The sequence below is a fragment of the Chiloscyllium punctatum genome, chromosome 7 (assembly GCF_047496795.1).
Source record: "Chiloscyllium punctatum isolate Juve2018m chromosome 7, sChiPun1.3, whole genome shotgun sequence".
NCBI classification, from domain to species: Eukaryota; Metazoa; Chordata; class Chondrichthyes; order Orectolobiformes; family Hemiscylliidae; genus Chiloscyllium; species Chiloscyllium punctatum.
In genome coordinates, this window is record NC_092745.1 from 121,749,297 (window position 1) to 121,821,385 (window position 72,089).

The following is a 72,089-nucleotide window of genomic DNA, read 5'->3' on the forward strand; positions in this document are numbered from 1 at the left end:
GGCCCAGCAATCACTTCTCTAGATTCCCACAGAGTTCTCAGGTACACCTGATCAGGTCCTGGGGATTTATCCACCTTTAACCGTTTCAAGACATCCAGCACTTCCTCCTCTGTAATCTGGACGTTTTGCAAGATGTCACCATCTATTTCCCTACAGTCTATATCTTCCATATCCTTTTCCACAGTAAATACTAATGCAAAATATTCATTTAGTATCTCCCCCATTTTCTGTGGCTCCACACAAAGGCCGCCTTGCTGATCTTTGGGGGACCCTATTCTCTCCCTAGTTACCCTTTTGTCCTTAATATATTTGTAAAAACCCTTTGGATTCTCCTTAATTCTATTTGCCAAAGCTATCTCATGTCCCCGTTTTGCCCTCCTAATTTCCCTCTTAAGTATACTCCTACTTTCTTTATACTCTTCTAAGGATTCACTCGATCTATCCTGTCTGTACCTGACATATGCTTCCTTCTTTTTCTTAACTAAACCCTCAATTTCTTTAGTCATCCAGCATTCCCTATACCTACCAGCCTTCCCTTTCACCCTGACAGGAATATACTTTCTCTGGATTCTTGCTATCTCACTTCTGAAGAATTCCCATTTTCCAGCCGTCCCTTTACTTGCGAACATCTGCCTCCAATCAGCTTTTGAAAGTTCTTGCCTGATACCGTCAAAATTGGCCTTTCTCCAATTTAGAACTTCAACTTTTAGATCTGGTCTATCCTTTTCAATCACTATTTTAAAACAAATAGGATTATGGTCGCTGGCCCCAAAGTGCTCCCCCACTGACACCTCAGTCACCTACCCTGACTTATTTCCCAAGAGTAGGTCAAGTTTTGCACCTTCTCTAATAGGTACATCCACATACTGAATGAGAAAATTGTCTTGTACACACTTAAGAAATTCCTCTCCAAGTAAGCCTTTAACACTATGGCAGTCCCAGTCAATGTTTGGAAAGTTAAAATTCCCTACCATAACCACCATATTATTCTTACAGATAGCTGAGATCTCCTTACAAGTTTGTTTCTCAATTTCCCTCTGACTATTGGGGGGTCTATAATACAACCCCAATAAGGTGATCATCCCTTTCTTATTTCTCAGTTCCACCCAAATAGCTTCCCTGGATGTATTTCCAGGAATATCCTCCCTCAGCACAGCTGTAATGCTATCCCTTATCAAAAGTGCCACTCCCCCTCCTCTTTTGCCTCCCTTTCTATCCTTCCTGTAGCATTTGTATCCTGGAACATTCAGCTGCCAGTCCTGCCCATCCCTGAGCCATGTTTCCGTAATTGCTATGATATCCCAGTCCCATGTTCCTAACCATGCCCTGAGTTCATCTGCCTTCCCTGTTAGATTAGATTAGATTAGATTACTTACAGTGTGGAAACAGGCCCTTCGGCCCAACAAGTCCACACCGACTGGCCGAAGCGCAACCCACCCATACCCCTACATTTACCCCTTACCTAACACTATGGGCAATTTAGCATGACCAATTCACCTGACCTGCACATCTTTTGACTGTGGGAGGAAACCGGAGCACCTGGAGGAAACCCACGCAGACACGGGGAGAACGTGCAAACTCCACACAGTCAGTCACCTGAGCATTAGGCCGCTTGCATTGAAATAAATGCAGTTTAATTTATTAGTCCTACCTTGTCCCTTCCTGCCTTGACTGTTTGACTCATGTCTGTTCTCAGCTGTACCCGTCTCAGATCGATCTCTTTCCTCACTATCTCCCTGGGTCCCACCCCCCCCCCCCCCCCCCCCCCACCTTACTAATTTAAATCCTCCCAAGCAGTTCTAGCAAATTTCCCTGCCAGTATATTAGTCCCCTTCCAATTTAGGTGCAATCCATCCTTCTTGTACAGGTCACTTCTACCCCAAAAGAGATTCCAATGATCCAAAAATGTGAATCCTTCTCCCATACACCAGCTCCTCAGCCATGCATTCATCTGCTCTATCCTCCGATTCCTGCCCTCACTAGCTCATAGCACTGGGAGTAATCCAGATATTACTACCCTTGAGGACCTCCTTTTTAAATTTCTACCTAACTCCCTGTAATCTCCTTTCAGAGTCTCAACCTTTTCCCTTCCAATGTCGTTGGTTCCAATGTGGACAATGACCTCCTGCTGGCCCCTCTCCCCCGTGAGAATATTCTGCACCCTCTCTGAGACATCCTTGATCCTGGCACCAGGGAAACCACACACAATTCTGCTTTTTCTCTGCTGGCCACAGAAACGTCTGTCTGTACCTCTGACTACAGAATCCCCGAACACAATTGATCTCTTGGAAGCCGACATATCCCTCGTTGCATTAGAGGTTGTCTCAATACCAGAAACTTGGCTGTTTGTGCTACATTCCCCTGAGAATCCATCACCCCCTACATTTTCCAAAACAGTATACCTGTCTGAAATGGGTATATCCACAAAAGACTCCTGCTCTCGTTGCCTACCTCTCTTACCCTTCCTGGAGTTAACCCATCAATGTGACTGTGTCTAAGACTTGCCCCCCTTCCTATAACTGCCATCCACCACATACTGTTACTGTTGCAAATTCCTCATTGCTTCTATTTGTATTTCCAACCGATCCACTCGATCTGATAAGATTCGCATCCAACAGCATTTATGGCAGATATAATCCACAGTCACTCTTAAACTCTCTCTAAACTCCCACATCTGACAAGGAGTACATATCATTGTAAAGGCCATTTTTGTTCCTTCACAATCTACAGACCCAGAAAATAACACTGTCTTATTCCTCTACAAACACTGCCCCAGGTTAAATTAATAGCTAGGCTTATATTTTAAGTTTAATCAAGAGACTTATCTCCAAAAACATATAATCAAGAAAGAATCCACTGCACCCACTACTGCATCCTCTCTCTTGGACAGACTTAAAACAACAATTAACTTATCTGATTCTGTGCTGTGAACTTTGCCCAACAGTTCCTCCAAGATTAGTTGTGAATTTCACTGTTTGTTAATTTTCCCAGATGCACTCCGATGTCCAGCGATACATGAATTCAAACAGCAAAGGCAGTAACTGTGCAGGTGTTTTTTTTTCTCTCTCTCTCTCCTGCACTGACCTCACCATGTGCTTCCTTTGTCTGCCCTTCTCCCTTTTAAACTGCTGTTGTTTTGACTTTTTTTTTCCAAAGTTCCAAAACAATGCAACTGCTGCTCCTGGAATTCGAGGAAATCACCTCCAACACCTAAAATACCTCAAAAAAAGGAGCAGCTCTTACAGCCAGAAATTTTTCCTGTCCTCCATCTTGGATTACCCAGTGAATGTTATTAAACTGAACAAAGACTGCAGAAAGCATCAGAACAGATGGATTTGGAATCCTCATCCATGAAGCATGAAAGGCTTGCACCCAAGTTGAGCAGGTAAATTAGATCAGATCACTTACAGTGTGGAAACAGGCCCTTCGGTCCAACAAGTCCACACCGCCCGGCCGAAGCGCAACCCACCCATACAATTACCCCTTACCTAACACTACGGGCAATTTAGCATGGCCAATTCACCTGACCTGCACATCTTTGGACTGTGGGAGGAAACCAGAGCTCCCAGAGGAAACCCACGCAGACACGGGGAGAACGTGCAAACTCCACACAGTTAGTCGCCTGAGGCGGGAATTGAACCCGGATCTCTGGTGCTGTGAGGCAGCAGTGCTAACCACTGTGCCACCGCGCCGCCCATAAAGGGGACACAAATGGAATGTTGCCTTTTTTTTGAAGGAAATGGAGTATAAAAGTACAAAGATGCCACTAAAACTATGCAAGGCACTAATTAGACCACAGCTGGAATAGTGTGAATAGTTTTGCGTCCCTTATCCAAGGAAAGATATATTGGCATTATAGAGGGAGTTGAGAGACAGATTCCATGTTGATCCTCATACAGAGGGACAGTCTTATGAAAAGCAGTTGAGTAGATTGGGTCTGTTTGCATTGCAACAGAGAAGAATGAGAGATGACTTTGCTGAAACATACAAGCTTCTCAGGAGACTTGACATGATAGATGCAGAAAGGTTCTTTCCCCTTGTGGGAGAGTCTAGGACCAGCTGGCATAATGTCAGAGTAAAAGGTTGCACATTTAAGGCAGACATGAGGAGGAATTCCTTCTCTGAAGGTAGTGAATCTGTGGAATTCTCGACCCCAGAGGGCTGTTGAGGCTGTGTCACTAAGTATATTCAAAGCTAAGATAGGCAGATTGTCTTTTTATACCTGTAAGGAAATTGAGGGTTATGGGAAAAAGACAGAAAGGTGGAGTGGAGGATTATCAGATCGGCCATGACTGTATTGAATGGTGGAGCATACTCAAATAGCTGAACAGCCAATTTTGTTTCTGTGTCGCATGGTCTTAAAGGTAAATTGATGTTTCGCCGTTCCTTCACTGACACTGAGTCAAAATTCTGGAATTCCCACCCTCTTGGCATTGTGGGTCAACACACAGCAGGTAGACTGCAGTGGTTCAAGAAAACAGCTCACCACCACCTTCTCAAGGGCAACTAGGGACAGGCTAAAATGCTGACAGTCACACCCACAAATTAGTTAAAGAACTGCTATAACTGAAATACCATGGACATTTTGCAACTTAAATATTAAGTGCTGCATATTGTTTGAGTTGCACAATGCAGGTGTTACTTTTTGAAACAGTATGAGGGAGAATTTGAGATTCTGTAGCACTGAGAGGCTTTTGATGTTAGGCAATTCTGCCTAACAACAATCTGATTGATCTACACACTGTTAAAAAGCTGAAAGTGTCAGGGAGGCAGAAAGGAACGTCCAGAGCCAGGAATACCTGTTTTCTTTGACCCATCCAGCATTCGGTAATATAAGCAGAGGTTACAGCTTCAGATATTATTTGTTCCTATGTGTTTATATTTTGAGTGTGTGTAAAGTTGGAGGTGTTACAATTACATTTCAGATGTTGTGATAAATAAATGATTTTTTTTTCTTTAATCTAACATCTAACTAAAAAAAAGTTTCATGTACATTCTTTCACATTGCACCTCTCACAGAGATGAAACACGATTTCTCTAAAGTTGTAATCAGCCAAGAGATGAGAAGAGGGAGGAATTACCCCACATTTCTCCCCATCTGTAAACTAAACACAATTATTCCAAAGCACTCCTATCATCCCCAACTTCCTAACTCATCCACAATAGCTTTACCTTTATTCTTCCATTAATTCCATTTGCACATCTCTTTCATTCGCATTGGTCTGTATTGGCTCCTTTTGTTCTTTCTGGGCACTTCTAAGCACCCTGAGTTCCAACCCGTACTCCACTTGCTATCCTTTTCTTTTGTTTGCAAAGCAGGAGGGCTCATATTATCCATTGGAGCTTTGGTTGCAGTCTCTGACATTTTAGTGTATCATCACTTGATTCAATTGTGGCTGGTGGTCATCAGTGACATTTCAGCTGGATCAGCCAGTCAGACCTCCCACCCCCCACCCCCGTGCTCCTCTTCACTTTTCTCCCCTTATACATTTCCTCACTATCTCACTGACCAGACTCTCAACCATTGAAACAAGAAACAAAGAATTGAGGATGCTGGAAGTCTGAAACAAAAATAGAAATTGCTGGAAATCCTCAGCAGGTCTTGCAGCATCTGTGGAAAGAGAAACAACTTTAAGATTTCAGGTCCAGCAACCCTTCTTCAGGTTCCGAAACATGAAGTCATGTTTATCTGCTGAAGTTCTCCAGCAATTTCTCTTTTAGTCTCAATCAACTAATCCCTCCATCCATCATTGTGTTTCCCTATCGATGCATATTTCCATTTGGGATCCTTGTTGATGTATATATTAAAAGAGGCAGTTAGATGCACATTGTTGTTATTGGTGATAGCAGTATGGAAACTACTACTACTTTTCAGAAAACTTTCTCTGTGAGAGTCTACTTCAAATGGTAATGTTGCTGTAAGGCCATTTTTCAAGAGTTTCTTATTAATGGTGTCAGCCTCTCTAAGAAAACAGCATTCTGATTGCAAGAGATATTGTTTATTAAAGAAAAGAACAGAAATAATATTTTTAAAAATCAATTATACAGAATGGAAGAGCGTGTAGAATTGCCTAAGTTGCAAAAAATAAGATACAAAGATGGGTGATAACCAAAGCTTATGTCCCCTGGGCTGTGTCAGTCAGACCGTTTCAGTTTAAACAGAGAAACACAGAAAACAGGAGCAGGAGTTGAATATTCATCCCTTCCAGCGTACTCCACCGTTCAATGTGATCACAGCTGAACATCCCACTCATTACCTGTTCCCACTTTGTCCCTATACTCTCTAGCCATGAGAACTCTATTTAATTCCCTGAAAACATTCAATGTTTTGATCAAAACTGCTTTCTTTAATAGAGAATTCCACAGGCTGACCATGCTCTGGGTGAAGGAATTTCTCTTTATTCCAGTCCTAAATGGCCTACTCTGTATCTCTGGACTGTGACCCTTGTTCTGAACTCCCTAGTTGTCAGGAACATCCTTCCTGCATTTACCCAGGTAGCTTCTAATCTCTTCCAAGCCAATAATGAGGAAAGGTGCACCACAACATTGGTAGGAAAGCTGTGAAATCCTTGGAAAATAGCATGAATATTGGAGATATACCATGGACATTCATGGACTACAACCCCTTAGCACCAAATCTTTATAACATACAGTGTAATCTGATTAAGTGTTTGAATAATTAGACCAATTAATTGCATGCTCCCTGCTCATTCCTCCAGCAAGGATATTAAACGAATACAAAAGTTCTCCCCTTGCATTTTTTCTGAACCAGGTAATTGACAATCCCAATGATCAAACACACCAGAATTGCAACAACAATCGCAATCCAAATCACCTTCCATACACTACTGCCTTTTGGGTGCTCAACCAGAGGTGCAGGTACAAAGACATAAACCTTGGCCACATTAGACATTTCAGATGACTGTTCCTGTTTATCGTAGGCGCAGAGAGCGAAGTAGAGCGTTGTCCCATTTTGCAGTTCCGTGTTTTCGGGAACAAATGTGAATGTTTCCCTTGAGCCAAATGGACGTGGATTCAAGTTGGTGAGGTTAACCACGGCAGCTGCTGTGAAGTTGTCCCGTAGCTGGAGGAGGTGATAGCTCATTCTCATCTCATAGCGGAACGCTGTGAAAAGGAGAAATGAAAGAAGAGAGAGAAGAAATTAATGTGTTCACATCTAAACTAAACAAGGGTCACTTCCTAAACTGAGATAAAGGGTGGAACCTGGCTTAAACAAGAGGGTCTTGGTATGTGGCAGGAGAGCAGGCCACACTCTTAAGCTACTCAGGCATGTGACAGGCCTGTGGTGAGCCTGGATTGGGGAATGATTTTTAGGATGATGGGGTGCGGTGAGCTGGAAAAGATCCATCTACCAACAGCTGCCGTCCAATTCATCCTTGTTCCTCAGTGCCATTGGGGAACCATTAGCTGCTGCTGGCACTGCATACACCTGAGGGCGAATGAAGGACCCAGGTAAGTGATGGCAGGAAGTGGGTTGCTGGATGTTGGGTTGTTGGGTGGGGGAACTGTGAGGTTCTACATCAAGCTGGGGGAGTGTGGGGTGCAATGGGGGAGGGGTGGCTGCCAGTGGACAGCACCCCCCTCCATCATAACCCCTTAATGCTGTGTCATTTCCGTATCATTGAAATACAGAAATTCTCTAGAAAGCTCCAAGCATGTACGCTAGGCTTTGCTTCCTGTGCCCTCTGCAATGGGGTCCCTCCTCCACCACTGGATTAATACTAGCAGCAGCAGAATGTAGTTGTAAGTGGGTACTGCCCATTTAAGGGGCTCAAACAGTAGAATACCATCCATGGGGAGCTTTACCATTCATGGGAAAACAGCAAATTGTTACATCATAACACAAACATCACAATTTATTGATCAAAGCAGAACACAAGCAGCCAATGTCACATACTAATTCCACCATTTCACCAAGACTTGACTTAGTTCCTCTCTTCTTCTGGTGAGTGCATTTCATCTGTATAGAATACCTCCACTGTTTATCAGCATTCACCAACAATCTGCTCAATTCAGTCCCACAAAGGAAATATCTATATAAGTAGGGTCAAATTTAAATGCAGATTATAGGGTTTAAAGCAGGATTCTTGGCAGTGTGGAGGAGCAGAGAGGCCTTGGGATCCATGTCCACAAATCTCTCAAAGTTGCCACCCAAGTTGATAGGGTTGTTAAAGCATATGGTGTATTGGTTTTCATTAGCAGGGAGACTCAGTTTAACAGCCTTGAGGTTATGCTGCAGTTCTATAAAGCCCTGGTTAGACCACACTTGGAATATTGTGTTCAGTTCTGGTCGCCTCATTATAGGAAGAATGTGGAAGCTTTAGAGAGGGTGCAAAGGAGATTTACCAGGATGCTGTCTGGACTGGAGGGCATGTCCTATGAAGAAAGGTTGAGGGATCTAAGGTTTTTCTCATTGGAGCAAAGAACAATGAGAGGTGACTTGATAGAGGTGTTCAAGATGATGAGAGGCATAGATAAAGTGGATAGCCAGAGATATTTTCCCAGGGTGGATATGGCTACCACATGGGGACATAATTTTAAGGTGATTGGAGGAAAGTTCAGGGGAGATGTCAGAGGTAGGTTCTTCACACAGAGAGTGGTGGGTGCATGGAATGCACCGTCAGCAGTGGTAGTAGAGTCAGATATATTTAGGGACATTTAAATGACTTTTGGTTAGGCAAATGGTTGATAGTAAAATGTAGGGCATATTGGTTAGTTTGATCTTAGCGTAGGATAAAAGGTCAGCACATCAAGCGTCAAAGGGTCTGTAGTGTGCTGTATTGTTCTATGTTCTAAGCGGCCAATGTTTAACAACAATTACCTGCTCCCTCATCATAATCCTCTCCTGGTGCAGTCCATTCCAATACAACTTTATTTTGAGCTAATGCTGCTTGTAGGTCTGTGATTTTACACGGTGGAATGTCAACATTGAGTGTTCCTTCAGCAACTGAAATGGCTCCTCCTGATTTGACCCTGTTGAAATCTCCTATGTCAGCCTCAAGATCATCCAAATTGACTGAAGGTCTTGGTGGATTTGTTTGAATAATGCCTACATGAAAAGGAAGACATTTATATCCTAATTAGACCGAGACCACAAAGTCTGAAGTAGCACAAGTCTTTTTAGAATATCCTTCATGAAACATTAACTCTGTTTCTCTCTACGCAGATGTGGCCAGCGCAGCTGTATTTCACTTGCATCATCGCTTTTTATTCCAAAGATTGAACACCTTCTCACTGATGAAATTTGGCTTCATCTCAATCCGAAATGGTCAACAACATATCATCAATGATCCATACTTTTAGATTTCCTGAGCAGGGGAACTATGTCCCCAGCACCAATACTCTCAAGCACCCTGATTTGATGCATAGTAATCCCCTTAACAATTAAGCCTATATTTTAAACATTCAACCCCTCATTCAGGCTCTGAATGGCTTTGGGGCAGTGTCTGCACCCAGATGTCTGCAAGTAAACCTACCAGGGTTTGCAAGATAGCCTGCCCATATGGTGGGGTGTTCTGCCTACTTTTGGGTTAACACTAGTAGTGGTGGGGCATGGATTTACCAGGCTGGAGGTAGGAAGATGGTAATAGTCAGCCCAATTGGCTCCCTCCCACCTGTGTAGATACCCTCCTGGCATTTTGGCAATTAAATTAAAACACTGTTTAAAAAGATATGCAATAATAGAAGGCAATATTATCAAAGCAAGGCAGGAGTCAATAATTATCAGTTGTATCTCCCCTCACCTCTTGTCCATCATAAGAGGTATGGACAGGATGAATGCACTCAGTCTTTTTCCCAGAGTTGGGGAATAAAGGACTGGAGGACATCAGTTTAAGGTTAGAGGGGAAAGAATAAAAGGGAACGTGAGGGGCAACTTTTTTACACAGAGGTTGGTACCCATATGGAATGAGCTGCCAGTGGAAGTGGTTAAGGTGGGTACATTAACAACATTTAAAAGGCTTTTTAAAAATTTATTGGATGAGGGCATCACTGGCCAGGGCAGCACTTATTATCCATCCCTAATTTCGCAGAGGGCAGTTAAGAGTCAATCTCATTGCCGTTGGTCTGGAGTCACATGTAGGCCAGACAAGGATGGCAGCTCCCTTCCCTGAAGGACATTAGTGAACCAGATGGAGTTTTCCAACAATTGACAATGAACGCACAGTTGCCATTAGATCCTTACTTCCAGATTTTACTGAGCTTAGATTACATCATCTGCCGTGGCTGGATTTGAACCTGAGTCCCCAGAACATTAACTGAGTCTCTGGATTAACAATCGAATGATAAAATCACTGGGCCATTGCCTCCCCATGCCATTTGGCCAAATACATGGATTGGGAAGGAAAGGGCCAAGTGCAGGGAATTAGCGTGGATGGACATTTTGGTCAGCATGGATAGTTTGGGATGAAAGGCCTATCTCTGTGCTGTAGGACTCTATGACTCTGTAACATCTTTATTTCACTTTTCATGGGCTGTAAAGGCTGGGAGAACCTCCTGCAATGAATGCTACAAAACTTTAAGCATTATGTGAAGAACCTTTCCAATCATAGATAGCATTCAAAGGATATGGAGAGCTCACAACTCAATGATTTACCGCGACATAAAGCATACACCATTGCCATGGCACCCCTGCACATTCTGCTTTGCTGTTGCCAAATGTTATTACCATTTTCTGTGTATCCCGGTATGTAAAAGGAATATCCTCCTGTTCGGATTGCTGTTTTTGTCTTCCCTTCCTCTCCCTGCACACGTACTTTAAAGTTGTATCTTCCATATCCAGAATACTTAGAGAAATACTTTGTGTAAATACCATCATTTTTGACAATGTCAGCATCTAAAGGCAAGGAAAGGGTAAGTAGCTGCAGACTGAGTGAAACATGGAATAATTGCACTGTATTTGGATTGGCACTGATATCACTGATGACAAGTACAAAGTCAAATTGATCCGGGAATTCTAAGTTCAAATGCTTTGTGAATTGTTATAAATGTAACATATTGTTTTTTTTTACATTGTTTATTGTTTAAAAATAAACTTTGGGGGTTAAAAATTGATTTTGTGCTGCTTTTCAGGCACTGTGATTTATGAGCTGCTTATTCCGAGTAGATAGGAAACATTAACTTTCCGCTGCCATCGCATGTACATGGTAGAAACTAATGTTCCCTGCGTTGCTGACTGCCACTGTGTTCAAGAGTGTATTGAGCAGGGAAAAGGTGCTGAAGCCAGCCTTCTGTGGTGGAGGTGCAGAGGAGGAGAGACACCATGGATCTTGAGGGAATGGAGCCATGAGATCCTCAAGACCCATCCTCAGACAGGAGTAGGAGCAGGTGGCCAAGAAAGTCAATGCCTATTGTCTGAATCTGAAGAACAGGCAGCAGTTCTTTTTTTAATATATTCACTGCTAGGATGTGGGTGTCACTGGCTAGGCCAGCATTTATTGCCTGCCCCTAGTTTCACATGAGAAGATGACGGTGAGCTGCCTTCTTCAATTACACAACATCCATGTGCTAAAGATAGACCTGCAATGTCATTGGGGGGGGGGGGGGGGGGGGTGGGGGGGGGGTGAAATTCCAGGATTTTGACCCAGTGACAGTGAAGGAACGATGATATATTTCCAATTCAGGATGGTGAGTGGCTTGGAGGGGAACTTGCAGGGGGTGGTGTTCCCATGTATCTGCTGCCCTCGTCCATAGTTTGGAAGGTGCTGTCTCAGGATCTTTGGTGAATTTTTGCAATGTATCTTTTAGATAGTTCACACTGCTTTTATTAATTGCCAGTGGTGGAGGGAATGGATGTTTGTGGACAAGGTGCCAATCAAGTAGGGATTGCTTTGTCCTGAATGGTGATGAATGTTGTTTAACATGGAGAAGCATTGAGCCAACAGTCAAGGGCTGGGGATTGGGGGGTTGGTATGCAGCAAATTGGAAGCAGCTTTTCTTGCCCATGTTTTACCTGATGTCATGAGCACTGATGGGGTCCGGAGTCAATGTGCTTAATGCACATATTCCCTGTGACCACTGCTGTTGAGTGCAGGAGCAGTCAACAGGTCCATGAGAAGTTACTTTGCAATATATTCTATGCTCTCAAAGTTATAATTACATTCATCTAAATTTCAGGTACTGACAGTTGTAAATACATATTCTACTTTATTGAGCCACATCATCAATCTTACTCAGGCCATTATCACAAAGTTGTTGTTCGATTGTAGGGCCAGTGGGTCGTTCAATAATAACTGTCACATTTGCGAACAGGACAGGTGAGAATCCTTGACTGACTTGTGCGTAAATTGTCCTATGACCATCCAAATCCTTTTCACTGATGTACACATGGACCGTCACCGGGGGAGCTTTCTCATCTGCTGCTCGGGATGTCACTGAGATAGTTATAACCTGTCCAATGCCAGAATTCCGGATACCATAATTCCAATGTCCTGTCTGGAATTCAAATATTTATTTTCAATGGCTGGATAAATAAGACCTCTTGCAAGATCTCAGAGCTTTCTCTAACTTTGTCTTAAGAATATCTGCTCAAATTTATCTAAGACAGTTTTTCTTTGAGTATAAATGATACAGGTTGATTTAATGGTGTGTTTATGGCGAGTAGAGGATTTTGTTGCCTCCATTGGAAACATCCAGACAAGGGGCATAACTCTAAGATTAGCAATTCTGGTCTCCCTCCGATCAGAAAGATTTTGTGAAACTTGAAAGGGTTCAGGAAAATGTTGCCAGGGTTGGAGGGTTTGAGCTATAGGAACAGGCTGAATAGGATGGGGCCAATTTCCCTGGAGCATGGGAAGCTGAGGGGTCACCTTATAGAGGTCTATGAAATCATGAGGGCCATGGATTGGGTAAATAGATAAGGTCTTTTCCCTGGAGTGGGGAAGTAGAGAATTAGAGGGCATAGGTTTAGGGTGAGAGATGAAAAATGTAAAAGCGACCGAAGGTGCAACTTTTTCACACAGAGGGTAATGTGTATGGAATGAGCTGCCAGAGGAAGTAATGTAGGCTGAATCAATTACAACATTTAAAAGGGTATATGAATAGGAAGGGTTTAGAGGAATATGGGCCATCCGCTGACAAAGGGGACTAGATTCGTTTAGCATATCTGGTTGGCATGGATAAGTTGGACTGAAGGGTCTGTTTCCATGCTGTACCATCTCTATGACTCGATGACTCTGTTATGGATCAATTGGAAAGGGCTGAAGCTAGGAAGCACACAAGGACTAACTGAAATTTAGAATTTTGATTTGCTGCTTAAATATTAAATATTTCTACATTGAGACCAATGACTATTGAAAGGCAAATATGTCAAGGGGTTTAGTACCAAACTGAGTACATTGATTTAAGATACAAATCAGCCATGGTCTCACTGAATGACAGAAGTCATTTAAGGGACTGACTTGTCTTTCTTACATGACATTGAGGCACCATTGATCAAACTGTGTAAACTCAGGAACAGAAGAATTAAGAACATCAACTCTACCCTGTCTTTTGACCAGATCACGGATGATCTTCTACCTCAATGGCATTGACCTGCACTATCTCCATATCTCTTAATGTCTTCAACATCTGGAAATTTACCAATCTCTGTCTTTAGCATAGCACTTTTGAGTGTTTAATACTCTTTACTTGAAAATGTGTCAGCAAAATAGAGGTGAACTCAGGATTATCCTCGCTTATGATGCCTCCATGGGTTCCCAAGGCTCTCAATGGCATTGAATGACCCTAATGCCCATGTCCTCACCAATGCATTAGAAGCTGTACCATGCAGAAGTGATACATTTCAAATTGTAACATAGCCATTTTGTTTCATTCCATTTGTACTGTGTACTCAACTGGCTAATGGCAGAGATCATGTAAAAGACTGCTCTGTATAACAGACTCATGTAGAAATAGAGGATGGTTGATAGTAAACAAGCTGCTTTCTAATAACTTTACTGGAAAACATGATTAAAAGTGATACAATGTACACTGCAGACAATGAAGAATTGAAGGAGATGTTTTGATCCCTACCTGTGCAGTTCCAGGAATGTTCAGACGGGCCGTATGTGTTGTACTATCAATCTTAAAGTCATTGCTGTTATATATCTTTCCACTGGGGTCATAAACAAAAATATTTGGTGCCTGCTTCTCCCATGTAATGACAAAAAATGTGTCATTCCCAACGGTCTTGTCGATGAAAACTGTTCCGTTCAACCAACTGTCTTCTTCAACCTTCGTTCCAGAATTTTCAAGCTGGGACCAAAGAAATGGATCTATTGAATCTAACATTAAGTTAACACACGGATAATGAGAAAGCCACTATCTGAGGAAAAACAGACCTGAATTGACTGTTGACCAATGTCACCATTTCCAGATACTATTGAAGAGAAGGCATCGCTTAATCCAGTTGCATCCACTTTATCAGTGGCTGCAAACTGTCGACCCCCTAGAGAATGGAGAGGGTAAGAAAGTTATAAACATGGATCAAATACATGGTCAATGGGCAATGCCAATTGAGACCGAAATGAAGAAGGAGGCATCAGGGATTTCTGCAATGTGACAGTAACTGCCCAAATTGTTTGGAATAAAACTATTGAATATGTGAACATTGATATTCATCCTGTCAGATTAGCAGCTGTAATGTGCGTGGAGTTGAGAGAGGAAGAATTAAAATGCCAGTGGTCGGCACCATGTTCCCATTGCCTGCATTATTAGTAAGTAGCTTGGAGAAGCAAGTATAGGAAAAAGTGTGGACTGCAAATGCTGGAGAGTCAGAGTCAAGAGTGTGGTGCTGGATCAGGCAGAATCCGTGGCGCAGGAGGGTTGACATTTCAGGCATAAGCCCTTCATCAGCTTATGCTTGAAATGTTGACTCTCCTACTCTTCGGATGCTGCCTGACCAGCTGTGCTTTTCCAGTGTCACACATAATTTCCTGTGAGCTATGCTTGTGGATAGCACCAGGAATGAAGTACAACAACTTCCTGTCGGAGTCTGCCCAGTAATTGGAATGCTCTCACTCCAAATTCCTTTGTCCAGTATTTTCACTGAGGGGCCACCCAATTCATTTTAAACCTGTTAACCCTTCCACCACAATAAAAGTTGGGAGCAGAACTCAAAATAACAAGGCTTGAAGTTGCATTTGTCTCCCAAGAATTCATGAGAACTCTTTGTGTCCTTATTACCTGTCAGTGTTGACATCTGTTCCAGCTCTGCAGCTGCATCTGGTCCTAATGCTATCGTGTGGATAACTGCACCACTTCGTTCCACCTCCGAGAAACAACTGCTTATCCCACTGTCCTCCCCATCAGTCAGCAAAACGATTTCACCACCATTTGTAGCACCGTCATCATCACCAAGTACCTGCAAAGCCGTTAAGTTATTGTCAACGTGGGAAAACTGAAAAGTAAATGAGTTACTAAAGTTTGCTGAAGCATTTCAGTTTCTACCTGAAAACCAGTCTGGACTCCTGCGCAGATATTTGTCCCCCCATTAGCTGTTGTAGGTAGCAATTGGACAAGTTGATTCCTCACACCTTCATTATCAATCACTTTCAAATGTGATTGAATAGTTGCAGCACTGTTAAAAGTGACGATTCCAACTTGTGATTTTGCTTCAATGATCTGAAGTAAGAATATCTCAGCTGCTTGTCGGAGTCTGTTAATACGATTCTCCTATCGAATTAAAAAAAGACAATGTAACATGCAATTCACTGCCTTTTAACTGATTTATTTATAAATTAATTTTCATAAATCTTACTTTAAATGTAATTTAAAGTTAGTATTAAGCAGTCTCCTTTGCCCGAGATAGTTTCACAGTTTTTTTTCTGTTGATTGTTTTGGCTGCATTAATTTAAGCAAATGTTTCCTTTTTACACATGGGATGTGGGTGTCATTGGTAACAGCAGTATTTATTGCCCATCTCTAATTGCCTTTGCGCTGAACGAATTGCTGGGCATTTCAAGGATAGTTAAAGTCAACTACAGTCTCTGAGACTGGAGTTACATGTACGTCAGTGAACATTGACAGATTTCCTTCTCTCAAGGGCATAAGTGAGTCCATTGCTTATTTACGACAATGATTGCCATTTGACTGGCTCTTGAGTCCCTATTTTTTCATCAAGTTTTAATTTCTTCCAAAGCAGGATTTTTTAAAGAATTCATTTTTGTGGGATGTTAGCGTCATTGGCTGGGCTAACACTTACTGCCCCTTCCCAGTTGCCTTTGAGAAGATGGTGATGGTGAGTTGCCTTCTTGAACCACTGTGGGTTAACCCACAGTGCCTTGAGTGAGGGAATTCCAGGATTTTGACCCAGTCACAATGAAGGAATTGCAATATATTTCCAAGTCAGGTGAGTGGTTTGGAGAGGAATTTGAAGGTGGTGCTATTTCCATATACCTGCTGCCATTATCCTTCCAAATGGAAGTGGGTTTGGAAGGTACTGTCTGAGGATCTTTGGTTGAATTTTTGCACTGCATCTTGCTACTTCGTGTCAGTGGTGGAGGGAGTGGATGCTTATGGATGTAGTGCCAATCAAGCATCCTGTATTATCCCGAATGGTGTAGAGCTTCTTGAGTGTTGTTGGGGCTGCACACTTCCAGGCAAGTGGGGAGTATTACATCACACTCCTGACTTGTGTCTTGTAGGTGATGGACAGTCTTTGGGCGGGGTAGGGGGGGTTTTCTCAGAGGGTGAGTTACTCATCACATATTCCTAGCTTCTGACCTGCTTTATATTCACTGTGTTTATATAGTAAGTCCAGTGAGTTTCTCATCAGTGGTAGCCCCAGGATATTGTTAGGAGTCTTTTACAGGCCTCCTAATAGTCCTAGAATCGTTGAAGAAAGGATTGCGAAGATGATTCAGGAGAAGAGTGACAGTAATAGGGTGATTGTTATGGGAGACTTTAACTTTCCTGATATTGATTGGGAAAGCTATAGCTCAAGTTCGTTAGATGGGTCAGTGTTTGTGCAATGTGTGCAGGAGAGTTTCCTGACACAATATGTAGATAAGCCAACAAGAGGTGAGGCCATACTGGATTTGGTTCTGGGTAACGAACCAGGCCAGGTATTAGAACTAGGGGTAGGTGAGCACTTTGGGGACAGTGACCACAATTCGGTGATTTTTACTCTAGTGATGGAGAGGGATAAGTGTGTACTACAGGGCAAGAGTTATAGCTGGGGGCAGGGAAATTATGATGCGTTGAGGCATGACTTAGGATGTGTGGATTGGAAAAGTAGATTCCAAGGCAAGAGCGTAATTGATATGTGGAACTTGTTCAAGGAGCAACTATTGAGTGTCGTTGATAAGTACGTACCTATCAGCAGGGAGGAAAGGGTTGTGTGAGGGAGCCGTGGTTTAATAAGGAGTTGGAATCCCTTGTTAAATGGAAGAGGGCGGCCTTTGTAAAGATGAGGCGTGAAGGTTCAATAGGGGCAATTGAGAGTTATAAGGTAGCCCGGAAGGACCTGAAGAGAGAGCTAAGAGCAGCAAGGAGGGGACATGAAAGGTCCTTAGTTGGTAGGATTAGGGAAAACCCTAAGGCTTTCTATAGGTATGTTAGGAATAAAAGAATGACTAGGGAAGGAATAGGTCCAATCAAGGATAGTAATGGGAAGTTGCGTGTGGAGGCTGAAGAGATTGGGGAGGCGCTGAATGAATACTTTTGTCAGTATTCACTCAGGAACAGGACATTGTTGTCGATATGAATACTGAGGCACGAATAAGTAGAATGGATGGCTTTGAGATATGTAGAGAAGAGGTGTTGGAAATTCTGGCAAGGGTGAAAATAGATAAGTCCCCTGGGCCTGATGGCATTTATCCTAGGATTCTCTGGGAAGCAAGGGAGGAGATTGCAGAGCCATTGGCCTTGATTTTTGTGTCCTCTTTGTCGACAGGAGTAGTGCCAGAGGACTGGAGGCTAGCAAACGTGGTTCCCTTGTTCAAGAAGGGGAGTAGGGATAATCCTAGTAACTATAGGCCAGTGAGTCTCACTTCTGTTGTGGGCAAAGTCTTAGAGAGAATTGTAAGGGATAGGATTTATGCACATCTGGATAAGAATAATGTGATCAAGGATAGTCAGCATGGTTTTGTGAAGGGCAGGTTGTGCCTCACAAACCTTATTGAATTCTTTGAGAAGGTGACTAAGGAGGTAGATGAGGGGAAAGCGGTAGATGTGGTATATATGGATTTTAGTAAGGCGTTTGATAAGGTCCCCCATGGTAGGCTACTGCAGAAAATACAGAGATATGGCATTGAGGGTGAGTTGGAGGTTTGGATTAGGAATTGGCTCTCTGGAAGAAGACAGAGGGTAGTAGTTGATGGCAAAGGTTCATCTTGGAGTGCCGTCACTAGCGGTGTTCCGCAAGGATCTGTTTTGGGACCATTGCTGTTTGTCATTTTTATAAATGACCTGGAGGAAGGGTTAGAAGGTTGGGTGAGCAAGTTTGCGGATGATACGAAAGTCGGAGGAGTTGTAGACAGTGTGGAAGGATATGGCAGGTTACAGCGGGATATAGAGAAGCTGCAGAGCTGGGCAGAAAGGTGGCAAATGGAGTTCAATGTAGCTAAGTGTGAAGTGATTCACTTTGGTAAGAGTAATAAAAAGATGCATTACTGGGCTAATGGTAGACTACTTGGTAGTGTGGAAGAGCAGAGGGATCTTGGTGTCCATGTACACAGATCTCTGAAAGTTGCCACCCAGGTAAATAGTGCAGTGAAGAAGGCATATGGCGTACTGGCTTTTATTGGTAGAGGAATTGAATTCCAGAGTCCTGAGGTCATGCTGCAGTTGTATAAGACTCTGGTGCGGCCGCATCTGGAATATTGTGTGCAGTTTTGGTCGCCATACTACAGGAAGGATGTGGAGGCACTGGAACGGGTGCAGAGGAAGTTTACCAGGATGTTGCCTGGTATGGTAGGAAAATCCTATGAGGAAAGGCTGAGGCACTTGGGGTTGTTTTCATTGGAGAAAAGAAGGTTTAGGGGTGATTTGATAGAGGTGTACAAGATGATTAGGGGGTTAGATAGGGTTGACAGTGAGAACCTTTTTCCACGTATGGAGTCAGCTATTACAAGGGGGCATAGCTTTAAATTAAGGGGGGGTAGATATAGGACTGATGTTAGGGGTAGGTTCTTCACTCAGCGAGTCGTAAGTTCATGGAATGCCCTGCCAGTAGCAGTAGTGGACTCTCCCTCTTTATGGGTATTTAAGCGGGCATTCGATAGGTATATGGATGATAGTGGGTTAGTGTAGGTTAGGTGGGCTTTGATCGGCGCAACATCGAGGGCTGAAGGGCCTGTACTGCGCTGTATTCTTCTATGTTCTACGTTCTATTGTCAGTGGGGGATTCAGCAATGGTAACAACATTGAATGTCATGAGGAAATGTTTAGATTGTGTCGTATTGGTGTTGGTCACAGTCTGGCATTTGCGTGGTCCAAATGTTACTTGCCATTTGGCAGCCTAAGCCTGGACGTTGTTCAGATCTTGTTGCATTTCAACGTGGACTGCTTCTGTATCTGAAGAGTCGCAAATGGTGCTGAGCATATGGTGAACATTGTGCAATCATTGGCGAACATCCTCACCTTCTGACCTTATGATGGAAGCAAGACCATTGATGAAGCAGCTGACGATGGTTGGGACTGGGTCACCAATTTGAGGAACTCCTGGAGAGATGTCCTGGAGCTGAGGCGACTGACTTCCAACAACACCAACAACCTTCCTATAAGCCAGGTATGACTTCAACTGCCACAGAGTTTGCCTCCACATTCCCATTGATTTGAGTTTAATGAGGGCTTCTTGATGCCACACTAGTTCAAATACAGCTTTGATGTCAAAACTTGCCACTCTCACCTCACCCCTAGATTTCAACTCTTTTGTCCATGTTTGAACCAAACCTGTAAGGAGGTGAGGAGCTGAGTGATACTGTTGGAACAGACACTGGGCATCACTAAGCAGGTTATTGCTGAGCAGGTGCTGCTTGATAGCACTATTGATGACCCTTTCTATCACTTGACTGATGATCGAGAGTGGACCGATGGGGTGGTAATTGGTGAGATTGGATTTGTCTTGCCTTTTATGTGCAGGACATAAATGGAATATTTTTCACATTGTTGGATCAATGCCAGTGTTGGAACTGTGCTAGAAGAGCTTGGCTAAGGGAGCGGCAATTACTGGAGCACAGGAATTCAGTACTATTGCAGGAATGTTGTCAGGGCCCATAGCATTTGAAGTATCCAGTGTCTCCAACCATTTTTTCAAATCACGTGGAGTGAATGGAATTGGCTGAACACTGCTATCTGTGATGCTGGGGACCACTGGAGGAGGCTGAGATGGATGATCCACTCAACTCTCTCGCGGAAGCTTGCTTTAATCTTACCTTTTGCACTGATGTGTTGGGGTCTTACATCATTAAGGATGGGGATATTTGTGGAGCCTCCTCACCCCATGAGTTGTTTAATTGCCCACTACCATTAATGACTGGTTGTGGCAGGACTGCAGAGCTTTGGTCTGATCCATTGGCTGTGGGATTATTTAGCTCTGTCTATCACTTGTTGTTCAATGTTTATGGTATACAAGTAGTCCTGTTTGATAGTTTAACCAGGTTGACACCGCTTTATATGCCTGGGGCTGCTCCTGGCATGCCCTCCTGCAAACTCCACTGAACCAGAGTTTATCACCTGGCTTGAGTTCAGTTGGGGATACAGAGTTATAGAGTCATATAGCTGTACAGCGTGGAAACAGACCCATCCACCCAACTTGTCCATGCTGACCCAGATCATCCCAAATTAATCTAATCCCATTTGTCAGGATTTGGCCCACATCCCTCTAAACTCTTCTTTATTTATATGCCTGTCCAAATGTCTTTTTAATGTTGCAATTGTACATGCCTTCTCCACTTCTTTTGGCAGCTCATTCCATACAGGCAGCATCCTCTGCATGAAAACATTGCCCCTTAGGTCCCTTATAACTTTCCTCTCTTACCTTAACCCTATGTCCTCTAGTTTTGGATTCCACTACCCCAGGGAAAAGACCTTGGTTATTCACTCAATTTCTGCCCCTCATGATTTCATAAACTTTTATAAGATCACCCCTCAACCTCTGACGCTCTAGGGAAAGCAGCCCCAGTCAATTCAGCCTCTCCCTATAGCTCAAACCATCCAATCCTGGCAACATCCTTGTAAATATTTTTTGAATCCTTTCAAGTTTTACAACGTCCTTTCTTTAGCACGAATCCAGAATTGCACACAATATTCCAAAAGTGACCTAACCAACATCCTGTCCAGCTACAACATGACCCCCCCCAACAGCTACAATCAATGTACTGACCCATAAAGGCAAGCATACCATACACCTTCTTCACTATCCCATCTACCTGTGACTGTCACACTCCAAGGTCTCTTTGTTCAACCACACTCCCCAGGACCTTACCATTAAATGTACAAATCCTGCCCTTATTTGCTTTTCCAAAATGCAGCACCTCACATTAATCTCAATTAAACTACATCTTCCACTCCTTGGCTTGTTGGTCAGTCTGATCAAGATCCCATTGTACTCTGAGGTAACCTTCTTTGCTGTCCATTACACCTCCAATTTTGCAAACGTACTAATCATCCTCCTATGTTCACATTCAAATCATTTATAGAAATGACAAGAAGCAGTGGATCCAGCACTGATCCTTGTGGCACACTTCTGGGCACAGGCCTCAAGTCTGAAATGCAACCCTATCGCACAACCCTCTGTCTTCAACCTCTGAGCCAGTTCTTTATCCAAATGGTTAGTCCTCCCTCTATTCTGAGTGATCTAACCTTGCTAACCAGTCTACCATGAGAAACCTTGTCAAATGTCTTACTGAAGTCCATATAGATTGTGTCCACTGCTCTGCCCTTATCAATCCTCTTCGATGCATCTTCAAAAAAACAGATGATTTCCGTTGCACAAAGGCATGTTGACTATCCCTAATCATTCCTTGACTTTCCAAATACATGGAAATCCTGTCCTTCAGAATGCCCTCCAACAACTTGCTCACCACTGATGTTAGGCTCACCGGTTCACAGTTCCCTGGTATTTCCTTACCACATATCTTAAATAGTAGCATCTTGTTAGCCATCCTCTAGTCTTGTGGCACCTCACCTATGCTGAGACATGAGGTTGCGAGTTGTGCTGGAGACAATTCTGCTGCTATTGATGGTAACAGTGCCTCATGAATCCCTTGTCATGAGTTGGTAGACCTGTCCAAAATCTAGGAGAAAGTAAGGACTGCATTCCTGATGCATTCATTCCTGATGAAGGACCTATGCCCAGTCAATTCTCCTGCTCCTCGGATGCTGCCTGACCTGCTGTGCTTTTCTAGCAACACACTATCTGTCTGAAATCTGTTGCATTCAGCACAGTGTTAGTGCCATGCAACATGATGGAGGTTATTCTCAATGTGAAGTTGGGACTTTGTCTCCACAAGGATCATGAAGTGCTCACTCTTACTGATTCAGTAATGAACAGATGCACCTGCAGCTAGCAGATTGGTAAAATTGAGGTCAAGTTGTTGGATCCCTCATCACTGCTGCTGATACAATCTAGCAGCTATGTCCTTTCAGATCCAACCAGTTCAAATCAGTACTGCTGCTGCCAAGCCACTCTTGGTGGTGGACAGAGAAATCCCTCACCCAGAGTACATTTTGTGTCCTTGCCATTCCCAATGCTTCCTCCAATTGTTGTTCAACATGTAGGAGTATCAACTCATCAGCCGATGGAGGGTGGTATGCAGTGATCAGCAGAAGGTTTCCTTGCCTATGTTTAATCTGAAGCCATGAGACCTCATGGGGTCTGGAGTCTATGCTGAGAACTCCCAGGGCAACCCCTTCTGGACTGTGTACCCACTATGCCACCACCGCTGCTGGGTCTGTCCTGTCAGTGATACAGGACACATCCAGGGAGGGGGATGGTGATGTCTGGGACATAGTCTGTAAGGTAAGATTCCATGAGGATGACTATGTCAGGCTGTTGCTTGATTAACCTTCAAGATACGTCTCTCAATTTGGCACTAGCCCCAGATGTTAGTGAGGAGGACTTTGTAGGGTCAGCTGGGCTGTTTCTGCCATTGTCCTTTCCAGTGCCTAGGTCGATGCTTGGTGATCCATTTGGTTTTGTTTCTTTAAGACTTTGTAGTGATTGATACAACTGAATTGCTCAGCCATTTCAGAGCACAATTGAGATTCAACATACCTCTGTGTGTCTGACCAGTGATGATGGTAGATTTGTTTACCTGAAGGACATTAGTGAACCAGATGGGTTTTTCAGACAATTGACAATGGATTCATGGTCATCAGGAGATTTTTAATTCCAGGTTTTATTTGTGAGTGTTTGCCCTGGTCCCCAGAACATTTGTTGAATTTCTGCATTAATAGTCTAATGAAACGGGAGCCATGCCATTGCCTTCCCCTTTGAAGGCATGTCTCCGGACGTTAGCATGGTTTTCTACATTAATACCCTGACATTGCCACTGTGCCAATGCCTGCTCTAAAATGCAGTGTTCTATCAAACTCCTGATATGTGCTTTGCAGATGACAGAGAGATCTGGGAGTAAGGAGATGAGATACCTGTTTCAGAATATCCAGCTTCTGACCTCCTCTAGTTTGCTGTGCGAAGGCACACAACAGCCCAAACCTGTGTATAAGTTCATACTTGCTGTGAAATAAATTTTATGAAAGGTCTTACCGAGTCCATGCTCCCAGAGACATCAAGGACTAAGCACACCACACGGTGTTTGGCCTGTAGCAGTGTAAAGGTCGGTATCACTGAACCACTGTAGGGTGAGGGATTGTTTCTGAAATCTTCCGACTTGCTGATTACATCCCAAGTGCTCCTGAAGTTGCACATTTTGTTTTGCATGTTCGGTGCGTCAGGATTGTGAGTCTTATCGTCACAGAATTCAGTCACCTGGATGTTTTAGAAAAAAAGATGCAACAGGTTAAAGGGGCTGCAGATAGATTGGGGGTGGGGATGGATTATTTTTACCTTCCATTCCCAGGAAGAATACTGTTGGAGATAGTCACCCACCCGTTGTGAAGACCACAGGGTCGATATTGCATTGAATCTCTCGGATATCACACAGATGTCTAACAAGAAGGTATCCACAATGTAAGTTTACAACTACCCTCAGTGTTAAAAATGTATCCCTCATTTGCTGATAACATTACGATACCTGCTTTAAACAAGAAAAAGACATAACTGTGAATTGCTTCAATATTGAATGTTGCATCCTGCTCTTCTCCAGTCAATGCTGTTAATGTATCTGATATGCTCAAGACACCAAACTGTACATTATCATCAATCTCACAGGCTTGGCTCAGTGTAGCCTGCAGGAGGAAGCTGGAGATGTGGAAAATCCTGCTCAGTGCTATCACTCCAATGAAGAGTATATACTTCCATCTGTAGTAGAAAAGGGAGAGTGTTGCTCAGGAATTGAGGGGATGACACTGTGCCTCAGTGGTTAACACAGCTGTCTCATACACCAGAGACCTGAGCTCAATTTCAGCCTTGGGTAACTGACTGTGTGAAGTTTGCATGTTATCCATGTATCTGTGTGGGTTTTGTCCAGGTGCTTTGGTTTTCTCCCACAGTCCAGAGGTGCACAGGCTGTCACAGGGTTAGGGTGGGATGCACTATGGAGGGTTTTTGCAAGCCCGATGGGCTGAACGGTGTCTTTCCACACTGTCAGGATTTTATGAAATTGCAGGTCTCCATCAAAGTGAAACTCTCCCAGAGCACTGCTGCCAGTACAATGACTTCAGTTGGCTGGACAGCAGATTTATGACACAGAGGTGATAGCAATAAAGTTCGATTCCTGCACTGGTTGAGGTTTCCATGAAGGACTGTCCTTGTCAACCTTTTCCCTCACCTGAGCTGTGGTGTCTGTCTGGTTAAGGCATCACACGTTGCCTCAATCCAATGGGAGAGCAGTCTTGGTCTGGTAGGACAATGGAGACTTCATTTTACTTTTATATTAATTATTACAGTACAGATATCTCTGGAAGGATCTCATTGACTATGACAGGGACATGGTGATTCACCTTCTTAAATCACAGCAGTGTTAATTGTCTGTACCCTTTGTAACGTTAGTGAATTGCAGTGATTAGATTCCCTACAGTATGGAAACAGGCCGTTTGGCCCAACAAGTCCACAACAACCCTCCGAAGAGTAACCCACCCAGATCCATTCCTCTGCCCTATATTTACCCTTGACTAATGCACCTAACACTATGAGTAATTTAGCATGGCCAATTCACCTGACCTGCACATAGAACATAGAACATAGAAGAATACAGCGCAGTACAGGCCCTTCGGCCCTCGATGTTGCGCCGATCAAAGCCCACCTAACCTACACTAACCCACTATCCTCCATATACCTATCCAATGCCCGCTTAAATACCCATAAAGAGGGAGAGTCCACTACTGCTACTGGCAGGGCATTCCATGAACTTACGACTCGCTGAGTGAAGAACCTACCCCTAACATCAGTCCTATATCTAGCCCCCCTTAATTTAAAGCTATGCCCCCTTGTAATAGCTGACTCCATACGTGGAAAAAGGTTCTCACTGTCAACCCTATCTAACCCCCTAATCATCTTGTACACCTCTATCAAATCACCCCTAAACCTTCTTTTCTCCAATGAAAACAACCCCAAGTGCCTCAGCCTTTCCTCATAGGATTTTCCTACCATACCAGGCAACATCCTGGTAAACTTCCTCTGCACCCATTCCAGTGCCTCCACATCCTTCCTATAGTATGGCGACCAAAACTGCACACAATATTCCAGATGCGGCCGCACCAGAGTCTTATACAACTGCAGCATGACCTCAGGACTCCGGAACTCAATTCCTCTACCAATAAAAGCCAGTACGCCATATGCCTTCTTCACTGCACTATTTACCTGGGTGGCAACTTTCAGAGATCTGTGTACATGGACACCAAGATCCCTCTGCTCTTCCACACTACCAAGTAGTCTACCATTAGCCCAGTAATGCATCTTTTTATTACTCTTACCAAAGTGAATCACTTCACACTTAGCTACATTGAACTCCATTTGCCACCTTTCTGCCCAGCTCTGCAGCTTCTCTATATCCCGCTGTAATCTGCCATATCCTTCCTCACTGTCTACAACTCCTCCAACTTTCGTATCATCCGCAAACTTGCTCACCCAACCTTCTAACCCTTCCTCCAGGTCATTTATAAAAATGACAAACAGCAATGGTCCCAAAACAGATCCTTGCAGAACACCGCTAGTGACGGCACTCCAAGATGAACCTTTGCCATCAACTACTACCCTCTGTCTTCTTCCAGAGAGCCAATTCCTAATCCAAACCTCCAACTCACCCTCAATGCCATATCTCTGTATTTTCTGCAGTAGCCTACCATGGGGGACCTTATCAAACGCCTTACTAAAATCCATATATACCACATCTACCGCTTTCCCCTCATCTACCTCCTTAGTCACCTTCTCAAAGAATTCAATAAGGTTTGTGAGGCACGACCTGCCCTTCACAAAACCATGCTGACTATCCTTGATCACATCATTCTTATCCAGATGTGCATAAATCCTATCCCTTACAATTCTCTCTAAGACTTTGCCCACAACAGAAGTGAGACTCACTGGCCTATAGTTACTAGGATTATCCCTACTCCCCTTCTTGAACAAGGGAACCACGTTTGCTAGCCTCCAGTCCTCTGGCACTACTCCTGTCGACAAAGAGGACACAAAAATCAAGGCCAATGGCTCTGCAATCTCCTCCCTTGCTTCCCAGAGAATCCTAGGATAAATGCCATCAGGCCCAGGGGACTTATCTATTTTCACCCTTGCCAGAATTTCCAACATCTTCTCTACATATCTCAAAGCCATATATTCTACTTATGCGTGCCTCAGTATTCATATCGACAACAATGTCCTGTTCCTGAGTGAATACTGATGAAAAGTATTCATTCAGTGCCTCCCCAATCTCTTCAGCCTCCACACGCAACTTCCCATTACTATCCTTGATTGGACCTATTCCTTCCCTAGTCATTCTTTTATTCCTAACATACCTATAGAAAGCCTTAGGGTTTTCCCTAATCCTACCAACTAAGGACCTTTCATGTCCCCTCCTTGCTGCTCTTAGCTCTTTGGATTGTGGGAGGAAACTGGAGCACCCATGCAGATGCGGGGAGAATGTGCAAACTCCATACTCTGAGACTATCCAGCCTCTAACCAGCTTGTCCAGAATTAACGTGGCTTGATCAATTCTGTAGAAAAGCCATATTGGATTGAAGCATGAACTCAATTTCTCTTTACAGATGCTGCCAGACCTGCTGAATCTCTCCAACACTTTCTGTTTTATTTATATGGCTAGTCTTCAGGAACCTTCAGGAATTCAGCAATGGTAATGCAAGGAGAGGTAGTTAGATTCTCTCTTATTGGAAATGATCATTGACTTTGGGGAGTCAAAATGTGAGACTATCCAACAAGAGGAAAATACCACAGATGCTGGAAATCTGAAAAACATGAAAATCTGAAGCAAGGAATGAAATTAATGTCTCAGTTCAATGAAATTTTATCAGAAGCATTCTGAGACTATCCAGCCTCTAACTAGCTTGTCCAGAATTAATGTGGCTTGATCAGTTCTGTAGAAGAGTCATATTGGATCAAAGCATTAACTCCATTTCTCTTTACAGATGCTGCCAGGCATTTGAATCACAAAAATATGACTTGCTACATTTCAGGCCAATTGTGGATGCGATCCAGGGTTAACTGTCTGCATTACGGACTGCATAGTTAGCTAAGGAATAATGAATTGAGTGGAACACAGTACAATCATCCTCACTTCTGTCTTTATAGCTGAAGGAAGGTTATTGATGGGCAGCTAAGGATAGTTGGTCCAAGAATACTATTCTGAGGAGATCTTGCAGGGGTGATCTGGGAAACAAGAGTGTTAGCAATATTAGAGAAACATTACTCCCAGTAACTTTACTTACACTTGACAGTGCCTGGATGAACATTATTGATGAGGATACAATCTGGTTTATATCTGGATGAAATTTACAATCCCTTTTCGGCAGACCTGACTTGGGATCTGTCTCACACGCTGAAAAGGAGCCGTTTTTGTGTTCAGCAGCCCGTCCTCTAATCTCTTTTGAACATCTGGAGTAAAAATGATCCAAGATAATTCCTTGATTCCAAGTAACATTTCAACAATGCGAGATCACTGAATAAGGTTTAAACTTACAACATTTTGTCCATACCATTAGTACCTTTCACCCATCATTTCCATGCTGACTCAGAAAGGTTATAAACAACCACTTTCCTCAGGAAATCAATTTTTCCTTTTCACACTTAGTCCTTTAAAACTTTTTCCACCTCAATTCAATGGCCCCTCAGTTCCCTCTTTGCAAGGAAAAGAACCCTGGTCTATCCAATCTTTACTCATTCTTCATTCTGCAGCCTATTATCACTGGACTGTTTATCCAAGGATCCAAATAATGTTCTGTGGACCTGGGTTCAAATTCTGTCATGGCAGATGGTGGATTTTCAACTCAGTTAGAAAAAGTCTAATGCTGGCCATGAAAAACCCACCTGGTTCACTGATGCCCTTAGGGAAGGAAACTGCCATCCTCACTTTGTCTGATCAACTTGTGACTCCAGACCCATAGCAATAAGGTTGAATCTTCACTGTCCTCTGGGCAATAAATGCCAGTGACACCCACACTCCATGAACAAATTTAAAAACTCTCCTTTGTACCCCCTTTAGTGCATACCATACAGTTACCAGAACCGTTTTGATACGTCCCACTGAGGTAACACACTGGAAACCAAGCTCCACTGTTACCAGAGTCATCTCAACAGTTAAAGTTCAAGATTTTAAAAAGTAGTCAAAGTTCCCCAATCTGCCTGTCTTTTAGATCCAGATTGACAAAATACATGGACCAGATATTTGAATTTAAAATGGAAGCCACCAATTTAAGAATTGCAATTTATTGCAAATAAATAGATTCAACTACAAATAAACAATATAATTATTTGACACATAACTCTACCTGTTAAAACTCTAACCTATTTATAAAATTCCCACCACACATATATACACAGATAGACACAAAGAAAAGGGTATTGTGGGTGGAGAGAAAGCCTAGGAAGGCCCACAGGCTTTGCTCAGGTGATCATTTTGAATACTGCTGCTTTGTCTTCCTCCCCTCAGCATTTTCACGAATTTACTGTTTCATGTTTACAAAGTTCTCTTCCTTTTTAATTAAAAGTCACAGCTTACAGTGATTAATGAGGGGCAGTGAATTGGCTATCTTCAGGCTTGAGATGCTTTTTCCTGCAGATCAAAAATACAGCTCCTTTCCTCCCAGAGTACTGATTGTGTCTGACCGGAACATTCTCGTCCCTAAGTTGTGCAGCTATCTGGGAACCAGTCACATTGATGTGGACAGGCAGATGGCCTTTATCATCAACACCTGGTCACTTATCCATGCAACAATCAGCTGAATCTTCACTCATACACAGCACTCCCCAGCTCAAGATCATCTGTACTTAGACTTGCCCTGCCACATGCACAAATGATTGAGTAAATATTCCTTATAATGAGTGTCAGGTAATTTGCTTTTAAATACGCACAGCAATCCCTTCGATAACTTTGGTTTTTAAGCCAATCATTTTTCCATTTTCAATCACAGACAAAAATACAGAACAATAAAAAGACATGTTCTTTACTGTATACAATATAAAGGCTGTTATCTAACTAGTATTTTGTGTGCTTCCAGCATAAACCTCTCTGCTGTCATAGTCCGTGCTTGTGTTAATAAAGGAATGTATCTGTATGCCTCCTAAATCACCATATCCAACTGCACTTTTTTAAAATCTTATTGGAGTATGCGCTCTAATGCTACCCTTTTCTCCTACACTTCTTAGTAATCTGCGAGTTGAATCTTCTTGTTTTCACCATGCTCAGCCCTATAAATGCATTAGCTCTCTGTTCTCGGGATTGAATTTAATTTGTCACTTTTCAACCCACCTGATTAATCCATTTATATTTCCTGCTATCTGCAGTTTTCTTGTTTGGCATTAAACATGTGGCCTTATTTTGATACCAAGTAGAAATATCTTAATAATAACCATTATATTTAAGTCTGATTTTTTTAATATATTATACATATATCATCATATGTAGGAGACCTGGTACACACCATTGAAAACAGGCTTCCAGTCCCAAAGATATCCTTAGATCTTTATTCTTCATTACCTACCATTGAGCTAATTTTGCTTTCAACATTTTACTTGTTCGGAGATCCCACATGCACTTTTAGTTTTCTAACAAGTCTTTCACGTGAGATTTTGCAAAAAGCCTTGCAAAAAGCCCCTGGAGACCACAGCAAATGCTCCATAAATCCTCCATGTTAATTGTTCAACAATTGAACCAAGTTCATGAGACTCAACCTTCCCTGAACAAACACCACCTGACCATCCTTGATTAATATGTGCCTTTTTAAATGATGATTTATGCTGTTCCTTGGAATGTGTTTCAATAATTTTCTCACCAACAAGATGAGACCCGTTCAGTTTGAAAAGCTAAGGCTGAAATTCCTTTAGTCGAGACTGTCATAGGGCATAATCTGAGAACTAGAACCATTCAGTAAAGATGTCAGGAAGCATTTCTACACACAAAGGGTGGTGGATTTTTGGAACTCTCTTCTGCAAACAGCAGTGCAAGCTGTATCAGTTGATAATTTAAAATTTGAGATTGTTAATTTTATGTTAAACAAAGGTATCAATGGAGTTAGGCCACCAATCAGTCATGACCTCATTGAATGGTGGAATAAGCTCAAGGGGCTGAATGGGTTTTTCCTGTTCCAATGTTTCTATGTTCCTATATTAGGTACGTAGGCAGGATTTTATCACTTTTGATGACAGATACACTGGTCTGATCCTGCTCATAACATTTAACATTTACAAACTGTCTGGCAACTTGCTGATTTACATCTTATGGAGCAGATTACAAGAACATTGTGAGCTATATAGAAAACACAGGAGACATTTTTCAGTGAGCAGAATACTACAATCAGTGTTGTCCTACCTCGTTGCTTCACTGGTTCCATTAAATAAATAGAAAGGCACCCGTTCATTATATTCATCGAAAACTCCCCACTGAAGATGAGCCCATTCATGAACAAATACTCTATCTGTAGAAACAAGAGCACTTTTTGTTAAAATAATGCAATCAATGCTTACATTCTCTACAAGAAATAAATGAAATTGTCCTTCTGAAAGTTTGAACTTTGGCATTGTCCATTCATGGGGACACAATACACCCGGATTGCATCAAATTATTTCGTGACTTCACAAGAGAAGTCAAAGTTTTGTTCCTCTGTGTTAGTGGTGCAGTGTTTCTGAGCATGGGATAGAATTGGTTCTAAGAGGATTTAGCTGAAATGTTCAGTGTTCCATTGTCTTGGGGAGAAAGGAGCTAAATAAAAAGGATATTGTCCTTTTTGTAGCATTTCTTTTAATTACTTCACCAAGATTCAAGAAGCACATTTTGTTTTTAAAAGCACATTATGAATCAGCAATCGCAATAAACTGCCGAAAAATTATATACCTCAAATACGGGAAATTTATTGTCTTTTCATAATCTCTGTGATGACCAAATGGTCAGTTCAGGGTTTGAGTGAGGGTTTGCATGTGAAAAGCTCTCTGCCGGAAAATTTTATTTAAGGCAAAGGTGCAGATAATAAAAGGATTTTTGTAATCCCAATTTTGCCTTTGTCATACCTTGTTGTCATAACAACTCTAGTGTTCATTTTTTCCGAAAGCTTGTGACTTCAAATAAACCGGTTGGACTATAACCTAGTGTTGTGTGACTTCTGACTTTGTCCACCCCAGTCCAACTGGCACCTCCACTTCATGAGCATCAGCTTGGATCACGTTCACCAACTAAGCAGTCTTAATTCAGTGCTTAAAGTATATGCTACTCCATTCTAACTTCAGATAATTTACCTTTCGGTCCATAAACTGAAACCAGACGGCTGTCCAGTATGAAGTTTGGTGTGAAGTGAATGTACCGTCCCTTCTCACCACATCCACCATACTGCAGGGTGTATGGTTCATCTCCATATTTACGGTATGGTTCCTCAATGATCACATCAGCCTATGAAAAGACAAATGGATACGACCGTGTAGGAATCTGTTGGTATCTGATATTGGTTGTCATAACTTTGGCTTGTATTGTACAAATCTGAACTAAACTTTAACATCTAAAAGTTTCATTGACAGTGTGATCAAAGCTCTTACCCAATACTAACCTTCTCACTGACATTCAGTTTGGTTCCGCTAGTCCAACTCAGTTCCTAACCTCATTGCAGCCTCTGTCCAAACATGGACAAAAGGGCTGAACTCCAGAGAGGAAGTGAAGTTGATTGCTCTTGACATTGAGATTAGTTCTGACCAATCGTATCTTTAAAATTCCCTCGCGGGATATGGGTGCCACTGGCTGGCCAGCATTTATTCACTGTCCTTAGGTGCTCTTGAACTAAGTGACTTGTTAGGCCATTTCAGAGGGCAGGTGAGGGTCAACCACATTGCTTTGGGGATCTCGAGTCATATATTGGCCAGACCAGGTAAGGATGGCAGTTTTCCTTACCTTTCCTTTCCAGACAATCAACAATGGCTTCATGGTAATCAGTAGATTCTTAATTCCAATTTAAAAACAGCTAAACTCCATCATCTGTCATAGCAGGATTTGAACCTGGATCCCTTGAACATTAGCTAAGGTTCTGGATTACTAGGCCCCACAATAATACCACAAGGCCATTGCTTCCCCATCAACTGGCCTCAAGGGGATTTAGTAGAACTGAGGTCAATGGGAATCAGGGTCAAACACTCTATTGTTTGGAGTTATACTTGGCAAAAAGGAGAAAGTGAGGACTGCAGATGCTAGAGATCAGAGCTGAAAAATGTGTTGCTGGAAAAGCGCAGCAGGTCAGGCAGCACCGAAGGAGCAGGAGAATCGACGTTTCAGGCAGAAAGGAAGATGGCTGTGATTGTAGATTGTCAATCATCTCAGCTCCAGGGTATCACTTCAGGAATTCCCAAGGGCAGTGACCTGAGCCCAACTATCTTCAGTTGCTTGATAAATGGCCTTCCTTCCTTAATCAGGGGTGTTATTCATAATGTTCAGCACTATTCATAACTCCTCTGATACTGAAGTGTTTTATGTTCAAATGTCATGAGATCTGGACAATGTTCAGTGTTGGACCAATAAAGCGGTAAGTAACATTGATGTCAAATGATTGCCAGGCAATGACCATGCCCAACAATAGAGAATCCAACATTGCCCTTTGACATTCAATGGCATTACCATTGCTGAATCCCCAACTATCAACATCCTTTGAAGGGGGTAGCTGAACTGGATGAGCTATTCAAATATTGTTGTTCAAGAGTAGGTCTGAGACTGGGGGCTATGCAAGTAACTCATCTCTTGATTAGTTATGATTTGGAGGTGCCAATGTTGGACTGGGGTGGACAAAGTTAAAAATCACACAACACCAGCTTGCAGTCCAACAGGTTTATTCGGAAGCACTAGTTTTTGGAACAGTGCTCCTTCATCAGGTGATTGTGGAGTATAAGATTGTACGTCACAGAATTTATAGCAAAAGAATTTTGTGTGATGCCACTGATATGATATATTGAAAAAATCTGGATTGTTTCTTGACTAGTGATGGAAGCATCTCTTGACTCATGATAGAATACACCCCACTTGCCTGGATAAGTTCAACTCCACCAGCACTCAAGAAGGTTGACACTATCCAGAACAAAGCCTTCCACCACCTTTAATATTCACTGTCTTCATCATTGATGCACAATGGCAACAGTGTGTACCATCTATAAGAGACACTATAGTAACTCACCAGGGCTCCTGCAACAGCATCTTTCATACCTGCAACCTCTACAATTTAGAAGGACAAGAATAACACCACCTACAAGTCTTCCTTCATGCCACACACCATCCTGATTTGGATCTGTATCTCTGTTCCTTCATTGTCGCTGTGTCAAAATCCTGGAAGCTCCTTCCTAACAGCACTGTGCATGCACCGACCCAGCATCGACTGCAATGCAGTGCACCACCATCTTCTCCAGGGAAATTAGGGGTGGTTAATAAATTCTGGCTTCATCAGCAATGCCTACTTCCTGCAAAGAAACAGTCATAAAATCTGAGCTATCATGGTTGTGTTAGTGACATGAGTTAGTATGCAGTCATTTGCACTATCGTGTTATTAATACTGCTGGATATGACTCATAGTCTAAGAGTCTGATAACTTGGCACAGTAAAGGAACAGCCTGTGTATTTTTAATCCCTTCTCTGCCTCGATATTCCCATGGAACAGGTATATTCCTGTGCTGGCCCTGAAAATGACCACACCTGTGTTGTCACACACTACAAATTTGGAAAATGATGTGCAGCTAATGTAAACTTGAAAAAACATTAAAATCATCAAATGATTAGAGCACAAAAGGAGACCATTCAGCCTGTCATATCTCTGCTAGCTCTCTGAAAGCATAATTCACCTCCTGAGTCTGCCTACATCAGATGGGCTGCAGCAGTTCAAGACAGCAGAATTCGTCTAGTTCCAGTTCCCTTCAGAAGTAATTATTGAATCTGTTTATTCAAACCTCTCAGGCATCATAACTACCAAAAAATACAATTATTCTTTCTCTTCTAGATCACAGCAGGTAAGCTAACCTGACATGACCCGTCCCTTTTAGCTATAACATACCGTACTATAAGTCGTAGTCAGCTGAAGCCTTTCAGTCAACAACTGCTTGTTCCATTCACTGTAAAATCACCACCTGGGGTTGAGGGATCAAGCAGATAATGCGGCTGTCTTGCGGGAGTTTAAGACATCCAAGTTAAAAAATGTCTGTGCGCTACACAGACAGTGACTTGCTTTTCAGAGTAACAACTTGCGTTTATATTTATTTTGTAAAGTTTATTCATGGCATGTAGGCATTGATGGCTATGTTAGCACTTATTGCTTTCTCCTTGATCTGAATGGGCTTATTGATGCCTGTTAAGAGGTCAGTTCAGAGTTTACCACTGAAGATGACAATTAAGAGTTTCCCACATTACTGTGGATCTGAAATTACACGTAGACCAGACCAGGTAAGGGTGATATCAGTGAGCGAGAAGGGTCTTGAACAACATTTGACATTTCAGATTTGTTACAATTGGAGTTGGAACAAGCTAGACCTTGAACTCTATATTACCAGGCCACTGCCTTCACACATACTTTGAAATTACAACTTTAATGAAGGGGAACATCTCCAGATGCTGCCCAGAAATGTTATTAATCCAAATATGACACAGAGCCAATTGTGATATGAGGATAGATGACCAGGCAGAGAGGTTTAGGGAGAAAATTCCAGAGTTTGTGAACGTTGGCAGCCGAAGGCACAGCTGCAAATGATGAAGTGGTTAAAATTGCAGATGCTCAAGAAACCAGACTTGGGAAAGCATTGAAATTTTGACAATTTATGGGGCTAGAGTTGAGAAAAGCTAGACTTTATGGAGGGATTTAAAAAGAAGGACAGCCTATTTAGGCTCTCCCTAAAGCTCAAATGCTCCAACCCTCTCAACATCTGAATAGGCTGGGGCTGTTTTGCCTGGAGCATCGGAGACTGAGGGCTGACCTTTTAGAGGTTTACAAAATCATGAGGAACACAGATAGTATAAATAGACAAAGTCTTTTTCCCAGGGGTAGGGGAGTCCAGAACTAGAGGGCATAGGTTCAGGATGAGAGGGGAAAGATATAAAAGGGATCTAAGGAGTAACCTTTCCATGCAGAGGGTGGTACCTGTATGGAATGAGCTGCCAGAGGAAGTGGTGGAAGCTGGTACAATTACAACATTCAGCAGGCATCTGGATGGGTATATGAATAGGAAGGGTTTAGAGGAATATGGACCAAATGCTGGAAAATGAGTTAGGTTAGGATTCTGGTTGGCATGGATGAGTTGGACCAAAGGGTCTGTTTCAGTGCTGTATATCTTTATGACTATGACTATAACTGGAAATTTGAAATGCATGGCCTATGTTTTCTCTTAATAGTGGTTTCTTGTATCATGTGTGGTATCTATGAGGAGTGAAATCATGAAATGCGCTCCCAATTAGCGAGTCTCTGTACTGGTAGCTTAATTTCATAAAGTGATCCCTTTAGTTATTACATTAAATGTTTTAGGGGGAAGAGGGTTGTAGGATTTGAAGGGCACAAATACTATTTAATAATTGTTGTGAAGATTAACGGCCATTATAAGTCAAAAGAATCAGCTAGGATTGGAGGGATATCATAAAATAATTCATATTCATATGTTGCATTGTACAGTTCGTGTGGCCAAAACTTCAAACCATTTTTACCCTTGACCAAACAACTAAAGGTTGATCTGTTCTCCTTTGACTACTAATGAATTTATGGTTATTTTCCCATGATATGTACATGGACTATTCATACCTTTTTGGACAGTTCATTGTTTTTAATAGGATCATATCCTTCCTGGTTTTTGACCATCGAATCTGACCCAGTGAAAACAGTAGCATAGAATGTAGTGCACAGAAAGAGACAATTGGATTCCATTTGTCTACTTCTTTTTATTCATTCACTCATTCACAGGATGTGGGCATTACTGGCTAGGGCAGCACTTATTACCTAGAGGCCAGTTAAGACTCAATCATATTGCTGTGGGTCTGGAGTCACATGTAGGAGAGACCAGGTATGGATGGCAGCTTCCTTCCCTAATGGGTATGAGTGAACGAAATGAGTTTTCTCAATAATTGGGGTCAACATTAGGTGTCTAATTCCAGGATTTTTAAAAGTTGAATTCAAATTCCCTCATCAGCTATAGCCCAAAGATGTGCAGGCTAGGTGGATTGGCCTTGCTACATTACCTATAGTGTCCAGAGATGTGTGGGTGGATTAGCCATGGGGAATGTGAGGTTCCAAGGATGGGATGAGTCTAGGTAAAATCTTCTTCAGAGGGCTGAATGGCCTGCTTCCTTGCTGTAGGGCTTCTATGACATTACCGTAATGTAGCGAGCTTTTGAACCCAAGTTTTTCAAACATTCCCTCACTCTCTGGATTAAGAATCAAACAATTAAAATGCTAAACCATCACCTCTTTATACCTGTACTCATCCTCCACATAAACCTCCTTTATTTAACCCTACTAGCATGATCATCTATTCTTTTTTAGCTTATTTGTTTACCAAGCTTCCCCTTAAATGGATAACAAAATTCACCTCACCCATCCCAGTGATGGTGAGTTTCAAATGTCAGGTGGAAGTAACGCACTTGAACTGATTTAATTGTAAGATTGACCACCCTTAATAGAGGCCTCTTGTCATTGGTGTTAGATTTGCTGATTTTTGCTTTTTGATTTTTTGCTCAGTTACTGTGTAATATCCAACACTCAAGCTATTACCCTCACAGTTCCACATTCTCCCTATTCTTTGGATAACACACTTCCCCTGCAATCTTTACAGTGTATATTACTGACTGTATTTTATTTGTAACACTTGGTCATGGATTTCCCTCCACAAGTTAAAATGCGAATAGAGTCATTGAGTCATAGAGGTATAAAGGGACAGAAACAGACCATCAGTACAGCTCATCCTGCCAACTAGATATCCAATATAAATATAGTCCCATTTGCCAGTACTTGGGCTATATTCCTCAAAACCCTTCCTATTCATATACCCATGCAGATGCCTTTTAAATGTTGCAATTGTACCAACCTCCACCATTTCCTCTGATAGCTCATTCCATGCATGCACCACACTCTGCGTGATGAAGTCATACCTTAGATCCCATTTAAATCTCTCCCCTCTCACATTAAGCCTACGCTTTATAGGTTTAGACTCCTTCACTCTTGTCTATTTACCCTATCTGTGCCCCCCATGATTTTATAAATCTCTATAACGTCACCCTTCAGCCTCCGACGCAACAAGAAAAATAGCCCCAGTCTATTCAGCCTCTCTCTATAGCTCAAATCCTCCATCCATGGCAACATCCTTGTAAGTCTTTTCTGAATCTTGTCTAGCTTCACAACATCCTTCCTATAGCAGGGTGGACAGAATTGCACACAGCACTCCAAAAGTAGCCTAACCAATGCCCTGTACAGCTGCAATATAACCTCCCAACTCCAACACTCAATGCACTGACCAGTAAAGGCTAGCATACCAAATACTTTCTTCATTATGCTAGCTACCTGTAACTCCATTTTCAAGGAACTATGAACCTGCACTCCAAGGACTTTTTGTTGAGCAACACACCCTAGGATCTTGCCATTTAGTGGAGAGGGCTGCTCATTTTGTCTTTCCAAAATGCAGCACCACGCATTTATCTAAATTAAACTCCAGCTGCCACTCCTCAGCCCATTGGCCCATCTTCGCTTTCCACTACACCTCCAATTTTAATGTCATCTGCAAACTTATTAACTATATCTCCTATGTTCACATCCAAATCATTTATACAAATGACAAAACGTAGTGGACCCAGCACTAATCCTTTTGGCACATCATTGGTCACAGGCCTCCAGTCTGAAAAGCACTTCTCCATCACCACCCTCTGACTCTTACCTTTGAGCTAGTTCTGTATGCAAATAGCTAGTTCCCCCTGTATTCCATGTGATCCAACCTTGCAAACCAGTGCACCATGCGAAACCTTGTCATTTGATTTAATTATATTGTGTGCCAGTTGTAAATGGCCAAGGAACTTTCTTCAGTTCCAATGCTGCACCTTAAGCTAATGATGCTGAAAACGGAAGAAATAGTCAATTGTCCTCGCAGATCCAAAGTGGATGATTTAATTTCCGATGTGGCTGAGGAAACACGTTACAAAATTGGAAAATGTTGATTTTCCTAATTATCTGCAAAGAAATGCCACCATTCTTTAAAATGTATTCTCTCATCAATGTGAAAAGATAAGAACATAAACCATAGGAGCAGGGGGCATGTCCCAGCATTCAACAAGGTTATGGCTATTCTGACCCAGATCTCAACTCCTCTTTAATTCCAGCTCCTCATAGCCCTCAACTTCTGATAATACCTCCCCTTTATTTAAACACTTTCAAGATTCAGCCTCCTCAACCTATTGGGCTACAGAATTCCAGGTATACACAATGCCCTGGGAGAAGAAATGGTTTCACACTTCATTTTTAAATAAATGCTCCTTTAATCTGCAACTAGTTTGAGTTTGGAAACAATTTTTAAACATCTACACTGTCAAAGCCCCTCAGAATGTTGCATGTTTCAATAAGAACACACCCATCGTTCTTCTGATTTCTAACCTGTTTAACCATACTTGATCAGTCAGCCCTTTCACCCCAGGAACCAGCCTGGTGAATCTTTTTTGAACTGCCTACAATGCTTGTACATCCATGTCAGGCAAGGACCATCTCCAACAAGACAGAATCGAAACATTGCCCTTTGATATTACAGCCACTGAATCACCTACTATCAACATCCTGGGTTGACCATTGGTCAGAAACTGAACTGGATTATCTATATAAATACTGTGGCTGCAACAGCCAGTCAGTGGCTCAGAATCCTGCAGTCAGTAAGTCATCTCCTGACTCCCCCAAAGCCTGTCCACCATCTACAAGCAACAATTCAGGACAGTGATGCAATGCTCTGAATTTGCCTGGATGGGTGCACCTCTAACAATACTCAAGACACCATCCTTACAAACCAGCCTGCTTTATTGGCACCAGACCATTCCTTCCACCACCAACAGTGTGTACTAGCTAAAAGATGCATTGCAGAAGTTCACCAAATGTCCTTAGACAGTTCCTCCAATCCTGAACCACTACAATCCTGAAGGAGGACAGCTGATGTAGGGGAGCACCATCACCTAGAAGTTCCCCTCCAAGCTACTCACCATCCTGACTTGGAAATATATTGCCATACCTTCAAAGTCACTGGATCAAATCTCAAAATTCCCTCCCAAATGGCATTGTGGTTCTACTGAACACACATGGACTACAGCAGTTCAAGGAGACGACTCACCACTAACTTCTCATGAGCAGCTATGGAATGGCAATCACACTGCTGTGGGTGTGGAGTGGGTGTGGAGTCACTTGTTGGCCAGGCCAGGTAAGGAGACGGTTTCCATCACTGAAGCTAGAATACAAGAGCAGTGACGTACTGCTGAATCTGCATAAGGCTCTGGTCAGATCGAATTTGAAACATAGAACACCAAGCATTACAACACAGTACAGGCCCTGTGGCTCTCAATGTTCCACCGACTTGTGAAACCAATCTGAAGTCCATCTAACCTACACTATTCTAGCTTCATCCATATGTCTATCCATTGACCATTTAAATGCCCTTAAATTGGCAAGTCTACTACTGTTGCAGTGAGTGCATTCCATGCCTCTACTACTCTCTGAGTAAGAAACTACCTCTGACATCTGTCCTATATCTATCACCCCTCAACTTAAAACTATGTCTCCTTGTGCTAGCCATCACCATCCAAGGAAAAAACGCTCTCGCTGTCCACCCTATCTAACTCTCCGATTATCTTATATGTCTCAATTAAGTCAACTCTCAACCTTCTTCTCTCTAACGAAAACAGCCTCAAGTCCCTCAGCCTTTCCTTGTAAGACCTTCCCTCCATACCAGGCAAAATCCTAGTAAATCTCCTCTGAATCTTTTCCAAAGCTTCTACATCCTTCCTAGAATGTGGTGACCAGAACTGTACGCAATACTCCAAGTGCGGCTGCACCAGAGTTTTGTACAGCTGTAGCATAACTTCATGCCTCCGAAACTCAATCCCTCTACTAACAAACCTTCTGAACATCCCTATCAACCTGGATGGCAACTTTCAGAGATCTATGTACATGGGTACCGAGATCCCTCTGCCCATCTACACTACCAAGAATCTTACCATTAGCCCAATACTCTGCATTCCTGTTATTCCTTCCAAAGTGAATTACCTCACACTTTTCCACACTAAACTCCATTTGCCCACCTCTCAGCCCAGCTCTGCAACTTATCTCTGTCCTTCTGTCACCCACAACATCCTCCATTTCTATCCACAACTTTATCGACCTTAGTGTCAACTACAAATTTACTAATCCATCCTTTTACGCCCTCATTCAGGTTATTTATAAAAATGACAAACAGCAGTGGCCCCAGCAGTGGTATAAAATGAAATGTTCACAATTTTGGATCCCATATCTAATGAAGGGCATGTTGACTTGGAGGATTGCCAGAGGAGTTTTACAACAATGATTCTTGGGATGAAGAGTTTATCATCTGCGGAGTGGGTGAGGACTCTGGGTATGTACTTGATGGAATTAAGGGAGGATCTGATTGAAACTTACAGAATACTGAGAGGCTTGGATAGAGTGGAGGTGAGGAAGATGTTTCCACTAGTAGGAGAGATTAGAAGACAAGGGCACAGCCTCAGTGAAGGGATGACCCAAAGTTGGTGAGAAGATTTGTAGCTCGGATGTTCGTTGTTGTGGTTCTGTTCGCCGAGCTGGGAATTTGCGTTGCAGACGTTTCGTCCCCTGTCTAGGTGACATCCTCAGTGCTTGGGAGCCTCCTGTGAGGCTTTAGAACTGTGATGAGGAGAAATGTCTTCAGCTAGAAAGTAGCGAATCTGTTGAACTCATTGCTGCAGAGAGCTGTGAAAGCCAAGTTATTGAGTGCATTTAGGACAGAGATAGGTATGTTCTTAATTATTAAAGGGATCAATGGTCACACGGAGAAGGCAGGAGAATGGGGTGTAGCCATGATCAAATTACAAAGTGACTTGATGGGCTGAATGGCCAAATTATGCTTCTATATCTTACTGTGAACCAGATGGGTTATGCACATAACAATCAGCAACAGTTTCATGGCCATCATCTGATTCTTAACACCTGAATTTTTAATTGAATTCAAACTCCAACATCTGTCATGCTGGGATTGGAAGCCATGTCCCAGAACATTACTGCATCTCCAGATTAATACTATAGCAATAATATCACAAAGTCATCATCTACACAATACAAATGCCGTGTGCTTCAGATAAAAAACCATCAGTTTTATATCCTTATTAATTATTCTTGATCTATTTTGTGATGTATCCTTCTGCATATATTTTCTATCCTTTCCTGTCACACTTTGATTATTGTTCACTTGTTTACTACCCGTAACCTTTGCCTCGTTTTGATTTTAAAACTGCCCTTCAAATCTACACTCCCTACAGTAATTAGTTCAAAGCTCTGTCTTCCCCTAGTTGCACACTTTGCTGGGATCCTAATCCCAGGGTTAGGGACTGGCAATAAATGCTGGCCCAGCCAGTGACACCCACATCCCAAGAGTGAATGAATAAACAATAATTACTTGAGAATTTCTTTCTTTATTTTGGAATGCTTCTTGGCTTTGCATATGGAGTTTATAGGTTTGGAGATACTGGTGTTGGACTGGGGTGGACAAAGTTAAAAATCACACAACACCAGGTTATAGTCCAACAGGTTTATTTGGAAACCCTAGCTTTTGGAGCGCTGCTCCTTCATCAGTTATAGAGTTAATTTCGCCATGCGTGTGAGAGAGGAAAGATTTAAAAGGGATCAAAGGGGCAACTTTTTCAAAGAGAGGGTGGTGTGTGTATGGAATGAGCTGCCAGAGTAAGTGGTAGAGGCTGATACAATTACCACATTTAAGCATCATCTGCATGGGTCTATGAATAGGAAGGGTTTAGAGAGATGTGGGCCAAATGCTGGCAAATGGGACTAGATTTATTTAGCATATCTGGTTGGCATGGACGAATTGGACCGAAAGGTCTGTTGTCATGCTGTAAAACTCTATGACTCTATCTGAACAAGGAACCTGAGCTGACAATTGCATGGATGCATGAAGGGAACAATATGGTGTTAGATGTGGTATTTTATAAAATGGCACATTCTAAACCATCTGCATTACACCAATATCTGCATCATTTGTGCTACCGGTGCACTCAGACTGTATCCCTTCCAGATCTCTCCACTCATGTGGCTCTCCAACAACACCCTCCCCACTCCAGCTTCCTGCCACTATTCCTAAACACCAGAACTACTTTGCAGTCTTCCAAAATCTCAACAGGCTCATTTGCTTTCCAGGATCACACAACTCTTTCATCTGCATTGGTTAATCATTTTGGTTTAGGCTTTCCCAAATTGGCACAAGAGAATCTCAGACTGAGGAAAGGGAAAAACAGTAATACATGTAAATAATCATCGGTTTGAGGTGTACATGACAAATCTGACCACTACTTTAAATCAAACACTCTGGTAAAGTTATCATGTTCTGAACAGCCAATGTATTCTTTTTAGACTAGAATGGGCAGGATTATGAGACTCAATTCCCAAAGCCCCAGTGTTAACTTTAAGAATGCAGTGTCGTGGAAAGGAAAATTATTTTGTTCATCTATTTATTGCAAAGTATAGTCCCAGTTTTAGTTCACATGGACGGTATTCCCTGTGAGCTGTTCAGCCATAGATAATTCGGGATGGGATCATTCACCACAGCAGATTCACCGCCGCCGATTAGCCACTGCCCTTTGACCACCGAAGACGCTTAGCCACCGCCCATTGGCCACTGAAGGCAATTCGCCATTGCAAGTAAGTCATATATTTTGAATATTGGTGGTATATAAAATTGTCGTGATATTGGTTCAGGTAGTGTTCGTGTTGTTTCAGTAACAACTTATTTTCATTACAGGAGAGTTTTTTTTAAGCTTGTATTTCTGGAACAGGAATTTTTAGTATGGAAACAGAAATTATTAGTAAACGTTGAAATAAGAAGTTTTACCACAATGGTTTTACATATATTTTTGATAAACTATCCAAGTGTGATTCAAGTATTCAGTTTTGGCGATGTGAACAAAGGGGCCGATGTAATGGACGGATCCACACCAACAGTGGCACTGTGATAAAAACAATTAATGGACACACACATTCTCCTTCCGTGGCATGTGTCCAAGTTGCGAAAGTGAAAACATGTTTAAAACATCGTGCAGAAGAATCGCAGGAAGTACCTAGTGTCCTTATTAACGAATGTGTAGCTGATGTCCCTCAGTCAGTCCGAGCATCTTTACCAACAACAAGCAGCATGAAGAAAATAATTCGACGAAAAAGGAATGATATTAGTTTAGCGCCACCAAACCCTACTGATCTTCAGCATTTGGTGATTCCAATTAGATACGAAGTATATAAGCCAGACAATGGAGAAGAAGAAAACTTTCTTTTGGCGGATAGTGGTCAAGGAAGTAATCGTATAATCACATTTGGTAGGGAATCTTGGATACATCATTTAGCAGAATCCACGTGGTTTGTGGGTGGTACGTTCAACATAGCACCTATTTTATTCTCTCAGTTATATTGTATTTTAGCAAAAAGACTTGATGGGGTTCATCCAATATTGTATATACTTCTACCAAATAAGCAGCATTTAACGTACGTATGCATGTTTGAAATGGTGAAGTCCTTGGTACCTAATCCCAGACCACAGTATATCCATTGTGACTTTGAGCAGGCAGCTATCAGTGCTATGAGAGAATATTTTCCTGAAGTTAGAATTAGGGGCTGTTTCTTTCATTTGGCGCAAAGTATCTATAGACATATTGCTGCAGTTGGAGCAACTCGTCAGCACAACACCGATCCTGATTATACTTTAAAAGCACAAATGATAATTGCTTTGGCTTTTGTGCCACTTAGTGACCTTGATAACTACGTAGAAGCACTCGCAGATTTTATGCCTCAAGAGCTACAACCACTACTAGATTGGTTTGAATTTAATTATATTGGACTCTACAATAGACGTGGCAGTAGCTGAAGGGCACCTTTGTTTCCCCATGATATGTGGTCGGTCTATGAGACAACAATAAACAATGAAGATCGCACAAATAATCACGCTGAAGCCGCTCATCGGAGAATTGCTTTTGAACTCAGAGCTCACCACCCAACCATATGGAAATGCATTGGAACGTTAATGAAAGTGCAAATTTATGTATGGAACAGCTGATAGCGGGTTACCCACCACAAATAAAGCTAAAAAATTTCGAAATGCAGACAATAGAATAAAAAAAATTGCTCTTGAATATGGCAAAAGAGATTATTTGGAATATCTTAGAGGAATAGTGCATAACTATCAAATGAACTGCTCAAGAAAATCTTTCTCAAATCTCAGATTCTTTGAAAATTGCCTCAGAGTTGCTGCTGCTGCATCAGCAGTGCAAAATAAATGCCACTTAATTGTAGATAGGTTTTGTGAGGCCCCAGTGGCTGAACAGATGGAGATTGCCACTGATTGTTACTCTTCACTACTTTGGTCCTTACCTTCTCATAGGATTCAGTTGTCCGTCTCCGAACTGTATGTGAACCAACTGGCCACGTTATGGGTAGCAGGATTTTCACATCTGCAAAATAAACTCGCTCTTTGGTCGCTTGGTGAAGGTAGGAGGAGGCTGCAGTCACCATCTCCTGTAAAACACAAACCCAGTTTTAATATCAAAACAGCTCCACTCACTCATCAAATGGTGAGAGGGAAACAAATATGATTTTAAAAAACCCAAAGATGCTGAAAATCCGAAACAAAATCAGAAATTCCCAGAGAAAACTCAGCAGGTTTGGCAGCACGTGTACAGAGAAAGCCGAGTTAATGTTTCAGGTCCACTGAACCTCCATCAGAACTGAAGAGCAGAAATTCTTCAAGGTAGGTATACATGGAAGAGACGTGGCAGTGAGTTCAGGACCAAAGAAAAAATATATCATATATTCCTTTAAACCCCTCTTCTTGGCAAACCCTGAATTCTAAGCATGAATTTTAACAGTAAAGATCATACAACGAAACAAAATAATTAATTCACCTCAGGCAGCCCTCAATAACTCACCTGAATATTTTGAATCAGCTGTTCATTATGTTGAACTTTTGGGTTAATGGCAATAACTATGTCTCGATATCCATTATTCTCCAGCTTTATTCCGGTACACTTTAGAATTGAATCACACAGAAGATAGCTGAACACCAAGACAAAGGCTTTTTGGAATCTCATTACTGCTGTGTTCAGATTGGAGCTTGTCAAATTCAAATAATGGTGTCTGCTGTCATAACATGTAAATTAAGACTTTTCCACACTGACACATGAAAGGTGGTGTCCACTGAAATCCAATAGATTTCGATTGCTGTAAGAATGTCAGCAGCTGTTAAAAAACACCCAGTAATTTTCTTTGTACAGCTCAGCTTTAGCAGTGCGAGTCACATTATACTTGTGAGTTGTTCACTGCCTGTTCTCATTGGCATCCAGAAAGATTTAAGAGGGAATTGGCAGCTTTTCCTGTGCTGATGGCAAGATAATGAGTCTTTTTTCACAGAGTTGAGCAAGGATTGTAAATAAATCAGGTGCAACAATTCTGAGATGAGTGACATGAAATTTCTGCCTCAAGCTGTTTCTCACCTGAGATGGTGAAGACCCATTTAGAATCCTCTACTAACATCATTCCTAAACACTATAAGCTGAATGTTATAATATTTTGACTGTGCCAATTTTGATGAGTTCTGGGGAAGGTTTCTCTCTGCAAGACCAAGCGTACTTCCTTCGCTATCATCCCAAACTCATCTCAGTAGCTTCCTCCCCTGTCCTTGTGCACCATTCTTTATTTTTCTACTTTCCTTTTCGATCCTCTCCCATCAGTAATGCTTTAGGAACCCTGCCATAAACCTCTTTTTTTTCCCTAAACCTAAACTTTGTGTCTCTCAGCAATTAGGGTTCTCCAGCCTGGCTCAAACCTTTGGTTGCCGTCTACTCTTGCTATTTCCTCCTTGAATTCCTCTTACTGCTCTGACACTGTTTTATCTGCAAGTAACTGCTCCCAGTCAACTTGGATTGAATCGTATATTAGTGAAATGATTCCTCCCCAAGTTAAGAGCTTAAATTATACCCTTATTCTTTTCCATAGCTATCATCAATCTACTCATTTAGTCAAATCTTACGTATCTAGCCTATACTTCCTTTCTCTTTGCACAATTACATGCTTTGACCCTAAATCTGATGCTCTTTCTTTAGTTAAACATGGATGGTAGAACCTGGCCTGGGAAATTTTTCCTTCCAATAGAAATATATGCATTCTCAGTATTCTGGACTGTCCCTTTAAATGAGGAGGTGATGTCCTAGTGACATTTTCACTGGACTGTTAATCTAGAGACTCTGGTAATGTTCTGGGAACCTGGGTTCAAATCCCACCACAATGGAATTTGAATTCAATAAAAATCTAGAATTAAGAATCTAATGATGACCCTGAATTCATTGTTGATCATTGGAAAAACTCACCTTGTTCACAAATGTCATTTTGGGAAAAAATTGCCATCCTTACATGTGACTGTAGACCCACAGCAATGTGGTTGACACTTAATTGCCCTCTGGAATGATTAATATCTGTTGGCCTAGCCAATACCTTGTCCCATGAATGAATACAAAAAAACCTGCCACTAATCTCTCCTCTAGCCAAGAATTTCAGTTCACTTCAATGAGCTCATGCTTCCATGCCCATTTTGAGGAGATAACAAGCAAGCTAGACAAAAGGGGAACAAGAGAATGTAATATTTTTGTATTTCTTAAGACATTCAGTAAGGTGCCATGCATAAGGATTCTTAATAAGATAAGAACCCATTGTGTTTGGAGTGATAGATTAGCATGGAAAGAGGATATGCCAACCAATAGTAGACACAGTTGTTTGAGCCCCTTAGGACTATCACCAATGGGTTACAAATGAATCTGTAGCAGGACCTGGGAACATTTTCTGGTTTTTAGTTGAATTATGTATTCTTCCTTTGTTTGGTTGAACTGCTGATGAAATGTGCCCTTTTATGCTATGCCAATATCATTAGTAGCTGGCAGCTGTGTTTGCACTGTGTCTGTTTTCTGGGTTTGAGCTTTACTTTGCCAACATATCCCATACCCAGCATTCCTTGTTGTTGGAGGAGAAAGTGAGGACTGCAGATGCTGGAGATCAGAGCTGAAAATATGTTGCTGGAAAAGCGCAGCAGGTCAGGCAGCATCCAAGGAACAGGAGAATCAACGTTTCGGGCATAACCCCTTATTCCTGAAGAAGGGCTTATGCCCAAAACGTCGATTCTCCTGTTCCTTGGATGCTGCCTGACCTGCTGCACTTTTCCAGCATTCCTTCTTGCTGGTCAGGTTGGCAAATTACTTGTCTTTTAGCAGCTATTTGGCTGTGACTACACAGCTGAGATAAAGGGGTGTTTTGAGGATGACAATCTTTAATGGCGTGCCACAGGGATCAGGGCTGGGGCCACAATTATCTACAATGGCCTAGATTTTCTGATGTGAGTCAGAGCTGTTGCTATTCCAGGGTAGATGGATGTTGTGCAATCCCTGTTGGAGAAGACTCGGAAGGAATTGCCTGGGAAATTGAAAATTTCACTGGACAATCCCGCTGTGGTTGAAATCCTCTGAAAGACTCCATTGAAGTCAGAAAATTTGGAAGATTCTGATGAAATTAAGTAAGTTGTTACTCAGGTACATTAGGCTATTAAATCCATAGTCCAACTCCTGAGTAACTATTTAACTGATCTCATACTTACCTCACACAACTCCAAGGAGAAAGTGAGGACTGCAAATGGTGGAGATCGGAGTCAAAACGTGTGGTTGTGGAAAAACACAGCTGACCAGGCAGCATCCAAGGAGCAGGAGAAATGTATTTTGAGCATAAGCTCATCATTAGGAAAGCTCTTCCCGATGAAGAGCTTATGCTCGAAACATCGACTCTCCTGCTCCTTGGATGTTGCCTGACCAGCTGTGCTTTTGCAGCACTACATTTTTGACTCACACAGCTCCAACTAAATCTCTCCCATACCACACACTCCCATACCCTGGGCAAAAACTTGGCACATGGATTATAATGTGAGAAAATATAAGGTGTGCACTTTGGCTGGAAAAATAGAGGAGCTGACTATTATTTAAATGGGCAATGACTGCAGAAGGCTGTAGCACAGAGAAATTTGGGAGTTCTCATGCATGGAAGTATGAAAAGCTAGCATAGAAATGCATCAGTTAGTAGGGAAGGCAAATGGATTGTGGTTCTTAATCCAAAGGGAAAGGACTATGAAAGTAGGGAGGGTCTTGCTTAAACCTGCAAACATTAACCAAATGCCACTTGGATTACTGTGGATAGTTTTTGTCCCCTTATCGAAGGGGACAGTCCAGAGAAAATTAACTTGGTTGATCCAGAATATGATGGGATAGGCTTCTGAGGAGAGGTTGAGTATGTTGGGCTTTTGTAGTGACTTTAGTTTAGAAGAATGAGAGGAGATCCTGTTGAAATATGTGATATTATTAGTGGCCTTGAAGGGTAAATGAAGAGAGGTTGTTTTTTTCTTGTGGGAGAGTCTAGGACCGGAGGGCATAACCTCAGAATAAGGAGTCATCCATTTCAGACAGAGATGAGGAGGAATTTCTTCTCTCAGAGGGTAGCGAATCTGTGAATTGCAAAAATAAAACCAGATTTTACGATCTTCCATTGTAATATAGTAGATCTCAAAGGGACTTGACAGAATGGATGCTAAAAATGATGTTTCTAATTGAAGGAGAAATCAGAAGTAAGAAAAATCAGCAGTCTCCCATTTGAATTATAGATGAGAGGATTATAATTTTTTTTCTCTGAGTGTGTTGAGAGAACAGCAGAGGTGGGATCATTGAATACATGTGATGCAGAGGGAAATAAATGTCCTAGGAATCAAAGGTTACTGGGGTATAGGCAGGAATTCGTGGTTGTTGCTGTAATGAGATCAGTTATAGTCTTATTGAATGGCAAAGTAGACTAAAAGGGCTGAAGAGAGGAGCTTGAAAATCTTTGTCTTCTGAGACACAGCTAAATATTTTTGAGACACAGCTGAATAGATTTGTGTTAGATTGCGGTTTAATGATTAGCGCAGATAGATGGGAAGTTGAAACACTAACAGGTCAGACATGATTTTATTGAATGGGACAACAGGCACAAAGGGCCAAATGGCCCACTTCTGCTTGTATTTGATATATTAGGATGTTTATAAATGAGAAAGGACATTTTGTCGGAACACTCCTGACCCTGAGCCTTCTTGTATGAGGTGAAACAGGGTCATCATTGGATGTGCAAGAATATCTTCTAGATTTTCAGATTTGATTGGAAATTCAGGATTTTCAGTTTGCTTTCAAGGCATAAAGTTAATTATTTTCTTTATCACCTTGATTCATCTTTGCGTAATAATATGAAAGTCTAATGTAAGCAATTCAAAGCTGAACACTTTGCAAAACTTTGCTCGATTGTTGTTTACTGAAATTGGAAGACAGTTTTCACAAAAGTTCTCTGTTCCCAAGTCTGGGCACGACCAAAATAAAATTACTTTCATTTTCTTTGAAACTGGTAGTATCTTGCATAATGCTAATCAAAAGGTGGGAAAACACATCCTGTTCTAACGGCAAATACCAGAATTTTCAATAATTAGGTTCAATTGGATTAGTCATCATAAAATTTGTTTGTTACATCTAAAGATTATTTTTTTCAAAGCAATAACAAAGACAACTGTATTGTCCAAACAATAATCTTCAGTCATCTAAATTCTAAACAGTTGGCTAAACAGTGCATTTTAGTTCGACAAAGATTAATCAGTGGCTATGCCACAAAATGAGCCTAGCAATAGGCATTTGTAATCAACTTAAACAGGGATGGACACACTAGAGCAGATAGGGCTTGAATCTGGACCTCTTGAGTCAGAGGATGGTAGTTAACCAGATTGCAACAGACTAATCATAGAACCTTACAACATTGGAGAAGGTCCGTCATGCCTGTGCCCACGCTCTGAGAGAGCAACTCATCTCATTCCACAATGATTGAGAGTAGCCCTGTATGTTTCTCTCATGTCAGGTAATAATCCAATTCTCTTTGGAAGCAAAGATTGAATCCGCCTCCACCACACTCTCAGGCAGCACACTCCAGACCCATGAAATGTAAAATGCTCTTTTCATCATCAGTTCTTTTGTCAAAAACTTTAGAACATAGGACAGTACAGCACAGGGACAGGCACTTTGGCCCATCTGGCCCGCCTGGGAAGGTGAGTCTGACCGGTTAAAACACTTACCTCAGGCGTCAGGGCCTCCATTTGCCGAGAGGTGTGAGGGAGGAGCAAAGGATGCTGGGAGGTTTTTAAGTGGGTGAGCTCTAAACCCGAGACCCTACACCATAGGGCCTCCCTCCCACCCACTTCCTCTCACCTTACTAAGAGTCTGTAAACTAGGTAAGTTTTCAGGTTACTTTTTTTCTTCTTCTCTTCCTTTGTTTAGTCCTGAGCAGGCTTTCAGCATAGCGGGATATGGATGTTAGGGCAGTTGCATATTCCTCCTGCACAATGTGGCAGGTGAGAGACACTTCACATGTCTCTGCCGACTACATCTGCGGGAAGTGCACCCAACTCCAGCTCCTCGAAAACCGAATTTGGATCATCCAGGAGGCTGAGGGGGAAATTGAGAGGATGTACAGGGAGGTGGTCACTCCCCAGACACAGGATAAGGACAGCTGGGTTACTGTCAGGGGGAGGAAAGGGAACCGACAGTCGGAGCAGGGACCCCCTGTGGCCATTCCCCTCAGCGATAAGTATACCGTTTTTGATACTGTTGGTGGGGACAGCCTACCAGGGGAAAGCCATATTTGTCAGTGCACTGACACTGAGCCTGGCACTGTGGCTCAGAAGGAAAATAGAAAAGCACTAGTGGTAGGGGACTCAATAGTTAGACAGATTGACAGGAGATTTTGTGGTCAGGATCAGGACTCCCGGAAGGTATGCTGCCTCCCCAGTGCCAGGGCCCGGGATGTCGCTGATCGGGTTTACAAGATTCTGAAGGGGAAGGGTGAGTGCCAGAAATCATGGTACATATTGGCACCAATGATATAGCTAGGATAGGGATTGTGGATCTGAAAAGTGACTACAGAGAGTTAGGTTGGAAGCTGAAGGGTAGGATGAGTAGAGTAGTGTTCTCAGGTTTGCTACCATAGCTACGAGATAGTGAGATGAGGAACAGTCAGCGAATGCAGCTTAACACATGGCTCCGAGGCTGGTGCAGGAGGGAGGGCTTCAGATACCTAGACCATTGGGATACCATCTGGGGAAGGTATGACCTGTACATGAAGGACGGGTTGCACCTGAACTGGAGGGGCACAAATGTCCTGGGTGGGAAATTTGCTCGTGTGGTTCGGGAGGGTTTAAAGTAGTTTGGCGGGGTGGGGGGGGGAGCGATTCAGAGTCACATAATTGAGAGGGGGTCAGTTGCAGATGGGGCAGTGACAGAATGTATTGAATCTATCAGGAAGGTTTCTCACACGATGAAACAAAGGGATCAGTTAAAGTGAGTCTGCTTTAATGCAAGGAGTGTCCGAAATAAGAGTGATGAACTTAGAGCATGGATCAGTACTTGGGGCTATGATGTTGTGGCCATAACGGAGATGTGGGTTCCACTGGGGCAGGAATGGTTGCTGGATGTTCCAGGGTTTAGAACGTTTAAAAGGGGGTGGGGAATGGAAAAGGAGGAGGTGGTATAGCATTGCTAATCAAAGAGTGCATCACAGCTACAGAAATGAAGGTTGTTGAGGAAGGTTTGTCTACTGAGTCAGTATGGGTGGAAGTTAGGAACAGTAAGGTCACAGCCACTGCATTGGGGTTTTTCTACAGACCCCCTAATAGCAGTGGAGAGATTGAAGATCTCATAAGTGGGCAGATTCTGGAAAAATGCAGAAGTAGCAGGGTTGTTGTTATGGGCATTTTCAACTTTCCCATTATCAACTGGAACCTCCTTAGTGCAGATGGTTTGGATGGCGCCATTTTTGTCAGGTGTGTTCAGGAAGGTTTCCTTACTCAGTATGTAGACAGACCGACGAGGGGAGAGGCCATTTTGGATTTGGTGCTTGGCAGCGAGCCAGGACAGGGTATCAGATCTCGCGGTGCGAGAACACTTTGGTGAAAGTGATCACAACTGCCTCACATTTAGCATTCCCGTGGAGAGTGAAAGGAACAGTTACCAAGGGAAGATATTTAATTGGGGAAGAGGAAATTATGACGCTATCAGTTGGGAAGTACAGACTGGGAGCAATTGTTCCACAGAAAGGGCACAGCAGACATGTGGAGATTATTTAAGGAGCAGTTGTTGCAAGTGATGCACGAATTTGTTCCTCTGAGACAGGTAGGGAGGGGTAAGATTAAGGAACCTTGGATGACGAGAACAGAGGAATTTCTCATCGAAAGGAAGAAGGCAGCTTACGTAAGGTGGAGGAAGCAAGGATCTAGCACAGCTTTAGAGGATTGCAGGCTTGCTAGAAAGGAGCTCAGAAATGGACTGAGGAGACCCAGGAGGGGGCACAAGAAAGGCTTGACAAGAAGGATTAGGGAGAACCCAAAAGCATTTTACTCATGCGTGAGGAATAAGAGAATGATCAGGGAGAAGGTAGGGCCGATCAGGGAGAGTGGAGGGAACGTGTGCATAAAGTCTGAGCAGATAGGGGAAGCCCTAAATGAGTTTTTTGCTTTGGTTTTCACCAAGGAAAGGGAACTTGTGTAAGTGAAAACTTTGAGGAGCTGGGATACAGTCTTGACCAGATCAAGATTGATGAAGTTGATGTGCTGGAAATTTTGGAAAATATTAAGTCCCCAGGGCCCAGACCAGATTTATCCTAGGCTGCTCCGGGAAGCGAGAAAGGAGGTTACTGGCAAGAATATTTATCTCCTCAATCTCCATGGGAGTCGTACCGGAGGATTGGAAGGAGGTGAATATTGTTCCTTTTTTCAAGAAGGGTAATAGGGAAATCCCTGGCAATTACAGACCAGTCAGTCTTACATCTATGGTCGGTAAACCTTTGGAAAGAATTCTGAGGGCTAGGATTTATGACTATTTGGCAAAGCATAGTATGATTAAAAGCAGTCAGCATGGCTTTGTGAGGGGCAGGACATGCCTCACAAATCTTATTGAGTTCTTTCAGGAGGTGACGACACAGGTCAACGATGGTCGAGCAGTGGATGTGGTGTATATGGATTTCAGCAAGGCATTTGATATGGTTTCCCATGGCAGGTTCATTCATAAAGTCAGGAAGTATGGGATACAGGGAGATTTGACTATCTGGATTCAGAATTGGCTGGCTGACAGAAGGCAGAGAGTGGTTGTAGATGGAAAGTATTCTGCCTGGAGGTCAGTGTTGAGTGAGATCCCACAGAGCTCTGTTATTGGACCACTGCTGTTTGTAGTTTTTATAAATGACTTGGATGAGGAGGTTGAGGGGTGTGTTAGTAAATTTGCCGATGTTTTGGCTTTCATTAACGGGGGATCGAGTTTAAGTGCCGCGAGGTTTTGCTGCAGCTCTACAAGTCGCTGGTGAGACCACACTTGGACTATTGTGTCCAGTTCTGGTCGCCCTACTATAGCAAAGATACAGAGGCTTTGGAGAGGGTGCAAAGAAGGTTTACCAGGACGCTGCCTGGACTGGAGAACTTACCTTATGAAGAAAGGTAGAATAAACTGAGACTTTTCTTTCTGGAGAGAAGGAGGAAGAGAGGTGACCTGATCGAGGTGTACAAAATAATGTGAGGAATAGATAGAATCAATAGCCAGAGTCTTTTCCCCAGGGCAGGATTAGCTGGTATGAGAAGTCATAGTTTGAAGATATTAGGAGGAAAGTATAAAGGAGACATCAGAGGTAGGTTCTTTACACAGAGAGTTGTGAATGCATGGAATGCATTGCCAGCTGAGTTGGTGGAAGCAGAGTCATGACATTTAAGTGACTGCTGGACATGCACATGGATAGCAGTGAGTTGAGGGGTGTGTAGGTTAAGTTATTATATTTGACATTAGGATTAAATCTCGGCACAACATCGTGGGCCTACGGGCCTGTTCTGTGCTGTACTTTTCTATGTTCTATATTCTATGTCTGTGCTGACAATCATGCAAGTCTGAATTATCTCAAATGTCTGCTAATGGTGCGAATGCCTCTATTCCTGCCTGTGTCTGTCTAATGCCTCTTTACCATTGCTATTGCATCAGTGTCTGCCACCTCCACTGCCAGCACATTCCAGGCACCTTAAGTTGGTACCTTCTGGTTCTAGATCCTTCTACCAATGGAGAGAGTTTCCCCACTGTCTGCTGTGTTCAAATGCCTCATGATTTTGAATACCTCAATCAAATCACTCCTTAATCCTCTCTTCTCCCCAAGTGACATGCCCAGCTTTTCTGACATATTCATTTAACTAATGTTCTTCATCCTTGGCATAATTCTTGGAAAGCATTTCTCACCCTTCAGGTCCTCCCTAAAGTCAGAGTTGGATGCAATATTCCAGTTGACATTAAAGCTAATATTTTATAAGTCATCACCACAACTTCCTTGCTTCAGTGCTCCTTAATTGAAATTACAAAGATCAGAATCGCATATGCTTTTTAAACTGTGTTTTTCAATGTGGCATCTTCAATTATTTTGCACTTACGTCCCTGCACCCCTCGTGCTCCCACCTTAGAATTGACTCATCTTTTTTATATTGCTTCTTCCCATTCTTCTCACCAAAACATATCACTCTATTCAGATTTAAATTATCATGTATGTGTCTGTTCATTCGACCAGCCTTTGACCACCTAAAGTCAATCAGTTACCTCTTCATGGTTTACAAAATGTTCAAACTTTCTGTCACCCACAACTTTTAAAAATGTGCTCACATTTAGACAATTATGTGGATCAAGGAAAGCAATGTTCTTAATACCAACATATATAGTCCAGTAACCAATGTTATGTATTTATGTCAGTACATTGGACTTTAAGAGTCTTACCACATGACTTAATGATAATATTATTGACTGTTTTAGAGGGAATTGCTCAGTCTAGCTTGTAAACTTGTAGAGGAAACATCTCTGTAATGAAGCTATTGTTGTTTTAAATGCTGTGGCCTCCTGTGTCTTCTTGAAGTGTAACAAAGCAGTGTTGACGGCCAAAATAAAAGTAGATTGTGCTGGAGAAACTCAGCAGATTTGGTGACATCTATGTAGAGAAATAATGACATTTGTCCACTATGCCTCTTTTTTTTGGAACTATGCACCAATTTCAAAGAGGACATATTTGGGCTCAAAACATTAACTCTATCTCTGTCTTCACAGATGCTGCCAGACTTGCTGAGTTTCTCCAGCACTTTCTGCTTTTATTTCAGAAGGCCTGCATTATCCTTTTATTTAAATGTTTACAATGACTCTCTGTTTCCTGTCATTTTGTAAGGTGCACTTTGTAAGTGTATGACTCATGAATTTGCCTTTTCAATGGCCTCCCGTGTAAAACGAATAAAGTGATGACCTTGCATTTCCCCATAAAACTGACAGTTACACTAACCGTAATCTAGTCTATCCCTAACATTAACTCTATCCTATGCCTATCCTTAACCCTAATCCATTGTCCCAGGCATTTTTTTCCATTGCAGGTCCCCTCTAGGAATCAGTACATCAGGGAGCAGAGCTCACTGTGAATGCACTCAGCTCTGGTCTCAGCCTGTTTGCCAAGTAATCCCCAATGTACCATAGAACATGGACAGGCAAAGCACAGAACAAGCCCTTTGGCCCATGATGTTGTGCTGAAATTTAATCCTAATGTAAAATATAGTAATTTAACCTACACACCCCTCAACTCACTGCTCTCCATGTGCATGTCCAGCAGTTGCTTAAATGTCCCCAATAACTCTGCTTCCACCACCACCGCTGGCATCATATTCCATGCATTCACAACTCTCTGCATAAAGAATCTACCTCTGATGTCTCCTTTATACTTTCCTCCTAATATCTTCAAACTATGACTTCTCATACCAGCCAATCCTGCCCTGGGGAAAAGTCTCTGGCTATCTATTCCTCACAATATTTTGTACACCTCGATCAGGTCTCCTCTCTTCCTCCTTCTCTCCAGAGAGAAAAGTCCCAGCTTATTCAACCTCTCTTCATAAGGCAAGCCCTCCAGTCCAGGCAGCATCCTGGTAAACCTTCTTTGCACTCTCTCCAAAGCCTCTATATCTTTCCTATAGTAGGGCGACCAGAACTGGACACAATATTCCAAGTGTGATCTCACCAGGGACTTGTAGAGCTGCAGCAAAACTTCACAGCTCTTAAAATCGATCCCCTGTTAATGAGAGCCAAAACACCATATGCTTTCTTAACAACCCTATCCACTTGGGTGGCAACTTTGAGGGATCTATGTACTTGCACACCCAGATCCCTCTGTTCCTCCACACTGCTAAGAATCCTGTCTTTAATTCAGCATTCGAGTTCAACCTTCCAAAATGCATCACTTTGCATTTATCCAGGTTGAACTCCATCTGCCATTTCTCAGCCCAGCTCTGCATCCTGTCTGTTGTGCTGCAGCCTGCAGTAGCCCTCTATACTATCGATGACACCTCCAACATTTGTGTCATCTACAAATTTACTAACCCACCCCTCAACCTCCTCATCCAAGTAATTTATAAAAACCACAAAGAGCAGAGTCCCAAGAACAGAGCCCTGCAGGACCCCACTCAACACTCAACCCTCCACCCCAACCCAATAAATGTAGACTCTCACCACACACACATCCACCTCCAGACTCTGATCGTCAGCATTGTAATGCCCAATGTTGTCCTGTGTGTTATCCCCATGGAGACCCTGGTGGTGGTCACTGGCAAGTCCACCCCTCCGTCATTTTCCTTGTCCACCTATTCTTTACTGCATGCCCCCCTTACACCTTGAATGACATCCGACATCACCATCCTTGTCCCCACCTCAACCTATGCTTCTGCCTCCATTGTGTTTCAGAGCCCTTTTCTCCCCCAGCTCTTCCAAACATGCGCACTCTAAGGACTGACTGCTATCCAATCCCTGGCCTGATTTTGATGGACAGCCACAAGTAATGGCTGACAAGAACTTTGACCACTCTTCACAGCTCCACAAATAACACTTCACGATTCCCCCCGAATGCCTGCAATGGCTGTACCAGACTGAGAAAGTCCCATTCCCCAAGCTGCAGTCAGATAGTGCCCCTGACCATGACCACCCCAAGCAAACAACTGACCAAGACCAAAGATCATGGACCAGATAAAAACTCTGCTCTTTACTGACTTGACCAGGACCCACTGACAGACAACAGTAACCCTCCCCCCTTTACTTCTCAAAGGACCATTCCCTGCACCTGTCCATTTGGTTGAAGCACATGTCGTGCGTTTGCCATGACGGCAGCTGGTACATGCTATAGATGTGAGATTGACCTATCACTGTTCTTAAAGGAAGAGGTCCAACCCCTGAAAAGGCATGATATTGCTCACCTCTTCACTATCTGTAATACTTGACTCATTTTGATTTTAAAACTGCCCTTCAAATGTACACTCTCTGCAGTAATTAGTTCAAAGCTCTGTCTTCCCCTAGTTGTACATTTTGCCGGGATCCTAATCTCAGCATTGTGGGTCCACTGACAGCAGGTGGACTGCTGCAGTTCAAGAGGTCAGCTCACCCCCCATCTTCTTAAGATAGGGAGAGGCAATAAATGCTGGCCCAGCCAGTGATACCCACATCACATGAGTGAATAAATAAACAACAATTACTTCAGAATTTCTTTTACCTTTTTTGTTTTAGAATAGGCTGGATGTTCTTCTTGACTTTGCATATGGAATTTATAGAGTTGATTTCTCCATGCGTGTGAGAGGGGAAAGAGTTAAAAGGGATCAAAGGGGCAACTTTTTCCTGCAGAGGGTGGTGTATGTATGGAGTGAGCTGCTAGTGGAAGTGGTAGTGGCTGATACACTTACAACACATTAAAGGCATGCAGATGAATAGAAAGGGTTTAGAGAGATGTGGGACAAATACTGGTAAATGGGACTAGATGTACTTAGGATATCTGGTCGGCATGGGCAAATTGGACCGAAGGGTCTGTTGCCATGCCGTACAACTCAATGACTCATGACTCCATGCATTGGAATGGTTTACCATTTTAAGGGAGCTATTTAAATTAAAGTTGCCATGTTTGTCATTTATAATCTTTCACTGCAAAAATAATGTTTTTTGACACTTCTTGCCTTTAGGTGAAGCCCAGATGATAAACTTTGATGATGAGATGACCAATCATCTATACGATTGTGAGACGAATGTCACTTAAAGCATTGTTCATGCTGAAGCCGGGTGTTATGTTTACCATGGAGCACCAAATATGGACAAAGTGTTAACAAAAGGAATCATTCAGAGCAAGCCTAGTTCCCAGGAAAGTTACAAATAATGGCCAGGAATAAAATATTCGTGAAATTAATGGAGTTTAAGGGTGAAAAGTCACCAGAGTTGGAAAATCTGCATCCCAGACTACTAAAGGGACTGGCCTTGGATATAATGGATACATTGGTACTCATGCTCCAAACTTCTGCAGATTCTGGAGCAGTTTCTACGTTTGGAGGGTGGGGAATGTAACCCCACTATGTCTACCAGAACAGGGGGTTGTGCACCAGCTCAATCATCAAAACATAGAACTAGGAGCAGCACTCTGAAAGTCAGTGCTTCCAAATAAACCTGTTGGACTATAACCTGGTCTTGGGTGATTCTTAACTTTATCCACCTCAGTCCAACACCGGCATCTCCACATCAAGAGGAGGTAATTCAGTCTCTCAAACCTGCTCCACTATTTAATACAATCATGGTTGATTTAATCACAGTCTCAACTCTATTTTCCTGCCTGTCCCCAGAGCCCCTTTAAACTGTTAAAACTATAAACCTGTCCATCTCCTCTTTCAATATATTCAGTGTCCTGGCATCCACCCCAACCTGGGGTAGTAAATTCCACAGATTCATGACTCTTCCAGAGAAGTAATTCCTCATTTCTGTTTTAAACCTACCACCTTTTCACGTAACACTATGTCCTCTCATTCTAGATTGCCCCACAAGGGTAAACATCCTCTCTACCTTGACTTAATCAATCCTTTTTTGCATGTTATATACCTGCCACATCTGCTAGGTTGTGGGCAAACCTCATCCTCCATATCTGAATCCCATGCTGGCTTTTGAGGAAACATTCAGCAAGGTGTTCATGAACAGTCTGACGTCCTGCCCAAAGCAAAGGGGACTGTGAGGCATGTTCTTACCACGAAAGATATGGCGACCTGTTTTCCAGATTCCAATGAAAACCAAATCCACTCTAACAATGGTGAGGGAATTGGCCCAATTTTTCAACAAGTCTGGTCTATCCATTGAGATCAAGTTGGATGCAAGTTCCAATTGCAGGGAGTTATGAGTAGCCTGGCATCACCCAGTGATCAGCCTATCAAACAAAGTTTACAGGGGGCACTGAAATGGTACCACTAGACCCGATATAAATGAAATGAAAAAGCAAGTGGTGGAGAAGCTCAGCAGGTAGTAGGCAAAAAGAAATAGGGTTGGTGTTTTGAATCCAATATGATTCTTCTATGAAACTGAAAGGAGCTGAAAAATGTTGGCTTATATGTTGTGGACAGAAGGCAACTGGAACAGATTGTGATGATGTTCAGAGCAAAAGACAAATGGTGGGAAAGGAGTAGTAGAAATGTAAAATAGGTGTCAATGTTAGTTATGAAAATGAGACAATGGTCTGCTGTGTCGAGAGCAAAGCCAATCAGACACAACGAGACTCAGCTGGAGGAGGATGGAGGATGTAAGAGCAATGGAGTTATGGCTCATACTCTGATGTTGTAGAACTCAATATTGACTCCTAGAGGCTGAAAAACACTTAACTGGAAAACGAGGTTCTGCTCCCCCAGCATGTGTTCAGCTTCATTAGAACACTGTATTAGATCAAGTACAGGAATGTTATCATGGGAACATAGTGGTTTATTGAAATGGCAAGCAATTGGAAGATCAATGTCATTGCCACAGATGGAGCAGTGATGTTCTGTGAAACAGTCACCTAGTCTGCATTTGGTCACACTAACATAAAAGAGACCAAATAGCTCCGCCTAGAAAATTGATGGTCTTCCTTTACCTGCAATACAGGGGTAACAAGTTTTTCCTTCTGTTCCCCCTTTTAAAATCTTAACACTGACCATATTTCAATATGTCTCCAGTTCTAAAGCAGAGTCAGATTGGATTCACAATGTTAAATCTGTTTCTCTTTCCCCACATGCTGCAGACCTGCTGAATATTTCCAGTCTTTTCTGTTTTCCTTTCAGATTTCCAGCATCTGCATTAATTTGGTTTTATTCATGAGTACAGTGATGCTGCTACTTGAGGCAGGTGACTTCAGTGGTTTCCGGGGGATTGTGCAGTGGTTACAAGAGGACCCTAAGTGATTCGACCTGTGTGGATTTGGACTTAGTTACCCTTGGCTGTATGGTGGGTGAGGTTCTACAGTTGATCCAATTGGCCTTGGTTGAGTTATGTTGAGGGAGTGTAAGGTTACCACCACTGAATATTGCTCATGTCTGTGAAAATGATGAAGTATGTTGGCTATATTTGAGTATCCTGTTGATCCCAGACCAACACTTTAATAATGATCATGGATTTATATAAAACATCAATGGTTGCTGGTGTAGAGGGTAAAGTAGAGAGTTAGCAAAGAAAATTAGTACAAACTAAATCTTGTAAGAAGAATATAGCATGGCAAATAAATGACACACAGAAGCTGTCAACACAAGTCTGTAATAATTTGAGGAGAAAGTCCTAGGTATCTCAAAAATAAATGCAGCTTTGGTCATGTCATAGAATTCTTACAGTGAGGAAGGAGACCATTCAGCCTATCAAGTTCATACCAACCCTCCAAAGTGCAGCCCCCCCAGACCTGCCCCCTTATTCTATCAACATACCTTGCATTTCCCATGGTTAGGAGAAAGTGAGGACTGCAGATGCTGGAGACCAGAGTTGAAAAGTGTGATGTTGGAAAAGTACAGCAGGTCAGTCAGCATCCGAGGAGCAGGAAAATTGTGTTTCGGGCATAAGCCCTTCTTCAGGAATGATGCTGGTGTGCCAAGCGGGCTGAGATAAAGGGTGGGGTGGGGGAGTTTGGGGGAGGGGCACTGCGAATACGATAGGTGGAAGGAGTTGAGGGTGAGGGTGAGGGTGATAGGCCAGAGAGGGGGAGGGGGTGGAGAGGTCGGGAAGAAGATTGCAGGTCAAGAGGGCGGTGCTGAATCTGGGGGTTGGGACTGAGATAAGGTGGGGGAGGAGAAATGAGGAAGCTCCGCATCTACCTCATCAGGTCCACACCCCCCACCAACCCAACCTCCACTCCCGGCACCTTCCCCTGCAACTGCAAGAAGTGCAAAACTTGCGCCCACACCTCCCCCCTCACCTCCCTCCAAGACCCCAATGGATCCTTCCATATCCATCACAAATCCACCTGCACCTCCACACACATGATTTACTGTATCCGCTGCACCCGATGTGGTCTCCTCTACATTGGGGAGACAGGCTGCCTACTTGCGGAATCTTTCAGGGAACACCTCTGGGACACCCGCACCAACCAACCCAACCGCCCCGTGGCTGAACACTTTAGCTCCCCCTCCCACTTCGCCAAGAACATGCAGGTCCTTGGCCTCCTCCATCGCCAGACCCTGGCCACACAACACCTGGAGGAAGAACGCCTCATCTTCTGCCTAGGAACCCTCCAACCAAGTAGGATGAATGTAGATTTCTCCAGCTTCCTCATTTCCCCTTCCCCCACCTTATCTCAGTCCCAACCCCCAGATTCAGCACTGCCCTCTTGACCTGCAATCTTCTTCCCGACCTCTCCGCCCCCCCACCCCCTCTCTTGCCTATCACCTCACCTCCTTCCACCTATCATATTCGCAGCGCCCCTCTCCCAAATTTGCCCCTCCCACCCTTTATCTTAGCCCGTTTGGCACACCAGCCTCATTCCTGAAGAAGGGCTTATGCCCGAAACATCGATTTTCCTGCTCCTCGGATGCTGACTGACCTGCTGCGCTTTCCCGTGGTTAAGAGAAAGTGAAGACTGCAGATGTTGGAGATCCGAGTTGAAGAGTGTGGTGCTGGAAAAGCACAGCTAGTCAGGCAGCATCCGAGGAGCAGGAGAGTCAATGTTACAGGCATAAGCCCTTCATCAGGAATCACTTCCCATGGCTGACAGACCTAGCCTGCATACTATGGACAATTTAGGATAGGGAATCCACCCAACCCGCACATCTTTGGACTGTGGGAGGAAACTGGAGCACCTGAAGGAAGCCCACACAGACATGAAGAACATGCAAACTCCACACAAACAGCCACCCAAGGCTGGATTCAAACCGCAGTCCCTGGTGCTGACAGGCAGCAGTGCTAATCACCTGAGCTACTGTGCTGCCTTACTCAATGAGTAAATATTTTTAAAAATCAGAATCTCCACCAGCAACAACCAAATTAATACAATTTACAAAAAATGTGAAGAGAAAAATAGCCCCTTTTTTTTCAAACAGAGGCAATGGTGCTGATCTATAACAATCGTAGCTCTGGGAATTCCCAGAACAATATTGAGAAAAGAAAACATGTAGGCAATTCATGAAATCATTGCTCTTCAGTAGAACATGGGAGAGCAGCCTGCATTGTTATTGCTGGAGAGGCCTGCAGCTGGACCATGTTTCTTTGTTTGACAGACCCACAGCCTGATGGTAGCAAGGCCCAACATTGAGTGGCAACATTCTGACTCTCAGATTGACTGAAAAATGTCTCACTGGAAATTTGGGCTGTTTTTACATCCAACCACCTAAAACTGACATTTAACCTGCTATTGAGGAGTTTCCAATGGAATATCTAGTGAAGTGTCTGCTGGCAGATTGAGCAGATTTCTGACTACTCATTGAGAGATCGAGCACTGTTTATCTTAGAGTCTTAGAGAAGTACAGCACGGAAACATCCCTTCAGTCCAACTCATCCATGCCAACCAGATATCCCAACTTAGTCTCGTCCCATTTGCCAGCACTTGGTTCATATCCCTCTAATGCCTTCCTATTCATATGCCCATCCAGATGCCCTTTAAATGTTGCAATTGTACTATCCTACATTACTTCCTCTGGCAGCTCATTCCATACATGCACCGCAGTAGTAAACAGTTCCCCAGCTGTGCTCTACAGTGTAACCACACTCCATTGAATTTCTCTTTCGTCTTCCTCAAAAAAAACATAGAGCATAGAACAATACAGCACAGAACAGGCCCTTCGACCCTCAATGTTGCGCCAACCTGTGAACTAATCTAAGCCCATCCCCTACGCTATCCCATCATCATCCATGTGCTTATCCAAGGATTGTTTAAATCTCCCTAATGTGGCTGTGTTAATTACATATAGAATATAGAATACTACAGCTCAGAACCCCCAAGCAACCCTTCCGCCTCCTTCCTGCAATCTTATTGCGTCGAAATAAAGACATCCCAATGCCTCCACCGTAATTACTTATTCTGTCTCCAGACATCGAAGTTGTAGAAATGTTTCCCTGCCTCAGCCTTCCATTCCTCCTACAAATGTCAGGCTTTTGAAAGTGAACTTAGCACCACTTCATCATTAAGCACCTAATGTGAGTGCACAAACATTCAAAACAGAGACTATTCTATCCCTCAAGGCTACTTCTCTGTCCCTCAAGGCTACTTCTCCATTGTATAAAATCATGGCTAATCTGCGTTTTCAGGTTCCACATTACGTTAATTCAGAAACCCACGTAGGGTCCGAGCTTCAAATCCCTCCATTACAGATGGTGGAATTTGAATTCAATAAATATCTGAAATTAAGACTCTCTAAATTGTCAAAGAATTTAATACCACGGCAGATATTTCTTCCAACTAATAATAGCTTCAAACTTCCTAATTGTCCTTGGCCTCCACCACAAACTCTGCTTTTTAGATATTGACTCCTCCCTCTCGCTGAAAATTGAGGTGAAAAATTTGGTCTCACATTTGATTCTCTCACAGGCATCCAGTTACATATCTGTGTCATCGTTTAAGGCCATTTATTTCCATCTCTGTAATGTTACTGGTCTCCACCCCTGCTTCACTCATCTGATGCTGAATCACTCCTCCATCATTCTATGAGTGTGCGCGGGAATACGAGAAGGCATTCTAATGGAGCATAAGCACCGACATGGATTGTTTGGACTAAATAGTCTATTTTTACGCTCTATAACCTGTGCCATAACCTATATAATTTCTCTCTCTCTTTTTATAAAGGCTTATTTTTTGAAATATTTGCAATCTTTCAGTTCCCAGCAGTACCTATTGGGAGTTGAAAATTTTTGACTGGAATCTTTGCAATTTGTAATCCTCTGCTACATTGGATATGTTTCATCCAGGAGAAAGTGAGGACTGCAGATGCTGGAGATAAGAGTCAAAAAGAGTGGAACTGGAAAAGTGCAGTCAGTCAGGCAGCATCCAAGGAGCAGGAGAATCGATGTTTCGAGCATAAGCTCTTCATCAGGAATTCCTGACTCTGCTTGATTCTATGATGTATTTCTAAATGCTGTACAATTACATCCTTTATTATAAACTCTAATATTTTCACAATAACAGTCATTAAGCTAACTGGCCTGCAATTATAAGATATTTGTGTCCTTTTTAAATAAGGGCATTACATCCGCAGTTTTCCAATGCTCCAGGACTTTTCCAGAATCTAAGGGTTCCTGGAAGATGACTAACAAAGAAAAATACACCATCTCGTCAATAAGATACTGACTAACTCTGAACAGTTTCAGTCATGTGTTAGGGTCAGGTCTTTGTATTTTATATACAAAGACATGGGAAGAATGTGCAAACTCCACACAGACAGTTGCCCGAGGCTGGAATTGAACCCAGGTTCTTGGTGCTGTAAGGCAGCATTCAGTTCACCAAGAGGTCCACATGACCAATGTAAAAACAAGTAAGGCAGGGGATATACACATCACTGTCATGCTTTATTTACAGCATAAACCAATTAAATAATGATGCAACTTTGCCTTCAATAAAATTTACCGACAATTTGCCTTTCTCACTCATATCATCAACTGACCATTTGGACATCACAGAGATTGTGACAATACAGTAAATATCCAGCATTTGAGGTTATAGTTTTTGCTACTTCATCAAGAGTGCTGGTTCATAAGATGCTGGTTAAAACAAAGTTTGCTGTACTCAGTCTCAAAAGCAATGCTACAAACAGAACAATGTCCTTTTTAATTAGCTCCTCTCCCTTCAGGTCAATGGAACACTGAACTTTTCAACTAAACCCTTTGAGACACACATTCTACCCCTTACTCTGAAACATCACACCACTAACACGGAGGAACAGAATACTGATAACTCTTGTGAAGTCACAAAGTAACCTCATGCCATGGGGTGTATCTTGTATCCGCAAGTGGATAATGCCAACGTTGAAATTTTAGAAACACAGTTTCATTTATTTCTTACTCCTCTTACGACAGATGGAGTATTTGTTCATGAATGAGCTCATCTTCAGTGGGAGTTTTCAATGAATACAATAAACTAATGCCCTTTTATTTACTTAGTGGATCCAGTGAAGCACCGAGGTAAGACAACACTGATTGTATCATTTCGCTCACTGAAAAATGTCTCCAATATTTTCTACATAAGATCATAAGGCATTGGAGCAGAAATAAGGTCATTCAGCCCATCAAGTCTGCTCCATCACTTAATCATGGCTGATAAGTTTCTCAACCGCATTCTCCCCTTTTCTCCCTCTAACCCTTGATCCACTTGATACTCAAGGATCTATCGATCTCAGACTTAAATACAGTCAATAACCTGGCCTCCACAGCCATCGGTGGCAATGAATTCCATTGATTCACCAGTCTCTGGCTTAAGAGCTTTCTCCTTATTTCCATTCTGAAAGGTCTTCCCTTTACTCTAAGGCTATGCCTTCAGATCCTAGTCTCTCCTACAATTAGAAACATCTTCCCAACATCCACTCTGTCCAGGCCAGTCAGTATTCTGTATGTTTCATTTACATTCCTGCTCACCCTTTAAAACTCCATTGAGTATTGACGCAGAGTCCTCAAACATTCCTCATATGTTAACCTTTTCATTCCTAGGACCATTCTTGTGAACCTCCTCTGAACACACTCGAGGGCCAGTACATCCATCCTGAGATATGGGACCCAAAACTGCGCACAAGAGGGTTACCTCAGATTACAACAGGATCTTGACCAGATGGGCCAATGGGCTGAGAAGTTTAATTCAGATAAATGTGAAGTGCTGCATTTTGGGAAAGCAAATCTTAGCAGGACTTATACACTTAATGGTAAGGTCCTAGGGAGGGTTGCTGAACATAGAGACCTTGGAGTGCAGGTTCATAGCTCCTTGAAAGTGGAGTCGCAGGTAGATAGGATAGTGAAGAAGGCATTTGGTATGCTTTCCTTTATTGGTCAGAGTACTGAGTACAGGAGTTGGGAGGTCATGTTGCAGCTGTACAGGGCATTGGTTAGGCCACTGTTGGAATGCAATTCTGGTCTCCTTCCTATCGGAAAGATGTTGTGAAACTTGAAAGGGTTCAGAAAAGATTTAAGAATGTTGCCAGGGTTGGTGGATTTGAGCTAGAGGGAGAGGCTGAACAGGCTGGGGCTGTTTTCCCTGGAGTGTCGGAGACTGAGGGGTGACCTTGTAGAGGTTTACAAAATTATGAGGGGCATTGATGGGATAAATAGGTAAAGTGTTTTGCCTAGATTTGGGGAGTCTAGAACTAGAGGGCATAGGTTTAGGGTGAGAAGGGAAAGATATAAAAGAGACTTACGGGGCAACCTTTTCACGCAGAGGGTGGTACGTGTATGGAATGAGCTGCCAGAGGATGTGGTGGAGGCTGGTACAATTGCAACATTGAAGAGGCATTTGGATGGGTGTATGATTAGGAAGGGTTTGGAGGGATATGGTCCGGGTGCTGGCAGGTGGGACTAGATTGGGTTGGGATATCTGGTCGGCATGGACGGGTTGGACCGAAGGGTCCGTTTCCGTGCTGTACATCTCTATGACTCTATGACTCTATAACTCTGCTATTCTTCTTGCCAAAGTGCATAACCTCACATTTCCCCACGTTATATCCTACCCACTAAGCTTTTTTCCCATTCATGTAATCTTCCTGAATCACTCTGTAGACTCTGTGTCATCTCCACCACTTGCCGTCCCACCTATGTTTGTGTCATTCACAAACTTGGCTGTCATACTTTCACTTCCCTCATCCAAATCATCAATATATTTTGTGAATGATTATGACACCAGCACTCACTTTTGTAGCACTCCATTAGTTTCAGGTTGCTGACCTAAAAATGTATCCATTATGCCAGCTCGATGTCTTCTAGAAGGGCTCATGCCAGAAACGTCGATTCTCCTGCTCCTTGGATGCTGCCTGACCTGCTGCGCTTTTCCAGCAACACATTTTCAGCAGCAATCCTCTATCCATGCCAATATTGCATCTCCAACACCATTGGCTCTACTATATGTGGGAAATTGTCAATTGCATTCTGATGGTATACATATGCTACATTCACTGCGTATCCTTTATGTATTCTTCCTGTTAACTCCTCAAAGGAATCAACTAACTTGGTGATTTCTCCTTCCTGTTGACTGTACTTGATTCGATTATGCAGTTCTAAATGCTGCACAATTTCATCCTTTATAATAAACTCTAACAATTTTCCAATCACAGTCATTAAGCTAACTGGCCTACGATTATATATTTGTCTCCTTTTCTTTTTAAATAAGGGTGTTACATCCACAGTTTTCCAATGCTCCAGGACTTTTCCAGAATCTAAGGATTCCTGGAAGGTGACTAACAAAGAAAAATACATCATCTCGTCAATAAGATACTGACCAACTTTGAACAGTCTTTTTATTTTTTTTGAATCTGTCGACCAAAATAAGAAAGAGCTGTTTTAACACCAGTATTTGAAAGCATTTCTATATGTTTTGAAAGTAACCCCTTCTCCCATCCAAACAGTTTGGGACAACATCAATCTGTCAAACATTAGCAGAGGATGACATGTCTGCACTGCTGCCCTCTTGTTCCTGATTACTGCCCAAATCAGAAGATCCTTTCCTAGGTGGTGTGACAGCCTCCTGGTACAAATAATCCAGGTCACCTTTCTCCTTTCTGATGTATTGAACTGTCTGTAGCACAAACACTAAGCTAACACTGTTTAACCTTCAAACAATTGCTTTATCCAAAACACTACTCGAGTAGTGTCTCCCACCCATCCTCCTCCTCTAACCAAAACAAAAGTTCTGTGCATCGGTTGGTAAGGTGACAAGTGTTTTCTTTTGTGTTTCATTTTTTTCAGCGGTCTATTTGGGTATTTAGAATAGTAGGAATTGGAGGTTAGGGTAGTTGAATGTTCCTCCTGCAGTACTTGGGAGGCAAGGGTCACCTCTTGTGTCCTTGCTGACTTCATTTGTGGGAAGTGCACCCAATTCCAGCTCCTCGAGAACCGTGTTAGGGAACTGGAGCTGGAGCTGGATGAACTTTGGATCATTTGGGAGGTGGAGGGGGTTACTGAGAGGAGTTACAGGGAGGTAGTTACTCCACAGCCACATGAAGAAGGTAGATGAAGGCAGTGCAGGGATCTCTTGAGGTGTTTCCCTTCAACAACAAGTATACAATTTTGGATACTGTTCGGAGGGATGACTTACCAGGGGTAAGCAATGGGGCACAGATCTCTGGCACAGAGTCTGTCCCTGTTGCTCAGAAGGTAGAGGCTGGTACAATTGCAACATTTAAGAGGTATTTGGATGGGTATATGAATAGGAAGGGTTTGAAGGGATGTGGGCTGGGTGTTGGCTGGTGGGACTAGACTGGGTTGGGATATCTGGTCGGCATGGACAGGTTGGACCGAAGGGTCTGTTTCCATGCTGTGCATCTCTATGACTCTATGAGTCTTTGGCCAGTTCTCCTAGTTGAAGGATTTTTCTAGTTTTATTTAGTTGAGCACTTAGAAACTGCTGGGAACAGAGAAGCAGCTACAGTGGAAAGAAGTTCCATGTTCAGGAAATGATCCCTGGCTGATCCTTTCTCTTTCTCTCTCTCTGACATTTCTCCTGTAAGAACCTAGGTTTGAATCTACCCTTTTTTTGCCAAGGGGTGTGTTTATGTAGATGTCGCAAGAAATTGGAACAGCATCATTAAGTTGTGGTAGAGCTGGTTGGGTTTTCACTATAGGTTAGATTATTCTATATTCTGTTCTCTTTTGTTCGTGTTTCATTCAGTAGCCTGGGAATAAATTCTGTTCTGTTTAAAACCGAGTGGTTTGACCAACTGCATCATTCCTGGACTATCCATCTTACACCTGCCAAAAACAGCTAAAATGATAGGGTCTGGACCACCTATGTAAAACATTTTGAAGAGGTCTGGTCTGGTGTATAACAGTCGAAACAGTTAAGACAGCAAGTTGTCAGGCAGTTTGTAAACATTGCAAAATCTTGAGCAGGATCAGACTTGTGTATCGGTCATCAGAGGTGGTGAAATCTTGCCTTGTTACTTAACATAGGGACATAGAAACAGAGGAACAGAAGTAGGTCATTCAGTCCAGCCTATTATGCGATTCAACAAGTTCAAGGCTGATCTATCAGCTAACTCCGTTTACCTGCCTTCAACTGACGTCCTTTGAGACCTTTGCTTAACAAAAATTTAACAATCTCAGATTTAAAATTATCAAATGATTCAGAATTCAGTGCTGTTTGCAGAAGAGAGTTCAAAATATCTACCACTCCTACTATGAATAAATGCTTCCTGATATCCCCATTGAATGGTCTAGCCTTAATTCTCAGACTGTGTCCCATGACAATCCTGTCAAAAAGAATTTCATCCTTAGCTTTTCTAAATACACATATTGGTGGGAAAATTATCAGACAAAAAAAGATTCCAAGGAACAGTATAAATTATCATTAAAAAAGGCACAAAATAATCAAAACGTGTCAGGAGGGATTTATTCAGGAAAGGCTGAGCCTGACTGACTTGGTCCATTTGTTGAACAAGTAATTGTGGAGGGTTTACCTGATTAATGGTCTTCATGGATTTTTGCAAGGCTTTTAACAAAATCTCACATGACGGATTGGTCAGAAAAGTGAAACTTTACATGGGATCTGCAAACAAGTCAAAAGTTGGATGAAAACTTATCTCTATGTTGGGAAATGAAGAATAAGGATCTAAGGATATATTTGGGGCTGGTAGCCCATTTTCAGTAGGGTGAACTAGGTCCCTTACTTTTCATGATATTTTTGTGTGCATGTATGTATATATAATATATCATAGATTATTGGCCGAGAATCAATGCTTGCCTTATAATTAATTATTTATTTGTATTATTTGTCATTTATATTTATTATTAATTGCATGCTATGTTAAAATCTAACAATAGAAATTACATTAAGCTGTTCCCAGAAGCTTGCCAAACAGCTCACTCCTTTCCCTGTCATGGAACATGAGCCAATTCCCATCAGCTCCAAACCATCCAGCTCAGCCTCTGACAGATCAGGGGTGTGAGGGAAGGCTGTTTGAACACCTTTCTGAAAAGAACTTGGCTGGCCTGCAGTCACCAGTGGCTGGTCAGAACATATTGCTCAAAGTTTTTTTTGTGTGGAGGATTCTCTGGAGATCTGCATCCAGAATGTTTAAAGCACTCCTCCTTTTAATCCATTCTTATCATCATTAAGTGACAGCTCTGCTGCATCTAATATTTTGTTTCACAGCCCAACCTCATTACATTGAGCTGGACAGATGATTCCCTCTGTTTCTGCCGATGTTCTTGCCATCAGCACTAGTAATTATTAACTTCCTTTCATCCAGTGAAATACCCTCTCTCCACCTTTTGTGGTTACTAATGACCTTTAGTGTAATTTAACTGACAGCCACACACACCTCTTTTAAACAGACAATATAAGTGTTTCCAATGGGGGCACATGTACTGCTGTCAGAGTTGGTCCCTCAGGTTACTTGAACCGTCCACAAGTTCCTGCAGAAATCATTTTAAACTGTGGGGGCTAAAACTGCATCATTTCATATAAAGTTAACATTCACATTGTTACAGGTTTCTTCAAATAAAAGTTCCAAGCAGAATTGCACTCAGAGA

The 72,089-nt window shown here is 42.5% G+C and overlaps 1 protein-coding gene across 1 annotated transcript; it reads right to left on the reverse strand.

Annotated features, from left to right (window-relative positions):
* Window positions 1–6,049: 6,049 nt before the first annotated feature.
* LOC140480104 (calcium-activated chloride channel regulator 3A-1-like) lies at window positions 6,050–46,141 on the reverse strand. Its single transcript, XM_072574748.1, has 14 exons — window positions 45,927–46,141; window positions 45,373–45,516; window positions 32,018–32,168; window positions 31,098–31,203; window positions 28,000–28,165; window positions 23,711–23,932; window positions 15,448–15,672; window positions 15,184–15,361; window positions 14,340–14,446; window positions 14,032–14,253; window positions 12,192–12,453; window positions 10,688–10,855; window positions 8,843–9,070; window positions 6,050–7,125 (listed from the first exon to the last, which is right to left on the reverse strand). Exons 1-14 carry the CDS (start codon window positions 46,086–46,088, stop codon window positions 6,728–6,730), a joined length of 2,739 nt encoding a protein of 912 aa, XP_072430849.1. The 5' UTR covers window positions 46,089–46,141; the 3' UTR covers window positions 6,050–6,727.
* Between the last annotated feature and the right edge of the window lie 25,948 nt (window positions 46,142–72,089).

Coding starts and splice junctions, on each gene's coding strand:
- LOC140480104 (XM_072574748.1), bottom strand. CDS start 46,088: ATGAGATTCCAAAAAGCCTTTGTCTTGGTGTTCAGCTATCTTCTGTGT. Junction 28,166..31,097: donor GGAACCAGTGAAGCAACGAG/GTAGGACAACAC, acceptor TTTTTACTCCAG/ATGTTCAAAAGAGATTAGAG. Junction 12,454..14,031: donor ACATTCCTGGAACTGCACAG/GTAGGGATCAAA, acceptor TTTGAATTCCAG/ACAGGACATTGGAATTATGG.